Here is a 72,089-nt window from a genome sequence, read left to right as displayed (position 1 = left end):
GTCCCAAATCTTGGTATGAAAGGGCAGGAAAAGAGAGGTGGTCCCCAACAAGATGCATTAGCACAGTGGCTGCAACAATGAGCGCAAGCAGAGAACCAATGTGAGGATGTCACAGGACGGGGCAGCGTTTCAGTACATTGTACATAGAGTTGCTGTGAGCCAAAATCCACTCGACGGCACTTAACAACAACAACAACAGGACTTGGTCGTCTAACAATATACTGAACTACATCTTAAAGAAACACCTCTTAGTTTAGAGCAGCGGTTCTCAACCTGTGGATCGGGACCTCTTTGGGGGTTGAGCTACCCATTCACAGGGGTCGGTCTCTTCTTCATAGTAGCAAAATTACAGTTATGAAGTAGCAACGAAAATATTTTTACGAATGGATGTTCACCACAACATCAGGAACTTCATTATAGTGCCAAGGAATTAGGAAGGTTGAGAACCACTAGTTTAGAGCATAGGAAATCTGATGCAATAATGCATATTTTAACACACATGAAGTTGGAAAATAAAGGAAATTGGGAGAGGACAGTAGTATCAAATTCCTATGAGTCAGAATTGCTCTATATCATAGAGTAGCTAAGACAATGAGAAGAAATGACAAAGTCAAAGAGCTGAAGAGAAAATTCCATAGGACACGTGGCAACAGCTTTATGCTCTTGTTAGACCCTCGGGGCCTCCTTATCTTTTGTTGGCTTTCTTAAGCCCATCCCCACCACTGTGAATAGTCTTCAGTAAACTCTCTTTAATTAAACCTTCTGCATGGTTTGTTTTCTGCTGGAACCCTCAGAGATATCATTTAATTTTCTTGATTGCAATTCATCTCTGGCTTACAGAAATCTTTCAAGAGTTTGTTTTATGTTTTGTTTTCATCCACAATAGCATTTCCTTCCAGATTTGTTTGTCCTTGAAACATGATCAAGAGTTCTTTCCTCTCCAATGAAACCCAAGTGATACGCTGCCTGACTGCCTATGAAGTTCATGTGTAGCCTACATGGAGATCCCAACCATTCCCTAGACAAGTGTTTCTCAACCTTCCGAATGCCATGATTCTTTCATACAGTTCCTCAGGTTGTGTTTACCCCGATCATAAAAATTATTTCATTGCTAATTCATCACTGTAATTTTGCTACTGCGATGAACCAGGCAACCCCTGTGAAAGTGTCATTGGACCCCCAAAGGTGTCCTGACCCACTGGTTGAGATCCACTACCTTAGACCAACGTATGGCCCGAGGGCTGTATAGGGCCCCCCAAATAATCAATAGCTGCCAGCATCACACATCTCACCAACGAGAAGCATTTGTAGCCATCACCTTAGGGGTGAGTTCATTAAACATTTGACCTGTATGGCCCCATGAATGATGTTATAAATCACCACATGGTCCTTGGCAGAAAAACAGGTTTCCAGCTCCTGCTCCAGACCAAAGGTTCCCAAACTTATTCTTCCTACTGCCCTCTTTTCAGAAAAAGAAATTACTCAGGACCCCCCAGCAATGAAAGAATTTTGTACTATAGCCCACCATCCAGGATAAAATGTAGATATCTGCTTTGTAGATCTCTGGATTTTTCTGTGCCCAGTAGGTGGGTGGTGTTGCCCACTTTGGGAAACGAGACTCTAGGAAAATCAGGTGTGTTTTCACTCTCTCTGCAAGAATTTCAGTTGAGGAGCAAGATCTGTCTTGAAAGAAGTGTATCCAGAATGCTCCTTAGAGGCAAGGATGGCTAGACTTCATCTCACATCCTTGGGCATCAGGAGCTATGAGGAGCAACATCATGGAAAAGGCCATCATGCTTGGTAAAGGGGCGCCCAAAAGGGGAGGACCCGCACCAAGATGGATGGACACAGTTTCTACAACAACACACTAAAACATAACAATTGTGAGGCTGGCACAGGAGCAGGCAGTGTTTCGGTTGTATGTAGAGTCGCCACGAGTTGAAACCAACTTGACAGCATCCAACAAAACCAGATGTGGAGAAAGCATGGCCTGGTCTGTGTACAGTGGCCCCACCGAGGTTCCTCATCAGTTGTGTTTGAATGGGCCAGGTGCTCTCACAAACCTCCTCTTCAATAGACAACTTAGAATGTTTTCTTTCTGCCCAGGAACCATCCTGAAATTTAAAATGACCATTTGACACTGAGTTGATTGTGATTCATGGTGAGTCATAGGACTTTCAATGGGCATAACCTTTCAGAAACAGATGGCCAGGCTTTTCTTCCAAGGTATTTCTGGGTGCGCTTGAACCTCCTCAGTTTCTGTTAATGGCCAAGTGTTTTAACCATTTGTACTCTCCAGGGATGACTCACAGCTCTATATATCCTTAAAACTGACATCTCTCCTCTCTTTGGAAAGCCATGGCAATTGTTCTGTTTCAGTAGATTTACCTTCTTTAAATATAGGAATGACATATACTTCTACCACCTCACAGAAAATGTCAGAAACTCATAGCTCTCATTTAATAATGGCGTGGGTGATTACATATTGGGCTGCTAAGCCCAAAGCCAACAGTTCAAAACCACCAGCCACTCTCAGGGAAAAACATGAAACTTTCCAATCCTATAAAGTTACAATCTCAAATACCCACAGGAGCAGTTGGACCCTGTCCTATAGGGTAGAACTCAGGTCATGGGGAGTCAGAGTGGATTCGATGGTAGTGAGTTAGGTTTGGTGTTTGGACTCCCCTCCTACCACAATAGCTCACAATTACTAAGTGCATGTTATGTACTAGTATTCTAAGCATTGCATGTACATTCACTCATTTCATCCCCCGTGTGGTGATGTGGGTGAAGCATTAGAACTGCTAACCAGAAGGTCGGTGGTTCAAACCCACCAGCTGTTCTTCGGAATCAAGATGGGGCTGTCTGAGCTCATAAAGATTTTCAGGGTCGGACTTCTGCAGGGACAGTTATTACTTTATCCTGCTGAGTTGCTATGAGTCTGAATGAACTCTAGAGAAGTGGGGTTTTGGTGACTTTTGCAACCCCTTTAAGAGGAGCGCTGGCGGGGCAATAGAGAAGCCCTTGACTATTTACCACTAGCTCAGCGAAAACCTCAGCAGCTTCCCATGAGAATGATGCGTCAATTTGCTCCAGTATCAGTCACAGCCTATGGGAACGCCTATAGAATGGTTCCACTCTGTCCTCCAGGCTCACTATGAGTTGGAATCGACTTACCCATTGGTAGTGCATCAGCTTCTGTCTATAGGTGAGAACACGAATGCACAGAGAGGTGAAGCCATCTGGCCCAGGGGTAACCAGGTTATCCAAGGGAGAGCTGGAATTTAAATCCCAGCAGACTAGCCTCAGAGACTACAGGCTTAGCTCTACCGTCTGCTGATATCTGGACTAAGAGTGGTTGGATTTTGCCTCCTTTCCCCTACACATCATCTCCACTGTCCCCTATCAAGCAAAATTAGCTTGGGCAATGAACAGGCACCCTCCAGCCCTGCCCGATTGCACACACGCAGGGGAGAAAAGGATGGGGAGATCACTGGGCTGTTTAAGTGCCACCTCTACTCGCACTGCGCCAACACACCCACAACGAAGTCAGAGAAAGAAGTCTTGGCCTTGTAACCATTCCTCAGCCCTGACACCTTGGAGAGAGCCAAAGCCACTCTCTAGGACACCCACTCGACTGCTACCTGGGAACTTCCCATGGAGCACTTGGGGACAAAGGATAGGGAACACGCCTGCAATGTAATTAACATTATGACAACTTGTTCCCCCCTTGGAAATGACACTATTAGCTGCTTTAATTGTGCATGAAATGTAAATTACACGACTCAGGGGTATCACATCTGAGCAGCCATGATGCTAAGTGACGAGGCTCTCCATCGAGCAGCCCCTCCCCAAGCAGCAGGAACTAAAAAACCCAAGCCCCGAAGGTGACAGCTGGGACCGAGGTCCTGTGGATTTTGAGTGTGCCTACTTCACAGAGCCCACAAGGGAGGATCTTTCCGGGTGGCCCTGGATGCCAGGCTGGGATGTTTCAGCCCCCTGCTGTCATCACCCTGGCCCTCCCATTTTCTTTAAAGGGAGTCGAACGCTGGACAGCACTCTTTCCTCTCTATCTCTCAGAAAATTAGGAAAAAGGGGTGGTGGCTGTGGTTGTGGTAATATCCTTCTTGCTAAGGAGTTTTGGTGATGCTGTGGGTTAAGCATCCCGCTACTAATCACAAAGCCAGCAGTTCAAACCCACTAGCTGCTCTGAGAGGTAGAAAGATGAGGCCATCTGACAATGGACAAATTTATAGTGTCAGAAACCCACAGAGGCAGATCCAAACTCGTCCCCCAGATTACTTCCATATCCATTCTGCCTCCCATTCATTACTCTGTCTGGCTCAAATTACTCCGTGTTCACTCCCTGGCCAGCCCCCCACAGTTCCCTACCCCCTTTCACCATGAACTCTCTGGACACTACTTGAAATCAGCTTGAGACACTGGATCAGCCACACTTCTTTGTGGCCCATGAAAGAACTTTCCAAAACCTCATGTCACAAGCAGGTCCACTTGCTTTTAGTGAAGAGCCATAGGCGAAATTGTATGTTTCCACCTTGAGAGGGGCAAGCACCACCATGTAAAATTAGTAGGTGACCACCAGTGTGTCACTTTTGTGGTCACCACACATCTCCTTTGGGGACCCATTTGCCCCTCTCCCAGCACCCTGATCCCTGGTGCCATGGCTAGACTGGGATGGGAAATCCATGTGCTCCACCAGGAACTTCCAGGTGGAATCAGAGCCACTGTCCCCTCTGCAGAGCCTCTGTGAGGACAGGGAGTTTGGAAACATAGCCTAAAGCTGCAGTAGGATAAATTTAAGAAATGATCACGCATTTACTGTAATGTCAACTGTACAAATCCCACAACCACCCTTCAAATGCCCTGCCACTGAGCAGAGCCAAAAGCAGGAAGAGCCAAAACCTACATATGGGTACAGGAAGACCTCTGGAAGGTGTCCCTGTGGGGAGCCGGGGAAGGGGGAGAGTGGAGTTGAGGAGGCTCAGGGGCTCAGGCTCAGGCTGGGAAAGAGCCAGAGTTCCTAGTTCGACTCTCTCTTTGTCTCTCTGCCTAACCACCCACCTCCCACCCAGTCCAGGAGATTCTTTGAACAGGGCCCACAGGGTCAGAGGTGAGAGCTGTCAACTCCTGTTACTACCCTGACTTGGGAAGCCTCTCTCTTTCTGGAAATTCATATATTTTCTTGGGCTTTGATCAAGATCCAGGTCAAGCCTCCCCTCCCCCTTTTCTCACAGAGGCACTTGGTCAGAATGGCAAATAGCCCTCAACTGTGCCATGCACTCCGCCTCTTCATTCCCTGTTCCCTTCGAACCATCTGCTGCAAAAAAAAAAATCACAAAACAGCCCGATGGAGGGCAGGTCGGTGCTTCTTTTTCAGACTTCCCTCTCATTCATTCTCTGGTCGCATCATCATTCCAGGTACAGCAAACCCATTACTGTCTAGTCAATTCCAACTCATGGAGACCCTATGTAAGTTTTCCAACGTTGTCCAACATTACTGGAACAGACAGCCTCATCGTTTTCCTTGAAGCAGCTGGTGGTTTGAACTGTCAACCTTTGAGCTAGCAGTTCAACATTTACATGACATCCCTTCAGAGTGGTGAGTCATAGTGTGCAGACACCGTGGGCAAGAATCATTGTTCTGGCTTATTTTCATAAGGTGGGATCCTAGGTAGGCAGGTGTGACGCAGGTGTAACTGGAAGTCGACTTGATGGCAACAAACTACAACACTGATGTCATTGTTTCGGGACTTGGGAACTGAGACCTCTGAGGCATGGAGCTAAGTAACAGCTACTTCAGGTTTGTTAGGTACTTCATTGCTGAGCTCTGCTCTAGATACTGGGAATAAAGCTAGAAGGAAGGTGGCATCTCTGTTCCTGGGGTTGAGAGATGAGAGGGGTTGGGAAACTTCCTGCCCTGTTAGTAGTGGGTGTAGACATTGTTTCTGCTGTTAGATGCCATTGAGTCAGTTCCAACCCCTAGCCACCCTATGGATAATAGAACGAAACACAACCCAGTCCTGCCCCATCCTCTCAATTGTTGTTATGTTTGAGCCCCTTGTTGCAGCCACTGTGTCAATCCATTGGCCGAAGTTCTTCCTCATTTTCACTGCCTCTCTGTTTCACCAAGCAGGACGTCCTTCCTCCTCCAGGGACTGGTCTCTCCCTAACAGTATGTCCAAAGTACGTGAGGGGAAGCCTCACCATCCTGGCTTCTAAGGAGTATTCTGGCTGTACTTCTAACCCACATTTGTTTGTTCTTTGGCAGTTCATAGTACTTTCAATATTCTTCTCCAGCCTCCCAATTCAAATGCATTGATTCTTCTCTGATCTTCCTTTTCAATGTCCAACTTTCACGTGCATAGAAGGCCATCGAAAATATGACTAAGATGGCTTTAGTCAGGTGCACCTTAATGTAACATTCTTGCTCTTAAACACTTTGAAGAACACTTTTGAAAGAGGTCTCTGGCGGCAGCACGCGGCCCCTTTAAGGGTGAGGAGGAGGGCGCACAGGTGGAAGCCCATGGCCCCTTTAAGGCTTGGCCTACTTGGCAGCAGCTGGAGCCTATTGAGAACATGACAGGAGGCCAGCCAGCACTTCCAATAGAGGTCAAGGGCTCAGGAGCTGAGCTAGCCAAGCTCTGAAGGCTGTGAGCCAGCCTCGGTGCCGCACTGCCTCCATGGGCCATAATGACCTGATGCGCAAGGCCTAGGACTTGAAAGACCAGGTGTGGCCTGTGCAGCCTTCCCGCCCCTTCCCAGACTCCTGCCCACCAGGGAGGGCCTTGCCACCATGACCCCTGATGTGGGTCTGCAGCCCACCAGGCACCTGGCCAGCCACCAGGATCCCAGCCCTGCCCAGCTCACCCACCCAGGAACACACTCCAGACCCCCTGCCCCCACCCTGGGCCTGCTCACCACCAAGACTCTGCCCTGGGCCCGCTGCCCACCCAGGAACCTGCATCAGGGCCCTTGCCAACCCTGGGTCCAGTCCAGGCCGGGCACACACCTGGGATCCCTGTTCCAGGTCCCTGCCCACCTGGGTCTGGGCCTGCCACAAAGACCCTGCCCGAGGCCCTCTGCCTACCCAGGAAACACCCCCTGCCCAGCTAGCCCCTGGCTCATCTGGGCACTGCTCCAGGCCTCCTGCCTGCCCAAGATCTTGTGTTAGCCTGACTGGCCATGGAGGATGGAGAGGAAGAGGGACCCTGCCCAGGCCCCTGCACCCCATCCCACTTGGGATGCCCTGGGTTGGTCCAGCCCCAAAGGTGGCTCCCCTCCCCCAGGCCCACATACACAGAACTCCATTGGGCCCACTGCTTACCTGAGGCCTCCCCATCAAGGGCTTGGGATATGTAACCCCAGCCTGGGATGGGCTCCTAGCTTGCTAGAGCCCCATGCCACTCTCCTTAAGCCCCAACTACTTAAGATCCCTAGAAAGTGCCTGTGGGGGCCCTTATTGAGTCACACTCTGGCTGTAAGGGGCTAGGCTGTAGCTCTTGAAACTTGTCTTCTCCATTCTGAACCTTTAGGACATTGGTCCTTCCACAGGGCAGTTCTACAGAAGTGGCAGGGAACTCTATTCCCGAGTGGAGTTGGCCAGGTTTGAGTGGGGAGTGTCCTGGCAGGGACCCCAACTTGGGAGAACAGCCCATCTCCCCTTTCTCTTTCCCAGCTGCAAAAAAAGAAAAAAAGAAAGAGATCTCAAACAGCAGATTTACCCAATACAATACATCCCTTGAGTTCTTGACCGGGGCTCGCATGATCATTTATTGTGGACTCCAGAAAGAAGATAGCCCTGATCACTTCAGCCTTTTCTCCATTTATCATGATCATGTTGTAGATGACAGGGTCATAATTACATATAAATATGTCCCTGGGACCCAGCTCCTGGGGAGTCCCAAACAACTTGATGTAAAGAAAATAAGAGAGAGAAAACAAGCACTCTGAGCTCTTGGTTGGAAGGACAGTCCTTTGTGAATAGAGAGATGCAAGGATATTGGAGTTCCTGAAGGGGGGCAAACAGTTCCACACACAACTCTTTAACAAATCATTTGCCGTTGGAACCCACCCAGGGACACCATGGAGGATAGACCTGGCAACCTACTTAATGCCTATAGTCTTGAAAGTCCTATGCAATGCACACATGGGGGCACCATGAGTCTGAATCAACTCTCTCATGCCTGTTTTGGTTTGGAGCGAGGAGCTATTAGAAGCAGTGGGGTATAATGTTGAATCACAAAAATGAAAGTATTTGGTCAACATTAAAGTGACTTCTGACTAAATTACTAACAATCATAGGGACTTTTGTGGGAGAAAGATGAGGAGTTCTACTGCTGTAAATATTTCGTGTCAAAAACAAACAGACAGTTCTACCCTGTCCTATACAGTCGCTGAATTGCTGTCAACTGGATGGCACTAAGATAGCACCTATCTGCTCAAGCTTTTAAAAAAAACGTCAATTTCACATTCAGTTCATCAGCCCACAACTCAATTGGCTCATATCAGTTCAAAGACCCAGAAAACACAATCTCTGAGTTGTGCTGTATTATAGTTATGATGAGCTGCATTATGACCATCTGCTTCTCTTTTTTTTTTTTTAGAAAGTTTACCATGAGTAGCAGGCACTCATGCTATACGACACACCTCTGATACCATTGTAGCTGTAAGTTTATATCCAATGTATTCAAGCCCCACAGACTGATGACGGTGAGATATGTAAAGCCAGGGGGTGGGAGTCCCCCATCCAGAGATTTTTCACTTTTTTTAATATTAACAAACACACACAACATTGTTTCTCTTGTTAGTTTTTTGCAATTTTTTTGTTTTGTTTCCTTTTTTTACATTTTATTTTGGACTCATACAACTCTTATCACAATCCATACATATACATACATCAATTGTATAAAGCACATCCATACATTCCCTGCCCAATCATTCTCAAAGCATTTGCTCTCCACTTAAGCCCCTTGCATCAGGTCCTCTTTTTTTTCCCCTCCCTCCCCTTACCCCCTCCCTCATGTGCCCTTGGTAATTTATACATTGTTATTTTGTCATATCTTGCCCTATCTGGTGTCTCCCTTCCCCCCTTCTCTGCTGTCCCTATCCCAGGGAAGAGGTCACATGTGGATCCTTGTAATCAGTTCCCCCTTTCCAACCCACTCACCCTCCACTCTCCCAGCATCGTCCCTCACACCCTTGGTCCTGAAGGTATCATCCACCCTGGAATCCCTGTACCTCCAGCCCTCATATGTACCAGTGTACAGCCTCTGCCCTACCCAGCCCTGCAAGGTAGAATTCAGATCATGGTAGTTGGGGGGAGGAAGCATCCAGGATCTGGGGGAAATCTGTGTTCTTCATTGGTACTACCTCGCACCCTAATTAACCCATCTCCTCTCCTAAACCCCTCTATGAGGGGATCTCCATTGGCCGACACTTGGGCCTTGGGTCTCCACTCTGCACTTCCCCCTTCATTTAATATGGTGTATATATATATACATATATACATATACACATATAAAAACATATACACATACATACACACACTTATATATTTTTTATTTTTGCATGATGCCTTATACCTGGTCCCTTGGCACCTCCTGATCGCACTGGCCGGTGTTCTTCTTCCATGTGGGCTTTTTTGCTTCTGAGCTAGATGGCCGCTTGTTCACCTTCAAGCCTTTAAGACCCCAGACACTATCTCTTTTGATAGCTGGGCACCATCAGCTTTCATCACCACATTTGCTTATGCACCCATTTGTCTTCAGCGATCCTATCATGGAGGTGTGCAGTCAATGATATGATTTTTTGTTCTTTGATGCCTGGTAACTGATCCCTTCGGGACCACTCGATCACACAGGCTGGTGTGTTCTTCCATGTGGACTTTGTTGCTTCTGAGCTAGATGGACGCTTGTTTATCTTCAAGCCTTTAAGACCCCAGTCACTATCTCTTTTGATAGCCGGGCATCATCCGCTTTCTTCACCACATTTACTTGTTCACCCCTTTGGCTCCAGCCGTGGTGTCGGGAGAGTGAGCATCATAGAGTTCCAATTTAATAAAAGAAGGTATTCATGCATTGAGGGAGTGTTTGTGTAGAGGCCCAAGGTCCTTCCACCACCTTAATACTTAACCTATAAATATAGACACATAGATCTATTTCCCCATCCTCCTATATATATTTGCATGTACATGTCTTTGTCTAGACCTCCATAAATGCCATTTGACTCCTAGCTCTTTCCTCCATCTCCCTTCACTTTCCTCCTGCCCTACTACCATGCTTCGTCGCCACCTGGGCTAGAGTATACCTCTTCTCTAAGCAACCTTACCCTTGATCATTTCCCTCCAGGCCTGCCACTCCCCCGTCTCTACCATTTGGGGTCCCATGTTTTTCCCTTGTCCCTGTGTTTGTTAACACCACTTCCTAATCCCCCCTACCCCCCACAGCAAGTCCCCCCGGAACTGTCGGTCCCGTTGTTTTTCCTCCAGATAGTTCATCAAGCCTGTCCTATTCAGTCAGACCTGTGGAGACACTAACATGCACGAAAACAAGCAACAGTATACAACCGGACAACAAAACAACCAAAACAAACCACTGACAAAGAACAGAACAAAACAGTTCACAAGAGAAAAGCTTGTAGTTAGTTCAGGGATCGTTTGCTGACCCTTAGGAGCGTTTTCCAGTCCAGTCTGTTGGGGCACCACGCCCTGGCCCCAAAGTCCACTTTCAGCATTCCCTGGGGCCCTTGCCACTCCATTCCCTTGCTGTTCCGCTGCGCTCCCCAGTGCTTCGCCTCGGTGTGGTGGGATCAGGTCGGGTGCGGTTCCCACCCTGTGTCTCCGGTGCTGTCCCCGTATCAAGATGCTCATTACTGTTTAGTTGGGGTTTTTATATTTTGTGTTTGTTTTTATTTTTTACCTCTTTGTATAAGTAGGGAATTTATAGGGAAATATGTACTTTATGGAATAAATTTTAAGGACTAAAATATATTTTACTTTAAATAAATTAACGGATCTTTGATCTTACAGCTAAATCACTGATTATATATTTGCAGAGCCGACTTAAAGGATGAAAGAAAATTCTATCAAGAGTGTTACTTTTGACTTCAAAGCCTTCCTAATAAAGTCTTTTAACTACCTGTGGAACAAAATAAGAAAAGAAAAGCTAGTATCATGAGGTATTTGACTTCGGTCAAGACTGCCTCATGACCGAATCGTCAGGATGGGGCTGGTCATAACTCAGGACTGTGTACCTTTAATCCAAACAGTCACTGTGGGGTAGATTCCAAGTCATGGAACTACCAGGTGTGCAGAGCCAAACTGAACCGTGTGAGATAGGGGCTGCAAGGATGTGTGAGGGTTCAAAAGCAGACCACCAGGTCTGTCTTCTGAGGTACCACCATATGGGTTCACATGATCGTTTTAGTTATGAATTGAGCACTTAACTGTTTGTACCACCCAGAGATGGCATGGAGGAAAATAGCTTTTCACTGTTAGTGTCTTTCCCAAACGGAAACGGGTGCTTACTTGTGTCCTGCCTTTTCTTATATTAGTTGTGTTAATCTGATTACATTAGAGAAATAAATCCACAGAAACTGAAATGTATAAAAGAGAGCTTTAAATAAAGGGTAAATGCACATGGAGAAAAAATCCCAAACCAGTGCAGCCCAAGTCTACAAGTCCAACATTAGCGCATATGTCACACCCCAATCCACTATGTCCTCCTCCATCTTAACAAACACATGCAGTGACGGTGGCTGCAGGTGGAAAGAACTGCCCATCTGGGTTTTTGAGGTTGTTAACTCTTTACTGGAATTAAAAGTGCCTTTTGTGCGCCTGGAGCGGCTGGTGTTTGTAACCACTCAGACACGAGGGCTCCATCTCCTTGTGCCGGACTACTCGTGATTTATTATCTACCCCAATGCTGCTCCAAGGGTGGTACATAGGCCGGTAATAAACTGTGACCTGTTTAAAATCTGTCCATTTGTAGCTAGGTACAGAAAGGAAGGTCAGAGTGCAGGTCACTGCTATTTCCAATGCCTGCAATGTCATGTAAAGGGCAAAGCGTGCAGCAGGGATTCTGGACTAAGGACTCCCTGAGGATGACGATATATACCACTGAAAACCTTATGCTAGTCATGGAACCACTGTCAGATGGTGGAGGACTAGTAAACCAAGGCAGAACCTTCTCAGAGAAAGGGCCAGATGACGAACCCTTCTGGTCAGATTAAAGGGGAGGGCCAGTGACAAAGAGCCAGGCCATTTGCACGATGCATGACCACGGGGGCTGCAAAGATGGGTTCAAACAACAGAAAGATATGAGCGTGGCCCAGCACTAGCAAGTCTTTCCTTGTCCTGTACATTGGGATTGTTTTGAAACAGACCAACTGGATAGCACCTACCAACAAGACCAACCGAGGAAGAGGAAGCCACTATGATCCCAGAAACAGACATCACTAGGATGTGTCAGGAAACTTTTATAAAGGTAAGCAATGGCCTTGCCCTTCATCACAGAAAGCTGGGGAAGCACCATTGTCCTGGTTCACCAGACGTTCCCCAGATGAATTACTGTCCATCTGTCCATAGGAAGGAGAAAACCTATAGACCTGACGGAAATGAGGTTCACTCCGTAATGGAAATGTATTAATCTGTGCACTTTAGATGTTGAAATCCACAGACACACGTGTATAAAGGAGAGTTGTAATTAAATATTAAATGCACATCAAGAAAACTTCCCTAAAAGATCTTTTTAATCTCATAAGCCGACCATTATCCAATAAGCGCCCCAGAATCGACACAGTCTTCAACCATCCACAAAAGAGATTGAATGAGGCTGACTGCTAGTAAAATCCAAGTCAGAGAAAGCAAAATAATCTCATATTTGGTGGGCATGTGCATATAGCTGTGGAGCACCCAAAGCTGTTTCACATAGATAATGTGGCTTCTGCTCAGATATGTGTGAGTGTACGTGAGGCTTGGAAGCAGTAGCATTTAACTGACTAAGGCATCATCTCAGTATACTGAATTTCAAAATCAAGATGCTCCAGACCTTGCAAAGATAAAGTGAACAATGCATGAATCATTCCGCCCTTAAATTAACACCACCTGTGCATCTTGGACATTTGGCATGATAAGCTAACAATACCAGTGAGCATAACATGTTGTGAAAAAAGGAAGATACAAAAATCTCCATTGTTTAATGTAATTATTGTATACGGGAACCTGCAGGATGTAAAATTTCCCATCAACAACTGATGATGGAAAATGATAATGCTCCTTAACCCCCCCCAAAAAAAACAACTCATGTTGAGGCACTCTAGAAATGAAAAAAGAAAATCTGGGTGAGGCAACACTGAAGTCAGCCTATGAAATGCGGCATGTTAAGATTTCCTTCACATTCAAATCGTTGAAAATCTAAGGCATGAGCTGAGAATAGTAAAACTGTTTGAGGCTCCATAATCGGTGCAGGGGAAACACCAGAATAATTGCCTCTTCCTTAATATACTTGAATCTGCTGGAGTCACATTTGGAGGTGAGATATGGGAAACTGTTTGAATTACAATAGTATGGAAGTAAAAGCAATTTTACACTGTGAGAAGGTCAAGTGTTTTCATTGGAATCGGTTGTCTGAATGACACCCACCTGGAGCTTTTTTTTTTTTTTTTTTAATTTAGCTTTTGATTCTGTGTCTTCTCTTCTGCAGGCTAGGTTTCCAGGGTATTGACTGCTCTTTCTAGACTTTTGACAAACTCTTAGTCTGCAGGTTTAAGTTCTGGTGCTGGCTGCAGTTTTGTCTATCGGAGGGAGAGGGACACAGAATCAAATTGTTTATTCAGATGGTCTATGTGTCCTAACGTAGAAGTCAGACAAAACAGTCTGGTTACTGTAGTTGCCATCCCCCTGGGACTGAGTTATGGCTGCAGGAGAAGAATGATAGGGATAAAAGTGATGCAAACAGAAGCAAGTATCTTTAATATATTGATGCATTCAGACTCCAGCCTAGACACTGATCCTTTCTGGGGACTTTATATGCAGTCTCCCCTGACTCCAAAACAGTTCTGAGGAGTCGGTGATTGTGACTGAGTAGGAGGGCTCACTGCCTAGATATCATATTTCATAGGACTGCATGAGGGCTATTCCACCTCAAGAGGTGTCTTAGTGTGCCACAATTAGTGTTTCCACACAAATCCCTAGGCTTCTGAAGTTTCTAGTACCCTGTGTCCTGCAGTCCCTTTTACCCAATAACCATGGTGTTTATACTTTATAACCACCTTTTCATTTGTGGAGATGAAAAAAATTATTTGTTATTAAATAATGTGGTTTATGGAAATTGAAAAAATAAGCCATTAGAAACATATTTGGCTAAAAAAAATAATGCCAGTTTGCAAGGAAATGTCTGGGTAGGCAAAGTAGGCAGTAATAGAGCCGGCTCAAAGTTGGCAGCCAAGCACTTGCTTCATTGAATGTGTGTCACTATCCACAGTGTTGAAAGTAAATTGACGTCATGAAACAGGTTCCTGAAAGGTCCGCAAATCACTATTCCAAGGATTGAAACCATACTTTTCCCCATTCCATTTAACCTCCAGATCATTCAAGCTTTAAAAAGCAGGTCAATTTCACATTCAGTTCATCAGCCCACAACTCAATTGGCTCATATCAGTTCAAAGACCCAGAAAACACAATCTCTGAGTTGTGCTGTATTATAGTTATGATGAGCTGCATTATGACCATCTGCTTCTCTTTCTTTTTTTAGAAAGTTTACCATAAGTAGCATGCACTCATGCTATACCACACACCTCTGATGCCATTGTAGCTGTAAGTTTATATCCAATGTATTCAAGCCCACAGACTGATGACTGTGAGATATGTAAAGCTATGGGGTGGGAGTCCCCCATCCAGAGATTTTTCACTTTTTTTAATATTAACAAACACACACAACATTGGTTTCTCTTGTTAGTTTTTTACAATTTTTATAAAGAATCTCAGTTACTGTTTTGTTGGGGATTTTATATTTTGTGTTTGTTTTTATTTTTTAACCTCTTTTGTATAAGTAGGAAATTTATAGGGAAATATGTACTTTATGGAATAAATTTTAAGGACTAAAATATATTTTATTTTAAATGAATTAATGGATCTTTGATATTACAGCTAAATCACTGATTGTATATTTGCAGAGCCGACTTAAAGGATGAAAAAAATTCTATGAAGAGTGTTACTTTTGACTTCAAAGCCTTCTTCATAAAGTCTTTTAACTACCTGCGGAAGAAAATAAGAAAAGAAAAGCTAGAATCATGAGGTATTTGACTTCGGTCAGGACTGCCTCATGACCGAATCGTCAGGATGGGGCCGGTCATGACTCAGGACTGAGTATACTTTCATCCAAACAGTTACTGTGGGATAGATTCCACGTGATGGAACTACCAGGTGTGCAGAGCCAAACTGAACCGTGTGAGATAGGGGCTGCAAGGATGTGTGAGGGTACAAAAGCAGACCACCAGGTCTGTCTTCTGAGGTACCACCATATGGGTTCACATGATCGTTTTAGTTACGAATTGAGCACTTAACTGTTTGTGCCACCCAGAGATGGCATGGAGGAAAATACCTTTTCACTGTTTAGTGTCTTTCCCAAACGGAAACGGGTACTTACTTGTGTCCTGCCTTTTCTTATATTAGTTGTGTTAGTCTGAGTACATTAGAGAAATAAATCCACAGAAACTGAAATGTATAAAAGAGAGCTTTAGATAAAGGGTAAATGCACATGGAGAAAAAATCCCAAACTAGTGCAGCCCAAGTCTCCAAGTCCAACATTAGCGCATATGTCACACCCCAATCCACTATGTCCTCCTCCATCTTAACAAACACATGCAGTGAGGGTGGCTGCAGGTGGAAAGAACTGCCCATCTGAGTTTCTGAGGTTGTTAACTCTTTACTGGAATTAAAAGCGCCTTTTGTGCGCCTGGAGCGGCTGGTGTTTGTAACCACTCAGACACGAGGGCTCCATCTCCTTGTGCCGGACTACTCGTGATTTATTATCTACCCCAATGCTCCTCCAAGGGTGGTACATGGGCCGGTGATAAACTGTGACCTGTTTAAAATCTGTCCATTTGTAGCTTGGTACAGAAAGGAAGGTCAGAGTGCAGGTCACTGCTATTTCCAGTACCAGCAATGTCATGTAAGGGGCAAAGTGCGCAGCAGGGTTTCTAGACTAAGGACACACTGAGGATGACGAAATACACCACTGAAAACCTTATGCTAATCATGGAACCACTGTAAGTTAGTGGAGGACTAGTAAACCAAGGCAGAACGTTGTCAAAGAGAGGGCCATATGACGAACACTTCTGGTCAGATTAAAGGGGAGAGCCAGTGACCAAGAGCTAGCCGTTTGCACGATGCATGGCCACGGGGGTTGCAAAGATGGGTTCAAACATCAGAAAGATATGAGGGTGGCCCAGTACTGGCAAGCCTTTCCTTTTCCTGTACATTGGGGTTGCATTGAAGCAGACCAACTGGATAGCACCTACCAACTAGACCAACCAAGGAAGAGGAAGCCACTATGATCCCAGAAACAGACATCACTTGGACGTGTCAGGAGACTTTTATAAAGGTAGCCAATGTCCTGGTCCCTCATCACAGACAGCTGGGGAAGCACCATTGTCCTGGTTTACCAGACGTTCCCCAGATGAATTACTGTCCAGCTGCCCATAGGAAGGAGAAATCCCTATAGTCATGACTGAAGGGAGGTTCACTCCAATATGGGAATGTGTTAATCTGTGTACTTTATATGTTGAAATCCACAGACACACGTGTATAAAAGAGAGTTGTAATTAAATATTAAATGCACATCAAGAAAACTTCCCTAAAAGATCTTTTTAATCTCATAAGCCGACCATTATCCAATAAGCGCCCCAGAATCGACACAGTCTTCAACCATCCACAAAAGAGATGGAATGAGGCTGACTGCTAGTAAAAGCCAAGTCAGAGAAAGCAAAATAATCTCATATTTGGTGGGCATCGGCATATAGCTGTGGAGCGCCCAAAGCTGTTTCACGTAGATAATGTGGCTTCTGCTCAGATATTTCTGAGTGTACGTGAGGCTTGGAAGCAGTAGCATTTAACTGGCTAAGGCATCATCTCACTATACTGAATTTCAAAATCAAGATGCTCCAGACCTTGCAAAGCTAATGTAACCAATGCATGAATCATTCTGCCCTTCAATTAACACCACCTGTGCATCTTGGACATTTGGCATGATAAACTAACAATATCAGTGAGCATATCCTGTTGTGAATATCAGGAAGACACAAAAATCTCCATTGTTTAATGTAATTATTGTATACGGGAACCTGCAGGATGTAAAATTTCCCATCAATAACTAATGATGGGAAATGATAATGCTCTTTGACCCCCCCCCCAAAAAAGCCATGTTCAGGCACTCTAGAAATGAAAAACGTATATGTGGGTGAGGCAACACAGATGGCAGCCTGTGTAACGCGGCATGTTAAGATTTCCTTCACATTCAAGTAGTTGAAAATCTAAGGCATGAGCTGAGAATAGTAAAACTGTTTGAGGCTCCATAATCGGTGCAGGGGAAACACCAGAATAATTGCCTCTCCCTTAATATACTTGAATCTGCTGGAGTTACATTTGGAGGTGAGATATGGGAAACTGTTTGAATTACAATAGTATGGAAGCAAAAGCAATTTTACACTGTGAGAAGCTCAAGAGTTTTCATTGGAATCAGTTATCTGAATGACACCCACCTGGAGCTTTTTTTTTTTTTTTTGGAGCTTTTGATTCTGTGTCTTCTCTTCTTTAGGCTAGGTTTTCAGGGTATTGACTGCTCTTTCTAGACTTTTGACAAACCTTTAGTCTGCAGGTTTAAGGTCGGGTGCTGGCTGCACTTTTGTCCATGGGAAGGAGAGGGACACAGAATCAAAGGGTTTATTCAGATGGTATATGTGTCCTAACGTAGAAGTCAGACAGAACAGTCTGGTTACTGTAGTTGCCATCCCCCTGGGACTGAGTTTTGGCTGCATGAGAAGAATGATAGGGATAAAAGTGATGCAAACAGAAGCAAGTATCTTTAATATATTGATGCCTTCAGACTCCAGCCTGAACACTGTTCCTTTCTGGGAACTTTATATGCATTCTCCCCCTGACTCCAAAACAGTTCTGAGGAGTCGGTGATTGTGACTGAGTAGGAGGGCTCACTGCCTAGATATCACACTTCGTAGGTCTGCATGAGGGCTATTCCAACTCAAGGGGTGTCTTAGTGTGCCTCAATCAGTGTTTCCACCCAAATCCCTAGGCTTCTGAAGTTCCTAGTACCCTGTGTCCTGCAGTAACTTTTATCCAAAAACCCTGGTGTTTATATTTTATACCCACATTTTCATTTGTGGAGATTAAAAAAATTGTTATTAAATAATGTGGTTTATGGAAATTGAAAAAAATAAGCCATTAGAAACATATTTGGCTAAAAAAAATGCCAGTTTGCAAAGAAATGTCTGGATAGGCTGAGTAGGCAGTACTAGAGCCGGCTCAAAGTTGGCAGCCAAGCACTTGCTTCATTGAATGTGTGTCACTATCCACAGTGTTGGAAGTGAATTGGCGTCATGAAACAGGTTCCGGAAAGGTCCCCAAAACACTATTCCAAGGATTGAAACCATACTTTCCCCCATTCCATTTAACCTCCAGATCATTCAAGCTTTTAAAAAACAGGTCAATTTCACATTCAGTTCATCAGCCCACATCTCAATTGGCTCATATCAGTTCAAAGACCCAGAAAACACAATCTCTGAGTTGTGCTGTATTATAGTTATGATGAGCTGCATTATGACCATCTGCTTCTCTTTCTTTTTTTAGAAAGTTTACCATAAGTAGCATGCACTCATGCTATACCACACACCTCTGATGCCATTGTAGCTGTAAGTTTATATACAATGTATTCAAACCAACAGACTGATGAGGGTGAGATATGTAAAACCATGGGGTAGGAGTCCCCCATCCAGAGATTTTTTTTTAATATTAACAAACACACGCAACATTGGTTTCTCTTGTTAGTTTTTTACAATATTTAAAATGATGCTCAGTTACTGTTTTGTTGGGGTTTTTATATTTTGTGTTTTTGTTTTGTTTTTTTTTACCTCTTTTGTATAAGTAAGGAATTTATAGGGAAATATGTACTTTATGGAATAAATTTTAAGAACTAAAATATATTTTATTTTAAATGAATTAACGTATCTTTGATCTTACAGCTAAATCACTGATTGTATATTTGCAGAGCCGACTTAGAGGATGAAAAAAATTCTATCAAGAGTGTTACTTTTGACTTCAAAGCCTTCTTCATAAAGTCTTTTAACTACCTGCGGAAGAAAATAAGAAAAGAAAAGCTAGAATCATGAGGTATTTGACTTCGGTCAGGACTGCCTCATGACCGAATCGTCAGGATGGGGTCGGTCATGACTCAGGACTGAGTATACTTTCATCCAAACAGTCACTGTGGGATAGATTCCACGTCATGGAACTACCAGGTGTGCAGAGCCAAACTGAACCGTGTGAGATAGGGGCTGCAAGGATGTGTGAGGGTACAAAAGCAGACCACCAGGTCTGTCTTCTGAGGTACCACCATATGGGCTCAGATGATCGTTTTAGTTACGAATTGAGCACTTAACTGTTTGTGCCACCCAGAGATGGCTTGGAGGAAAATAGCTTTTCACTGTTTAGTGTCTTTCCCAAACGGAAACGGGTGCTTAGTTGTGTCCTGCCTTTTCTTATATTAGTTGTGTTAGTCTGAGTACATTAGAGAAATAAATCCACAGAAACTGAAATGTATAAAAGAGAGCTTTAGATAAAGGGGAAATGCACATGGAGGAAAAATCCCAAACCAGTGCAGCCCAAGTCTTCAATTCCAACATTTGCCCATATGTACCACCCCAATCCACAGTGTCCTCCTCCATCATAACAACCACATGCTGTGATGGTGGCTGCAGGTGGAAAGAACTGCTCATCTGGGTTTCTGAGGTTGTTAACTCTTTACTGGAATTAAAAGCGCCTTTGTGTGCCTGGAGCGGCTGGTGTTTGTAACCACTCAGACACGAGGGCTCCATCTCCTTTTGTAGGACAATTCGTGATTTATTATCTCCCCAGTGCTGCTCCAAAGGGGGTACATGGGCCGGTGATAAATTGTGACCTCTTTATTATCTGTCCATTTGTAGCTAGGTACAGAAAGGAAGGCCAGAATGCAGGTCACTGGTATTTCCAATGCTAGCAACGTCATGACAAGAGCAAAGCACCCAACAGGGTTCCAGACTAAGGACAAACTGAGGATGACGAAATACACCACTGAAAACCTTATGCTAATCATTGATACACTGTCAGGTAGTGGAGGACTAGTAAACCAAGGCAGAACCTTGCCAGAGAGAGGACCAGATGACGAACCCTTTTGGTCAGATTCAAGGGGAGCATCAGTGACAAAGAGCCAGACCGTTTGCAGGATGCATGGCCACGGGGGCTGCAACGATGGGTTCAAAAATCAGAAAGATATAAGGGTGGTCCAAGACTGGCAAGCCTTTCCTTGTCCTGTACATTGGGGTTGCTTTGAAGCAAACCAACTGGATAGCACCGACCAACCGAGGAAGAGGAAGACTCTATGATCCCAAAAACAGACATCATTAGGACGTGCTATTAAATCTATTCCAATATATAGTGATCAAGAGGACAGAGCAGAACTGATCCCTAGATTTTCTGGTTAGTGGAAAGCCTCACTTTGGTGTTGGTGGTTTTAAACTGCTGACCATTCAGTCTAGCAGGCACAACACACTACACCCCCTGTGCTCCTCAGTGTGAGGTCCCAACAAAAAAAATCACTGCTATCGATTCAGTTCAGAGCTTAGTGTCCCTCTGGATCACAGTAGAGCTGTCTCTGTCGGTTTCTGAGATTGCAGATCTTTGTGGAAATAGAAAGCCTCCTTTCTCCAGAGAAGCATCCGGTGGTTCGAACTGTTGACCTTAGAGTTAGCAGCCCATCGTGTTATCCACTTACACAAGTGTGTTGTGTTAGGACCCAAATCCAAACCAAACTCACTACCTTCGAGTCCATGTTCCCTCCTAGTGACCCTCTGGCATATAGTAGAACTGTTCCTGTGGGGTGCTGAGGCTGTAAGTCAATGAGTGTAGACATCCTCTACCATCGCCCAGGTGAAGACTTGTGGAGGAAAAATATTATCTAAGGGGGTTAATGGAAGGGTGACTAGAGTCTCTCCCGTAAGGAGCAAGCCCGACTGGCCATCGAGGCAATTCTCATAAAATTCTTTCCTAGGTGGCAGCAGCAGTAGCAACCTTGTTGATGAAGATCTTCTGTGTAATCTAGAGCCAGCATAGTATCACAGAATTAACAGATGAAAATGGAAAGCTTGAGTTACATTCCTTTCCCTTGCTTTCAATCCACATGGGAATAGTGAATCATGCTGCAAGAGGGAGGACAGAACTATAGGTGAAGTGAGAGCTAGCTACCGGGCCACTGGTCACGTCTGCAGGAAGACAAATGAGTTGAACAAAATGTTTATAAATCATTGAATGTAAAACTAATGATCAGCTCTGAAATCCGTTTGATTCCCAGTAAAAATAGAAAAATGATTGTTCTGCATTTACTCATATCTATTATAGTGAAGGCAAGCAGACTTCCTTTAGCGGGCTTAATAGTCTACTGACATGTCCTTTTTGAATCTGGTTTGAATTTCTGGCACCTCCCATTTTTAAATTATCTTCAGTAAAATTTCTTCACATAGATTAATGGGTGCTACTAAACCTGGGTCAGTTTGTTAAAACATTTCAATTGGCATTCTGTCAATTCCTTCAAATGTGATGTAATGAAAGATAATTAGACTCAAATTTACTACCAACAGAAGGCAGCAGCATCTGCCTATTACAAGACAATGGGTTATTTACCCTGGAGCACAGATTGCGAAGCCACAGGAGAGTGAGCTGGTGGGAAAGCCAAGAGCAAGGGAGGTGTACAGTGCAGATCCAGTGAGAACTGAACCTACTTGGCCAATTTAATCCTGCTTTCCCTGGGGTACAGTACGCCACAGATCCATACCAGGACACCTTGGAAGGACCCACCCACCCCAAAAAAAGCTTAAAAGACACAGTCATTGCAAGACTATGTTCCTTTTCCTAATTTTGAATCAAGGCTTCACACAACTGGTTCATTAACAAAGCCAGAAAAGTCACTAGGGGCTTAAAGTCAAGTGACCTGGGCTGAAATAAGGTTCTACCAGGTTGGCTTTGACTTAGAGACTCACTGGACTCTTGGATGACTATTCAGAGATCACACAATAGTAAGTCAGCAAAACAGGTCTTCCACACAAGACACCTGCCTACTGAGTAAGACACTACAATAGCCTCTATCTACCATGGGACCTTACACAAGGAGAGGATAACTACTCTCCGAGGAGTTCAGCAACCTACTATAATGGGGTATTCTGTTATAAACACAAATAATGAAAGCCCTGCATTTTCTATTCATGGTTACAGGGTCGATAAGACACTGGTAGATTTAATTTACCCATCACACAACCCAACAGCCACAGCTCTAGAACCTGCTATATATATATATATATATATATATATATATATATATATATATATATATATATATATATATATATATATATATATATAACCTATTCTATACCAACATACAAACTAAATATGTATCTCCCATCACTCTCTGCACTCATGTCCCTTGAGTTGTTCTGTCCTCTGCTGCAGCCGATGAGTGCTGGTCTGCCTACATGTGATTGGCCTGTCTAGTGCTGCCCTCCGTGCTTAAGAAAGGGCTAGCACTGCTGCTAGTGATCAGCGCCTATGACTGGTCTGCACCTAGGTCACCTGAGTGGCTCCCCATCTTTTGGTTGTGCACCCCATGAGTGTAGGCCTGCACTGCATGACATTGGCTTGTCCACCCTAAAACTGGTGCCTGTGACTGCCCCACCCATGCTGACTGAGAGAGCCATCCAACCTGCCACATAGATAATTCTAGGGAGAAAATAAATTCTAGGGAGCTAGAGTTGCAACCTGACCGTACTGCACAGTGGACTCCAGGGAGGCCTTAGAATAATTCTCACTAGTCTCTGAGAGCAAAAACACAGGAGTCCCAGGAAAATGACAACTCTCCATCAAAATTACACACAGACAACTCAAATCAGCACCAGCAGAAGAAAGCAAGGGAGAAACGAAACACAATGTCTGAGGAGGATCTGAATCTAGTGACACACATAGAACAAGCAGACAATGAACTAGCATAGAAAGAAATCTCCAGAATTCTGTTTAGAGTCATACAGGATATGAGAGAATCATACAGAAAAATAATGAAATAATAGAGAGGATAGAGTGGGCATACTGAAGAGAAATACAAGCATTAAAGGATGATACAACAAAATCAAAGAATCCAGGAAGAGACCTCACTAATGGGCAAGAACAAGTGGAAAACTGTATCAGCGACCTTGAAGATACCCAAGCAGAATTCAACTAACAGGAAAGACATCAAACAAGATAATCACAAAAACTGGAGAAAACTGAGAACAATGAGCAATGCTATGAAGAAAAACAACATTTTAATAATTGGGATACCAGAACAAGGCATAATGAGGAAATCAGTAGCCAAAATTGCTAGGGAATTCCTCCAAGACAATGTCCTCAATTTAATGACTGAAAATTAATTATCCAGTAAGCAGAAAGGACATCAATTAGACTAAAAGACAAGAGAAATACACAAGGCATATAAGGACTCAAATTTTCCAGGAAAAGGAGAAGAATTATAAGAGCAGTTAGAGATAGAAAAAAACCAGTTACCTATGAGTGTAATCAGATAAGAATATGCTCAGATTTATCACAGAAACCATGAAGAAGAAGAGAGAGTGGAGTAGAATCTTTTGAAAGTTGAACAAGAATAACTGTAATCCAAGAGTCATCTAGCCCTCTACAATATCCACCAAATTAGATAGAGAGGGAAGAGTTTCCTGGAAAAGGAAAAATTTAGAGAATACATTTTAAAAAAAAACAGTACTCCAAAAATTCCTTTCTAACTCACTTTGAACAAAGGACCAACTGCATAATGTAACTCTATACAGAAGTCAATGCACCAAAACAGCACCGAAGACATCAAAGGCTGGCGAAAAGTATACAAAGCTAATGGTACTTTAAGGAAAGCAGGAATTGTGATCCCAATCTTTGATAAAATCAATCTCAAGGTGTAGGGCAAAATAAGGACAAGGATAGACAAGGATAGACACTGCATAATGCTTAAGGGATCAATATACCAAGAGCCAGTGAGCACAATAAGCATATATGAGTCAGGTGAAAGACCTGCAGAATTCATCAATTAATTCCTTCAAAAGATGAAAAAAGAAATCACTAGATCAACAATCTTAGTGGAGACTTCAATACACCACTTTCCAAGAAAGACTGATCAATGGGAAAGAAGCTAAAAAATTAGGCTACAGAACTAATTCAGCAGACAATTGGACAAATCGACATTATAGACTTATTCAGAGCTATCCACCCATTTGCAAAATATTCACATTTTTTGAAGTGCACGTGACATGTTTTTGAAAATAGACCACATGCTGGGATACAAGTCAAGCTTGAGTAAATTGAAACATAGCGATCACTCTAACTTCCTTCTGGGACCACTATGCCATAAAGCTTGTAATCAACAAAAGGATATTTTTTAAAGGCAAATACTTGGAGAATGAATAATTTGATTTTTCAGAAGCAGTGGATATTGGCCCAAATTAGAGAAGGAATTAGGAAGTGTGACAGTTGCATAAGCTCCTGCCAGCTTGAGGGGTGGAGTCTAGCTTGGCAATCAGGTCACAAATTGATTACCACATCTGGAAGTGCAACAGAGATAAATACTTCGCTGGAGGCCAGACCCACTGTCTAGGCTACACATTCCTGATGATAAGCCACATGGAGCTATGCTGATGGAGTCAGAGCCCTGGAGCTGGAGGAGCCACATGGAGACCCATGCAAGCACTGAGGTTCTTCCACCGCCTTTGGATCCACAAAACTTTCACCCACTGGCTAGTGATCTTCCTGCATTTGGTATCATTGCATGGCTGTGTGAGTCTGAAGATGATTTTATAGACTGTGGTATCAGACATCTGGGCTAATATTGAACTTATAGACTTGATCTCTACTTGGTTGGGATGTTTTCTTAATGAAAAATTGCTCTGGATTTGTTTCTCTAGTCAACCCGGACTACTACAGGAAGTTTATAGTAACAATGAGAATGAGAATACAACATACCAAAACGCATGGGATACAACAAAGGCGGTTATCAGAAGATGTTTGGTAGTGATAAATGCACATGTGAAGAAGGTAGAGAAATTTATGGTTGATATTCTTTCACAAAAATGTTCAGATGGAGCAGAGTCAACAGAATAATTGTTTTAATAGCAAAAGAAAAGAATAAAAAATCAGGGTTGAGTTAAATGAGTGGGAAAGCAAAAAAAAAATTGCAAAAGAATCAATGCAGTAAAAAGCTGGTTCTTCATTTTTGTCCACTGCTGGTGGACCTGTAGTTAAGTACAGCCATTATGGAAATCAATTTGGCCGTATATAAAACAGGGGAAGATTGAGCTACATTATGACGCAGCCATTCCTCTATAGGGCCTATACCCAGAAGAGGCAAGAAACAAACGACAGCCAGACATCTGTGCTCCAATGTTTATTACGGCACAATTCACAATTGCAAGGAGCTGGAAACAACCCAAATTTCCATCAACAGATGAATGGATCAAAAAACTGTGGGGCATACATACAATGGAGTACTATGCATCACTATGCTTGAAGCACATTGCCGCATGGGAACAACTGGATGAAAGCATGCTACGTGAAGTAAACCAAGCACAAAAGGACAAGTACAACATGAGTTCGCTGAAATAAGCTTTAAAAAAAAAAAAACGAGGCATGGGAAAAAGCTACTATATACATACATCCCTGGGGTGAGGTCCAGCAACTATGGCAGGGGCCAAACCTAATCCAGGATTCATATGGCAGCCAAGTAAATAAGACAGAGAAAGGAAGAGGGACAAAATGCATGGATAGGGGGGTAGCATGTCACTAACCCACTCAAGTGGAGGGTATTGTTTATATCTCCACAGGAGAAGGAAAGAGACCATGCTTCAACCTGATGCACCAAGATGTGAATACAACATACTGGTATGTACCAGGGAACCAATAGAGATGTCTGTAGGGCCAGCCCCAATACCAACCATGTGGACACCAGCCCCTCCCTCAGAAGAATGCACTTCTGAGGACAGCACTGGGGTTACATTTTGGGGAGAGGGACATGTCTAATTAGAGCAAATGGGAGAAATGAAAAGGGATGGAGAGGGGGGAGAGGACATCCTTACCCACCAAGACCCGAGGTTGATGTTCCTGTTCAGAGTTGACAATGAGCAGGGAGGTCCATAGGGCCAGCCCCACCATGGTACATGGCATCTCTCACTGAACCATGGCCCTTCGGGGGACATCACTGGAGACACAGTGCAGGAATACTGCACGGTGTGGCCCCATCACGCTGAGGGAGAGGCTCTGAGGGTATGCAGCAGGGAAGCAGGAGGAGTCGAGTGATGAAATCACCAGGGAATACAAAAAATAGCTTTGGAGACAGTACAGCACGCCATGAGACTCAACTGGAAAATACTCTTAAAGGCTGACAAAGAGAACTTGAACTATTTATAGGCTTTTCCATTTTTTACCAGTGACTTTCTTTTTCTTATTGTTATTTTGTTTTGTTTTATTGTTGTTGGTACTGATTTGTTGGTTTTGACTTCCTTTGTTGTGTTATGTGGCGCTGCCTGATTTTTGCACTTTTTAATGAATCAGTATGTTTACCTAGATAAGATAGGGGGGATAAATAGTTTGGAGATGAAAAGAACGGGACCAATGATTCTGGGCATGATAAGGGAGAAAGATGGTTGGAGAAAGGAAGTGGGCGAGGGCAGTACCAACCCAGGGACAAGGGATCAACAAGTGAACTAAAATCATTGGAGGGAAGGCCGTCAGATGCCTAGTGGGACTTAATTAAGGGCAATGTAGCAGCGAGGAATTACTAGAGTCCAATGAAGGCTGAACATGATGGTGGGACAAGAAGAAAATAAAAGGAAATAGAGGAAAGAACCAGGAAGCAAAGGACACTTACAGAGATTTAAAAGGGGCATAGAATGATGTTTTCATATCTATATGTTAAAAATTAAGGTTGCAGATGGCCAATGAGCCTCTACTAAAGTAGCCCCTCAACCCAAGAACACTTTGTTCTAACCATTGGCCACCCTGTGATGCTCACCGACCCAACAGGATCACTGAAGACAAAATTGGTGCATAAGAAAATGTGGTGAAGAAAGCTGATGGTGCCCTGCTATCAAAGATATAGTGTCTGGGGTCCTAATGGCTTGAAGATAAACAAGCAGCCATCTAGCTCGGAAGCAACAAATCCCACATGGAAGAAACACACCAGCCTGTGTGATGATAAGGTGCCGATGGGATCAGGTATCAGCATCCAAGACCCAGAATAAAACCATACCCAATATGAATGAGGAGGGGGTCATGGTGTGGAGACCCATTGCCTATCTGTAAACAGTTGTACAGTCCCTCACCGAGGGGTCACAGGGAAGAAATTAGCCAGTCATGGTGCAGTATAGCACCGATGAAACACACAAATTTCCTCTAGTTCTTTGGTGCTTCCTTCACCCTACTATCATGCCCTTAATTCTACCTTACAAATCAGATTAAACCAGAATATGCACAATGCTACTGATAAGAGCCTGAAACACCGCAAATCCAAGATAGATAACCCCCTCAGGGCCAACCATGAGAGTAGGGATACCAGGAGGATTAAGGGAGGGTGGGGGGAGAAAGAGGGAATCGATCAGAAGGATCAAACTAGAACCCCCTCCCAGGGAGACAAATAATGGAAAAGTGGGTGAGGGACAAAGGAGGACAATGTAAAATATGAAAATAATGATTTATAACTTATCAAGGGTTCATGAGGGAGGGAAAATAGGGGAGAGAGAGGGAAGAAATGGAGAGCTGATATCAGGGGCTCAAGTGGGAAGAGATTGCTTTGGAAATGATGATGGTGGCATATGTGCAAATGTGCTTGACACACTGGAGGAAGGTATGGTTTATGATAAGAGATCCAAGAGCCCCCAATAAAAGTGTTAAAAATAATGCTCACAAAGTGTTGGCAAATCTAACAAAATATAGGAAGGAGCAGATGTCAATATTCAGGATAAGGGGTGAAAGAAGGGAAGTTACAACAGACCTCAAGGAAATTAAAAGATTAATTACACAGTCCTACAAAATGTCAGTACTTCAATGAATACAACTACATGGAAGATGTGGAAAATACTTGGAAAAACAAAACCCTCCCCAGATTATCTCATACATATGTCAAGAACCTGAACAGACCTATAGCAAAAGATGAAATCAGTAAGGTCCTCAAGGGAATACCAACTAAAAAAGACCCAGCCAAGATGGCTTCACAGGAGAGTTCTACCAGTTCTACCAAGCATTCAGAGAAGACCTGACACAAACTCTCAGAGAACATAGAAAAGGACAAGAAACTCCCAAACACATTCAACGAAGTTAGTATAGCATTGACACCAAAACTGGACAAGGAATCCAAAAGCATAGGGAACTACAGGCCGATGTCTCTAATGAATATTGATGCAAAAATATTTAACCAAATTTTGGGCAATAGAATACAAAACTATATAAAACGAATAATTCATCATGACCTAGTGGTCTTCAAACCAGGGATTCAGGGATGGTTCACCATCTGAAAATCCATCAACCTTATCCATCACATGGACAAATAAGGGACAAGATCCATTGGATAATTTCAATAGACACAGAAAAAACATGTGACAACATTCATTCTTAATTACAACACTCAAGAAGATAGGATTGCAAGGAAATTACCTCAACATAAGAAAAGCTATATATGAAAAGCCAACAGCCATTATTACATTGAATGGAGAAAATAAGAAAACATTCCCACTGAAAAGGGGGACCAGACTAGGATTCCTCTTGTCCCCACTTTTATTCAACATCGTCCTGGAGGTTCTAGCAAATAACTTAAGGCAACGGAAGGACATCAAAGGTATTCTTCTGGGGAAAGTAGAAGTGAAATTGTGGTTATTCCAGGTGGGGACAGAGCATGGTAGTAGGGCAGGAGGAAAGTCAAGGGAGATGGAGGAAAGAGCTAGGAGTCAAAGGGAATTTATAGAGGTCTAGACAAAGACATGTAAATGCAAATATATATGTGAGGATGGGGAAATAGATCTATGTGTCTATATTTATAGGTTTAGTATTAAGGTGGCGGAAGGACCTTGGGCCTCTACTCAAGCACTCCCTCAATGCATGAATACTTTCTTTTATTAAATTGACACTCTACGATGCTCACCCTCCCGACACAACTGCTGAAGCCAAAGCGGGTGAACAAGTAAATGTGGTGAAGAAAGCTGATGGTGCCCGGCTATCAAAAGAGATAGTGCCTGGAGTCTTAAAGGCTTGAAGATAAACAAGCAGCCATCTAGCTCAGAAGCAACAAAGCCCACATGGAAGAACACACCAGCCTGTGTGATCACGTGGTCCCGAAGGGATCAGTTATCAGGCATCAAAGAACAAAAAATCATATCATTGGGCGCACACCTCCATGATACGATCGCCAAAGACAAATGGGTGCATAAACAAATGTGGCGAAGAAAGCTGATGGTGCCCAGCTATCGTGTCTGGGGTCTTAAAGTCTTGAAGGTGAACAAGTGGCCATCTAGCTCAGAAGCAACAAAGTCCACATGGAAGAAGCACACCAGCCTGTGAGATCACGAGGTGCCAAAGGGACCAGGTATAAGGCATCATGCAAAATATATACATATACCATAGTGAATGAAGGGGGAAGTGCAGGGTGGAGACCCAAAGCTCATTTGTTGGGGTTTAGTGGAGGAGATGGGTCAGTCAGGGTGTGATGTAGTACCGATGAAGAACACAGCTTTCTCCCAGATCCTGAATGCTTCCTCCCCCCAACCAAATTCTACCTTGCAGGACTGGATGGGGCAGAGGTTGTACACTGGTGCATATGGGAGATGGAGGCACAGGGAATCCAGGGTGGATGATACCTTCAGGACCAGGGTTGTGAAGGGCGATACTGGGAGAGTAGAGGGTGAGTGGGTTGGAAGGGGGGACTGATTACAAGGATCCACATGTGACCTCCTCCCTGGGAGACGAACGGCAGAGAAGGGGGTAAAGGGAGACACCGGATAGGGCAAGATATGACAAATAACAATCTATGGATTATCAAGGGCTCGTGAGGGAGGGGGGAGCGGGGAGGGAGGGAGAAAAAAGAGGACCTGATGCAAAGGGCTTAAGTGGAGAGCAAATGCTTTGAAAATGATTAGGGCAAAGAATGTACGGATGTGCTTTATACAATTGATGTATGTATATGTATGGATTGTGATAAAGTTGTATGAGCCTCTAATAAAACATTAAAAAAAAAACTCTCAACCAACCAAAAAAATTGTGGTTATTTGCAGATGATATGATTCTTCTATTTTGAGAACCCCATGGTTCCACAACAGAAGTGTTGGAAGTGATAGAGGAATGTAGCAGAGTGGCAGGATACAATATCAATACTCAGAGGTCAATTGGAATGCTCTATACAAATGATGGGCTCACAGGAAAAGAGATCAAGGAGTTAGCAGACTTCACTGTACTAACTTTGATTTTTCTTCCACTTGAAGACCTTCTACTGTGAAACCAACGAAAGTGGCTGGTATTTATAACCTGGCATGATGTACTGCTGTTGGACCCAGGGTACTGGAGGCTGTGGTTGGCATTATCTTTGAGTCCTTAGGCACATTGTTTCCTTGAGTCTTTGATTTTCTCCACTCCGCTTTTCTCTGGACAGGGAGGGGAACAATGGCTGCACTCCAGATGGCTGCTGTGAGAGTTGAAATACCTCCTACTCTACTTTCGAAGTTGGGATGTGGAACATGGTCTTTGTGGATTAAGTTAGGCCAGTTGACCTCCATGATTCTCAAGACAGTGATTCTAAGCTCTCAGGCTCAGGCATTCATTCCCTTAGGGTGTTTACTTGTAGCTCAGAAGTTTTCAGGCTGTTGTATTGCCTTAGTTTCTTCTTTAGCGACTTTATAGCCTTTGTCTCAGTTGGTAATGTGTTGTTGTGCATTTATTTATTAAGGTATTGAAAATTTACTTGATACGAATATTAGTTTTTTGTTGGTCTTATATGTGGTGATTTTCTACCATTTATATCAGTATCTTTCTCCAGTATCTTGTTCACTTCGAGAATTAATAGAGAGGCCTTCTTCTTTAAAGATTATATAATTGATTTATTGAGATATAGTACAGATATTACAAGATGATGTCCTTGGATATGTAAAGTTCAATGATTTTAGAAAATGTTGAGATGTTTGTCCCTGTCCATGGAACAAAACTTCGCAGAATTTTCATACTCAAATAGGTCATGTTTACAAATATTTTACATACATACCCCAAGTTTTGGGGATCCCAGCTTTGCTTTCTGAGTCAATAAATTTGCTCTTCTCAACATTTGGAATATAATAAAAAATGAAAGACAAATAATTTTTGTCTGACATTTTCAGCTAGTTAAATATTTTTGCAGTACATCCCTTATACAGAACGTATTTGTAAGGTTTCCCTTTTATTGGTGAAGAGTATTTCATACAACACATATTATGCAGTTTGTTCATACATTTTCTAGATGGTGGATATTTGATTAATTTGAACTAGGGCTATTATGTCCATATATTAACATTTTCATATTTATTTTTCTGAAACCATATGTTCTTATTTCCCTTGTGTGAGTTACAAGAGGTGGAATTGCTGGATCATATGTCATCATGGAAAACTGAGAAAACATTGAAGGTGTCAAGGGTTGCATCTAACTTGAATTTATAACCAACATCCACGGTGGCAGCAGTCAAGAAATCATATGCTATTTTGCATTGGGAAATTCTACTGCAAAGAATTCTTTACAGTAGTAAAAAGCAAAGCTGACATTTTGAGGACTAAGATACATTTGACCCAAACTGTAGCGCTGACAACCTCCTCACAGACATGTGACAGCTGGATAATGCGTAAGGAAGACCAACAGATAGACGCATTTAAACGAAGGCCTGGGTGAAAAATATAGAATATATCATGGACTACTAGAAGAACAGACAAATTTGTGTTGAAAAGAGAACAATTGAAATACAGGATGATGGCAGGACTTCTTCTCCCTTGTTATGGACATGTTATTAGGAGGGACCCATCCTTGGAGAAAGGCCTCATGCTGACAAAAGGAAAGCATCCATGAAAGAAAAGTAAAAAAAAAACCAAAAACAGAAGACCCTTGCCAGATGGTGTGAGGCAGTGGTCAACATCAAGCTAAAAGATAGCCCACCAGGGAGGATGAGCTACGACCATGAAATATTGCTTACCAAAAGGTTGCTGATTCAGGACTATCTTCAGGTAACTTTAAAAACTGTCAGATGTCGAAGTTTGTAAGAGATTGGCAATTGGATTTTTGAGGTGTTGGTAACATCACACATCTGCCTCAATAATCAAAATTATAAATGTATTTGTAAAAATGCTCCAGTCTAGATATTGATATGATATAGTTTCAGTAATGATACCTGGTTTGTTTATTTTATACAACCTTTATATGTTATTGAAAGGAATGCATTTATTAAGAACAAGAACCTCTCTTTTGACCTTTAATTGGACATGAAATATTTGGTCACTCACTTCTAGACTGTGATTTACTGGTACATTTAACCAACAATAAGTCAACCCCAGCAGTGTATTTCCTCAGAAAGATCTGCTTTTCAGCTTCATTCTATTTCTTTTTCCAAAAAAATGTTATCTTGAAGAATACAGATTTCTTCTTAAAAATTAGGTATCAGCATGTTAAGTTCTGAAAATCTTACTTAATTTTTAAAAATAGTACTTGGCTCTATGTCAGACATTTTGTGTTTAATAAATAGACACAAAACACACACATAAAGACTCACAAAGTAATTGATGATGTCCAACAAGAATAGGAGCCCTTCATGAAGAAATTTATTCAACACACTGGAAATCTAATACTTCTACATGCCATGTTTTATTCTCATTGTCTCCTGTCTATTCCCATGGTGCTAAGGACCCCGTGTGTTTGTCTCTGAAGATGCGCAGCAGGAGGAGACCATCAGGATTTGATGCATTGAAGGTCTTTCTCCCACGCAATTGTGTCTTCTGTACAAAGCACAAAAGAGGGGGAAAGAACAGACAAGGAAGCAAGGACATCTCCCAGATCCATATTTGACCCAAAGTAAGAAATATAAATGAAACTGTTCTATTTTTTTCTCTTTTTTTTCTATTTCTTTTCTTGAAGTAATTGCAGAAAGATGATTTTTCTGGAGAATTCTTTTGAGTGTACATGGGGATGCGTTTATAAAGTAATAGGTGTGGAAGCTGAGTTCAGGCGATGTTAAGAAGGGAGAGTTTAATAGGGAGAAACTAAAGGAATGTGAACACAAATCACAGTAAGCAATAGTGGGAACCTTCAGAAGGAGGTCAGGTCTGGGGAAATTCATTGAGGAGAAGTTTTTCTGTCTGGTCACTGAACCAGGATGAGCCGGATGCTGAAGAAGCACTCTATTGCGCAAGACAGGGGGAAAACTGAAAATCTTTTCATGTGTTGCAAAAACTGGTACAGAGATTCTTTCTTCAGGGCCACGATCTTCATTTCAGCTCAGGAGACCTGAAGATCAAGAGAAGAGAGTTGCTCCAAACATCCTCTATAACCAACTTCTCCCCCCACCGTCCCCACTGCCATTCTCAGATCCTCATGGTACAGCAAGCAGCTAGAAGAAATGTAAACAAACTAATAATACACGTCTTATGTTCCCATAATGCAATGCTCAGGACTGTTCAGCTCAAGAAGTATCTTTCATACAAAGTCCCTGAGCAGAAGCCTGAATCCAAAGGATTTCCTACTATTTCTGACTCCTGTCTTCTCACCACTGCTAGCAACTAGAGGAGAACCAGGTGTAATTTTAAAAGAAGGTTAAGTGTTAATACCTGTGGGCTGAAGTCCAGAGTGGCCTGAAAAAAAGAGAGAAAAACATGGATTCATAAGAAATAGAGAGAAATCTGTCCCCATAGCCCAGGTCTTCAGTTCCAGAGGTCCCACCTGACAGCTGTCAATTACACCAAGTCATATGACACAGGGCAGAGAAGACAGCAAGTCTGAGCCCCTGCCCTGTATGAAGAGTCTGACACGCAAACCCAGCCTGATGTTCTTTGCCTGGTGGCTCTCCCTTCCTTTGCCCCAGCAGCTAGACCCCAAGTCTATCACCTTGAATAGCAGGCTTTCTTTTGTCTGCTGCAGGCTGCAAGCACCTTGCTGTGACAAAAACCATGACCTTCTGATTTCTAGCTGTGATGGAATGTGGGGTTGGGGGAAATAAACTTTCACATGGTCACTACACAACAATGACTCCAATGCAGCTGGATTTTCTCCCTAAGTAGGGCTCTCAGAGGGGATTGTGGTCATGGACAGCATCCTTACCTTTCTGGTTTCTGAGGTGGATGAACAGCCCCGCCCCAAGGAAGAGCAGACCCAGGACAAAGCCCCCGATGCCGCTCAGCATCTTGCTCTGTACAGATTCTGATTGTGCTCCTGGAGAAAGAGCCAGGGTCAGTGATGGTTACCACAAATCTACTTTCTCAGACTGAGACCCAGAGAACGGGGAGGGATTCTGTTATGTATTATGCAATCCTCCTATGTAAAATAGAAAATATGGTCACTTCTGGGGGGAGAATTAAAATTCAATTTGAGTAGATACAAGGTTCAGACATAGAACGCATCAACATTCACTGGGCTGATATTGCAATGTTTGACCAGGAGCTGATGGGTAAAGAGGCCTGGACTCCATGCCATTGAGTAACTTCTCTAGAGCAACTGAACGTATGAAAGGCAGTGCTGAGATTTCATTCCCTGGAGTAGGTGGGCCCTGCACTGTCGAGGAGGCTCACAATGATCATCTAGACAGAGAGGTCCAGAGCAGCAGGACAGGAAGTGGAAGCTCAGCCTCAGAAACAAGGTGTGGTACCCAGGGAGAAGAGGTGATCATATCTTGTGATATCTTGAGAAGATGCAAAACGGAGACAACCTCATTTCTTCCTCCCATCCCTCATTGTGTCTCCTAGGACATAAGTATTTGTGGAAACTTCTATAGAACTTTATCAATGACCTGAACTAAAGGAGATGAAAACTGGGAGAATATGGAAATATGGTGTGGGAAGAAGTGAAATCTGACATTCAGAGAAAAGCCATGTCCCGCTCCTCAGTGAGTGAGAAGGGTATGAGGTCAGATAGAGCTGCTCACTCCACTCCACTGTGACGGGGCTGGTCAGGCTCAGGTGCTCCACTCGGCAGCTGTAAACCTCTCCACTCTGAGGAGTGACTTCCAGCATCTCCAGCATCTGGAAGGTCCAGTCTCCATTCTGGATCAGGCCTGTGGACACAACCCCAGCCTTCTCTTCCTGGCCATTGCGGAACCATGTGACTTCAATGTGGCCTGGATAGAAACCATTCACAGAGCACACCAGGAGGTTGTGGTGCTGCAGGGGCTGAGTCTTGGCAGGATACACACTCACCAGAGGCTCCACTAGGAGAGATAAGGCAGAGAGATCAGTGAGAGAGACAGAGGAAGTCTTGCTGGTCTGCCCCTCCATTATTCAAATTCAGGCATCTGTCTTGGGCATGCCTCCCTCAAAGCTCCTCAGTGTGGCCTGGGTTTTGAAATTGATCCGTATAACATGGACTCCTAAAATTTGAAATACACAAGGAATATTGCGTGTTTTCAATGTAAGGGACAGTTTATTCACTATTGAGGTGTTTACACAATTTTGCAAGGCATGCATTATTTTTGAAAAATTACGTGCACCTCAGCTTTCTCATTGATCCCAAGGCCAAAGATCCTGCCACTGAATTCATTCTGACCCACGGCAACCCTAAAACACGGAGTAGAACTGTTTCTGAGGCTGTCAGTCCTTAAGGAAACATGGAGTGTCTTAGTTTCTGGGTAGACGGTCGGGTCATTTGAACTGTGGCCTTTCCGATTGCTGCCCAATGCTTATCCACTGGGCAACCAGGATTACTTTTCTCAACAACAAAGGATGATAATGGTTATATCTTATCTTTGAGAGTCATACGATAATAGATCAAATTAAAATATATACACCTGCAGTTAGCCTTCAATAGTTTATCATCTATTTTATTATGATGAATATATTTTTAACAAATTATACATAGATTAGGCTCTATTTGTCACCCAGTTGTTATCCTGGTCTGCTCTGAGAGAAAATGTGATTCCAGTAGGAAGGATGGGTTGGGCTGGGTGGGGCGGAAAGGGGCTGCAGCCCTAGTGTCCCATCTCGACCTGCTCACACATTTACAGCCACAGCAGAGCCTCCCCACTGAGAGGCAGCAGGGACAGAAGTGATGCTCTCACCCTGTGAACTGGACCTAAGAGGGCATGCGTTCTGAATGAGGAGAAAGTAACACTGAGATCCAATCATTTAAAGGTCATAAGTCTCACTCTTTTATCAGGACACACTCACCAGCACTGACATTGTTACCATTTATAATCATTTCTCTCTGTAATGAGACATCTGAGGTCAGGACCCCATCTTGTGGTCATTACTCTATCAGACTCATGCACCCCCTGATATACTTCAGAGCACATCGGGAAATACGTTATAAAAAGGAGGATGCAACTAAGAAACCACAGTTTTGGGGAACCACATACCGGGGGCTTTCAGGTTGATGAGGAATCATGAGTAATACTTTTTAATATATCTCATATAATAAAGTGTTTAAATCTTAACATTGAAAACAACAATCAAGATATAAACCACACACTGAAGAAAGCCAAATGAAATATCACCAATATGTTAACAATCTGAATTTCCAGAGAACTGATTTCTCTGAAGAAAATATAGAAACCCAGAGATATTAGTTAATAAGTAATTCTAGAGTAATGGCAACTGGCCAATGGATATAGGAAAATATTTCACAAGTTCAGAAATTAGAAGTAAAAATCGATAATTAAATGGGAGTTTTACTGAGCAATTGGCGATACTACAAATAACTGGAGCCACATCTGCAGAAGAATGAAGCAGGACCCAGACCCCACCCATCAACAACCTCCAGAAAGGTGTGTGCAGGGCTGTCTCCTCTCCCCACCCTGCATCACTCTGGAAGCTGAGCAAATAATCAGAGAAGCTGGATGGCATGAAACGTCAGGTGTCGGTGTCTAAGAAAGACTGTCATCGCACTGAGAATAGAGAAGAGGTGTCCATGTCCAACCAGTGCTGCTCAGGACCCAGATAGATGTCCTTGCTACACAGTCCAGGGTGAGTTGTGGCCTCAGTCCCTGGCAAAGCCGTGCACTCTCTCACTGAACGAATGGGCAGGGAATGAGCTTGGACAAAACAAATGAGCGCGCACACTGTCCCAACAGAGACCTCGGCCCAAGAAACACGTGAATTCTGGACGAAGAGGGACTTGATTGCTGGGTGAGCTCAGAGACGCTACTGACTGGGGCACGTCTTCCCTGGGCTTTAAGGAGCCACTGTGCTCTTTGGGACCAGCTGCAGGTCTCTGCTCTGTGATAAACCCCTTCACACAATGTTGTCTTTTTGTCCATGCCATCTCTAGGAACAGTTCATCTGTGTAACAATGTAGATATGTATGTTTTTTAAAAAAAGCAAAACTTTGGACCTAAATAAGGGTCTGTAAAAATTCATCCCAGTTAACTGCTGTAAAATACCGTCCAGCATATGACCCAGGGGAAGGAGGAAAGTGAATTAGCTGTCCAGTCTCAGGTGATTCCTAACAAGCCCTCAAGTGGTTCTCTCAGAACAGAGACCCCAATCGACCTGCCCCCCGAAGATGCCCTCTGAGTTCAGGGCGGCCACCAGCAGGACAACAAACACCAAGGTCCTCAAGTCTGTGGGATTGCCGAGGGGAGCCGCTATGCCTCCTCCCTGCACAAACTGACCCCAGCCGCCTTCAGTTTCCCCCCTTCCCTGCTCTGGACCACAAACCCACGGACTTCAGATGGTTATCGGGGTTTTTATCCCCCACCTCAGAGAGCCCCCATCTGAGCCAGCCCGCGAGAAATAATGAGCCCGTGTCTGCTCTGTGTCCTCACAGTGACACAGCCCGAAAGAGTCCTTCAGGGGCCCCGGGGTCTCAGAATTCACATGCCTCCCACCAGGGAGAACTCCATCCATTACTCAGGCCCTGTGCCCTCAGAGACCTGTTCACACAAACAAACAGCGCGTGATGCTCATTTCCGGGATCTTCCGGCTGGGAAGCATGGGTGGAAGGACGGTGTGTGACTACCTTCACAAGACACCCACTGTCCCCTGTCCACTTCGGTTCCCCCCACGGCCTCCCAAATCCCCCAGCCCCTGACCTGCCGGCCCCCATGTCTCCCAGGACCCCCCAACCCAATCCCATCTCAGGTGCCTTCCCTGCAGCCCCGCCTTCTCCCCATCTCAGCTTCTCCCCCAGCGACCCAAGGGCCCCAGAGAGACCCTCCTGCACCCACACCCTCCGCACCCACACTGCCCCCCACAAGACAGACACACACACACACACTGACAAACTGACACACGCGCGCACACACACGCAGACACGCACGCGCGCACTCACCTCGCCGCTGCTCGGAAAACCCCTCAAAGACCCCGTAGTTGTGTCTGCAGTACGTGTCCACCGCTGCCCGCCTCTGCTCTATGAAGTCCTTCTGGCTGTTCCAGTACTGGGCGCTAGGCCGGCCCAGCTCCGTCACTGCCCGGTACTCCCCCACGTCGCTGTCGAAGCGCACGTACTCCTCTCCGTTATAGATGAATCTCTCCACTAACCGCACCCGCTCAGTCCCATTGGTGAAATGACACTCACTTGTAGAATACATGAGGAAGTGAGCTGCAGGGACAGGAAGAGCCAGTCAGCAAGAACTCCTGGGGAGAAACCCGGACCACGCCGAGTAGGCATCACCCTGCCGGCAGAGGGGGCGCCCATACTCCCAGGCCGACCCCTCTGGTACTTCATCCCCTCGGACCCCCACCCCGCCCATCCCCGCGCCTCTCTGAGCCAGGCAAGCCCATCTGCCTGTCCCAGGGCCTGGCGGAGCCCCTGCTGCTCAGACTCAGACCTCAGCCTCCATTGGGCGCCCAGGAGGCTCTGTCCCTGTCCTGTGTCTACACAGCCTTTCCTGCAGCCCCTTCTGTCACAGGGTCCCCTGACCCCCAGCTCAGAGTGAGGGGAAAGGGGCAGAAAGACCCGGAAATGGAAGAGGCTCCAGGCCTCAGGCAACCGCTCAGCCTCATTCATTTGTTCCTCCATGGTTCAACCTCTGAGGAATCATTCCCTTTGCTGCTTTTGCTTTGGCTCAGAAGTTAAACATCAATGCAGCTATTACCACGACAATAAGGACCAACATGTTCTCTAAACTGACAGGACAATAAACAAACAAACAAAAACAGAAAAGCCAAACTCCCAGAGTTGCTTCTGAATCACAGACACCTCAGATGACAGGGGCCAAGTGGCTCTGCGGGTTTCTAAAACTGTCACTTTATGGGAGTGGAGAGCCTGGTCTTTCTCACACTGAGCCCTGGGGGGTCTCCACCTGCTCATCTCACGGGGAGCAGCCCACCATGGAACCCCTAGGCCTCCCTGGAACACAAAAGGACCGGATGAAGGAATTGTTTAAAATCTGTCACATGATCTACTTCTATCGCCTTCTGATTTGTCTTCCTTTGCTCAGCGGCAACATGTAAAACACTCGATTCCTTTGTCATTTTAAGTCCAAACTGCACAAATATTTGTGGACAACTACCAACACTGAAGCTCTTGCTTCTGAGTTCTAGGAGGGAAAGCAAGATAAACTGCACTGTGGATTATCTGAGAGCGCTGCCACCCCGACCATGAGGGCAGGGCACAGTGTGGGAAGACAAGGTGGGGTTGTGAGCCCACATCCTGGGACAAGGCAGCAGGGCTGTGGGCAGGACTTTCCCAAAGCTCTGCCCTGGGCACCTCTCTGCTGCCCTTCTCTGTTCATGGAGTCAGTGAGAAGTACCAAAGCCCGACACCTTTCCTTTAGCAATCAAATCCAGTAATGTCACTTTCTCCTTTCCAAATGTACGTCTCAACGTACTGGGACTTTCATGTCAGCCCAAGGCAGGGAAAGCGATTTTCCCCAGAACACAACCACATGGAGCCCGTAGGTGGTGAAGCCTTGTAGGTAATATTCACCGTTTAGATTTAGTTATAAATAACAGTACATGAGGAACTATTGCTTTAAACAGATAAAAAACCAGGATCCAATAAAAAACAGGTTCCCCATTCCTTATATACAGTACACAATCAAAAGATCTCATAAAACAAAATATAAGGGAAAATATTTGGAGTTTGATGATAAACTCATTTGTCAATTCTGCCCTGTTTAGAGGTCAGATATGTCTCAGAGCTCTGACCTGTAGTGTGTGTGCTTCTGTGTATTCTTGTGATTTTTTTTTAAGTTTAATCAAAGTGAGGATAGGGTTTAAAATATTTTAGGGGAGCATTGATGATTGTATAACTGAACTCAATGGGACTGAACAACAGAATTGCATGTGAGTGGATCTAATGGATTTTGTAAGATATGTCAATAAAAGTATTTAAAAAAAAATTTTAGGAGGCATTGACAATTAAAGTTTGGGGTATAAAATTACTATGGATGATAAAGGAGTTATATAGGAAACTACTCGTGGCTCTTAGCACCATGCCTGTCTTAACACTAGAGAGACAAGGATACTGTGAGCCATGTAACGTGAGCATAAGGGGTGACGATCACGAACTCCTTAGAGATTGAAAAGATCTAAACCTCATACCGATTGGCTCAATAAGATAATAAAGTGGAAAACCTTTGCAGAGAAGCAACCTAAAGGGCATTGGAAGGTGTGTGTGTGTGACATGTGAGTCGACACCTTTCAGAAGCAGTGCATCGTAAGCTAGTGTTGGCGACTTTAGCAATGTTGACACTTCGCGATGAAGAATCCTCCACGGTGGGTGGGTCTGCCTTGACTGCCAGACATTGAGCACATCCCTGGCTTCTCCCCATCTCCATGCCTGCAGCTTCTCCCCAGTGCTGACAAGCCAAATGTCTCCAGACATGGACGAGCGCTTCCAGAGGGACAGCATGGTCTCTGGGTGGAAGCCACTGAGCCAAAGCATCTGAAGAATCAGGGCCGTAAAGTCAATGTTAACGAGAAAACGCGTGGCAATTGTGTGGATGGTTTTGTCAATATTACGTCTGAGGAAATCCTTAGGATGAAACACAGTTCCTTGTTGGCTGGAGTGTGAGTGTGTGTGTGGTGGGGGTGATCCTAAGGACAGGGTACTTGGAAACAGACAGCAAGATTGAGAAAGTCCAATGAGAGAATGAAAAAACATCACGGTTTCTAAAAGCAGCTGAGTAAACGTTTGCAAGATGCCACCAAACAAACTGAGCAGTAAAAAAAGGTCCCTGCATTAGGCCTGCGGAATGGCTACATTGGGGTATGATTTGTTGAGAATATTTTCACCAGAATAAAAATAAAAGGGGGACAGTGAATGGACAAAGCTCCAGCATGGGTGTCTGGAAGGAGTAAGTATTTTCCATGTCATTAATTATCAACAATGGAATCACAGATGGCCAGAGATGTGTTTATTGCGTGGCTTATTAGTCACTTTATATCTATGATTTCAATTGAGAATAGACAAGCTGCCATAGGTGAAAACAAAAAAATAATTGTCTCTGTAAAACTGCCTCCTTCTTCTCATCTAGCATTTTATATAAAACCTTGATCATTTTCTCCATCATACATTTATATTGAAGCTTAAGTCTGAGGATTCATGAATAATTATATCCTATGAAAAAACCCCTCCCCATGGAGTCAGTGCCCACTCCTAGCACCTCTACAGGACAAAGTAGAGCCGCAGGGTGACCAAGTCTGTCATCTGTAAACCCGGAGCACTCATCTCATAGACAAGCAGATAACTCTAACGGTTTCCCAGGGAACACTACTGGGTCTGAACCCCAACCTTTATGGTAAGGAGCCCAGGACTATAACAGCTGTGACATTCTGTGTCTGCTGAAGGTTACAGGTGTCCAGGAATCCAAAACATCCTAGAAAAAGACTAAGCTGTTAGTTATTTTGAAGGTGCTCAACCTTAGATGTTAGCCACAGGTTTGGGGCTCTGTAGACTTTGAAAATGAGTGAGCAGATGAAGTTTTTAGAAACCCCCATGAAACTAATGATAAGGGGGATCATATTCAACCTGACTGTAGGATGATAGTCTATCAAATGAAAGTTTACATAAGTCAGAGAAAGCCGACATCACAGACGTGCTGAGCACTGACCCTGAGCCCCTGGTGGACATGCTGGGCGATGGGAGGATGGCAGTGGTGACAGGAGAGCACAGGTGGAAAGGTTCCCAAAGATGACATGACAGGAGTAGGAGAGGGGTTAATTAGCAGCCTTGAACGAGGTGCATTCCCCTTGTAGTCAGAGACACTGCAGCTTCCTCAGGTAGAGACACTGCTGACGCGGAGCTGCAATGATGCGGGAAGAGACTTTAAAGTGACAGTCTGGTCACGGTGACTTCATCCCTGTGACAACGGATGAATTCATCCCTTTTAAAAGACGAATTGCCCAACTCAATGTGATGAGAAAGATGATAATGCCCCTGGTGTACCTGCTCTTCTGAGACCCTTCAGTGATGGGATGAAATATCTTGAGGGTAAATAATCAGCTTATGGTACATCATATGCAAGTTTCAAGTATCACTCTCTATTTTCTCCTAGAAAACATGTTCTAGTAGTTAGTCTATAGTTACCAAACTATATTATTTTCTAGTTCTTATGATGACAATGTGTTTCAAAATTCCATGTGGCCCTTATTCTGTAGCATGAATATTCATAATTTTAAGTGCAGAAATTTTTCCTGTTTTCCTGTGGATTGCTGCCTTCTCTTCCATCAAAGATGTTGGGAATTATTTGAGAACATGAATATTTTTAATAAATAAAAAGAGACACATGCAAAATGAGGGAAGAACTACACAAATGAAAAAAATAATTAAATCAATGTTAAATAAAGTAGACCAGACTCTTTGAATTTAAAAAATTATAATTGTAGAACTCTGCATGTTTTCAGATATCACTGATAACAGAGTATACAGTTACCTGGGTGTGGAAGAGAGGAAGACTATGTGGATAAAGGTGTTAAAAACTGTTGAAATAAAGAAACAGAAGCGTGGCAGAGAAGCCACACGTGTAGTGACTACTAGACTCATGCAGTCATCAAGGTCCGCTGGGCAGACTGAGAGTTCTTTTGGAGAGCATGCATGTACATGTGCATGGATGGAAACATTATCGCTACCTGAGGGAAGAGTGTAGCGAGACAGCCGGTAACCCTCATGCTTTCCCCGTGTCATCTCTTTAATCCACAAAACAGCTCCATGAAGATGGTGCTATTTTCCTCACTTGACAACTGATGGGATTAAAGCCCACAGGAGCCAAATGACGTTTCCATGGACAAATATTTCATGGCAAGTGACATAAGGATTAGATCTCAGGAGATCCAGCTCCAGGCTCCTAGCACTTCACCAGGACACTATATTAACTGTCTATAAGTGATGACTGTTATGTCCTGGGTCTAGAACCACAGTGCATGTGCGTGAGTCATTCCTAGGAAAGATGGACAAGGGGCTCACAATTGCTAAATATAATAAATCATTTTCAATTCTCACTGGAGACCACCAAAGACCTAAACTTATCCGAACATTCAAATTACTTAGGCTTTTGTTATTTTACATTATCTGCATATTCCAACTTTTTAATCCCAAGTCCTTCTAAACAATAATGAACTCAGCACACAAGTGTCATATTAGAGCTCTGCTATTTCACTCTATTGACCTACATCTCATTTTTATCCCTTCCAATTGTAGGCCTTGTGTATAATAACTGCAGAATGTTCCCACGCTTTATGCTGAGAGAGGCGATTACCTTTGCTCATTGCTGTGTCCACTTTGCCTACGGCAGTGACTCCTGTATTGTTGTGAAACAAAATCCAAACCCCTGCAATCAAGTGGATCCTGACTCACAGCTAGCATGTCTTGATTTTCAAGGCTGTAATTCTTTATGGGAGCAGATAGGGTTCTGTTGCTCCAGGTGTTCTTTAGGCCACCAGTGTTTCCTAGGTGAAATCATGACTGAGTGTGGAACCCATCAGCATTGCAGATACAGTCACTCCTGGACTCCTTCCTATAGTCTACACATCTCTGGTTGTCAGTTCCCTCCAGCTTGGATCAAGACACTCATTCTTCTGTGTAAGTCCAGCTGATTCTTTGGTCCCACAGCACAAGCTCTCTGGAAGGCCAGCTTCTTAACGGAGTCAATTCTACTGCTGTGGCCACGTCCTTACCTCCCATGCCCTCTTCAGTGAGTCACCAACCTGCATACACCACCGACTCTGCCAGTGTCGGTGCTCACGTTTCTGTCATGTTCTCACCGAGAATCTGTCACTTCTCAGAGGTGCTCGTCACCGTGGACCACGTCCTCCTCCTGAAATCAAATGTGCTCTCCTTGGCTTCTGCGCATCTTCTCCTTCTCTTGGTTTTCCTCAAGAGCAGTGGTGCTCCTGCTCAGTCACCTTGACTACTCATTTAACTAGATCAACTTTGAAAGTGAAGACACCCCAATGCTAGTCAATGACCCTCTTCTTGCTTTCTACCCAGATGATCTCTGCCCACATAATTTCCTCTACGTCTAGTATTTAATAGAGTTCAATGACACCAACTCCTTTATCCACAGTGCTAAATTCCCTCTTGATTCAGGTCTCAGATATTTAATTGGTCTCTTCACATCTAATCATTAGTGTCAAATGGGATATGAAACCTAACTTAAACCTTCATTTTTGTATCCTCCCACGTGAAACCATTTCTTCCTTTGATTTTTACAAACACAATTAAGAGCATTGTGGCTTCGGCGTCAATGTGGCTGGGCTAGAATTCTCAGTAGTTTGGCAGGAATCCCTCCTGATGCGGTCTAACCATGATGGAGGCTGCTTTGAGCAACCAAGGAGTTGTGGACAATATGCGAGGGAGGCAAGTCCTTTACTCAGGTCACAGCCCTGATGCATTGCAAGCACGTTTCCTTGGGGTCTAACCTACTGCTCATATGAGTAGATTCTGTAGGGAAGCTAGTTTGCTTCTTGCTTGTCTCGATTCTGCATTAGATCACTGAGTTCGGGTTCTTTCTACTTGAGCCAGTGAAATGCAATATGGTCTTTCTGCTTTATTTCCTGTCTCCTGGATTTCTTCCTGCTTCCAGGTTTTTCAGACTTACTGGCTGTGCCAGTCCAGAAAATTCTCCAGTTGAACATGTGAACAACAGACTTCAACTGTTTCTGTCAGAGTTTGAGCCAATTCTTCATATATATCTCTTTATATGCTATATATGTATGTGTGTGTATATATGTATATGTGTATATGTATGTGTGTGTATGTGCACACATGCTTTGCCTCTGTACAAACTCAACCTTACACAAACACCACTATCTACTTAGTTTTTCAGGATATAATCTTTAGAGATAAGTGTGATTTTCTGCTTTCCTGACTGTGTGCATTTTATGCACCAATACGCCATCTTACCAAACATGACCACTTTTCTCTGTCTTCATCGCCACAGAACTAAATTAAGCTACAAATATATTTTCCCTGAATAATTCCATGTTCCCAAATGGTCCGTTTGTCTCCAGTTAAACCCTACAGCACCTCCACCTAGTGGTTGGAATGATGTTTTACACTAACATCTATACCTCTCCTGAAGTAAACCTGTATGGAGCCCAGGTGGTGGACTGGTGCAGTGCTGGCCTGTGAGCTGCATGATGGCAGCTCTAAGCCACCAGAAGCTCCTCAGGAGAGAGATGGGGCCTTCTTTTCCTGTAAACAGTTACAGCCTCAGAAACCCACAGGGGGCGCTATGAGCCAGCACAGAGTGGAAGGCTGTGTATTTTTGAGAAGTAAAACTGGTGGTGCTGTCAGGTAGGCATTGGAATGCTAACCTCAGGGTTGCTGTTTCAAAGCCACCCGACATCCAGCAGGAGGAAGCTGAGGCTCTCTGTCTCCAGAGTGATACAGCCCTGGAAACTTGATATCGGGTTACTGTGAGGCAGAACTGACTCAAGAGCCGTGGGTTGCATGGCCCTTCTGGGACTCCACCTATGTCTTGATGTAACTTAAGAGTTCTTCCCATGGCTGTCAGGCCTTAAATGCGTTTGCTCCTGACTCTCCCCTGAGCCTCACCTCCATCCCTGTCCCTCTCCCTCTTGTTTGCTCTGTTCCAGTCACTCTGCCTTCCTTTAACCCTCAACCCCGGAAACCTCCTCTCACAAGGAGACCTTTCTGCTCAAGTTTCCTCTCCCTGGAGCTCTTGTCTCTCAGGTCTTCACAGGGCTGACTTTTCTCTTCATTCATCTTCTAACTACATGACATTTTCTCAGGGAGAAATCTCAAGTCACTTGTTGTGGAATGAATATTGGTATTTATATGATAAAAATACATAATTATTGAAGAAGATGTCAATTTTTTCAGAGCTCATGATGTAACATGACCTGAGTGCCCTGACCATGTTGGCTCTTCCTCTACCTTAGCTCACCTGTAATAATGATCACAGAGAGTGGGTACTTACATTCGGTCTCCCTGGACAAAGCCAGAGGAGGGCTCAGCACCGTCAGTATCAGTATGAGAGCTCCCAAGTTCACCATGCTGGAGACCAGGAGGACACGAAGAGGAGAGGAACAAGCAAGTCTCTCAATGAGAGCTTTGACCCTCCTCCACCCAAATCCCAATAAAGACAAACCAAAAGACTCACTACTGTGTCTCTGGATTGGGTAACCTCAGTGCTGAGATCCAATCAGCATAAAGATTGCAAAGCATCACCAGTTGCTGGTCAGACATTTAGCTTGAAGGTCCTTTCCTAAAACAGACTGGTCTTCAGTGAAGAGGATTATTTCAATGCAGTCCTTTACCTAATGGAATCAACTACATCTAAAATCTTTAAATTGGTTCCTATCGTGCGCCTGCTCTGTGCCAATTAGTGAGGCGTCCACACAAGTGTAAGTCTTTCAGGAGCCTTCATCTCTCCTTTGTTTGGAGAGACAGCTGTTCTTGTGAATGTAAGTATGAGTGTATTTAGGGATAGAGAGTGTTGACAGAGATCTTTGCTTTTCCATCTTAATCCACATCTAGATGTGAGGAAATGGACCATGCACAGGCAAAATGAAGACATGGTAATTTTTTCATGAATTTTAATTCTAGAACATGTTGATTCTTTGGATATTAGGAACCTTCTCCAGATGAAGGATTCCCTGGTAACTGATGCTATCACAGAAGTAAGCTTTTGATTCATCAAGATAATCTGTACCTTCAGAGAGAGAGGGATGTCTCTGACATAAAGAAATCAAAAGTTAATAAATTATTTAACCTGAATGAAAAGTGTTTCAGTTTTTCTCCTGAAGTTGGTGCTGCATTTGGAGGCATCTACAGTACACAGGGAGCCACTTTATGTGGAATTCCAGGTCTTGCAAGTCCCTTTGGATCTCACTTAACACAAAGCTGATGTAAGGTTCATGTTTCAAGTCAAGGATTTAAAGGCTCAGAGACATTAAAGCACTCCTTCTCAGCCTTCATCCCAAAGAGCCTGCTTTTTAGAAGCATGTTTATGTGGGACAGTGTTCAGTCCATTGCTCTCAGTTCCCATGACGATGATTCTCACCTAACCGCACCTGTTTTTCTAAATTGATCTTCCCTTGTTTATCCCCAGGAGTGATATGAGAACAACTTGCTAATTAATAACTTAAAGAATATTCATGATATTAAAAATTATAGAGGAAACTAGGAATTGCATAACTTCATGTAACCAAACAATTTAAAACACAAATTTCCCCTTTCAGGCAATCATTAAAGATATAAAATAAATGTATCATTTCAGATTCAGAATTAAGTTTAGAAAACACTTTTGTATTAGTCTGGGTACTTTGAGAAACAAATCCACGGAACTCATGTATAAGAGAGAGTTTTGTAAAAAGGTTAAGTGCACATCAAGAAAACACCCAGCCCAGTGCTTCCCAAGCCCACAAATTCAACATTAACTCATCTGTCTGACACAAATCCACAAAGTCCTCCTCCATATCACAAAACACACACGTTGACGCCAACTGCAAGAGGAAAGCCAATCACTGAACGTGTAAGCATCTAAGCACTGGCAGGGGTCTCCACATGGCTGCTCCAGCACCCAGGGCTACATCAGGGTAAGTCCATGCGGCTTCTCCTTGGAGATGTCTTGTAGGAAGTGAGCCTTGACAGCTGAGGCAGGGATCTGGCTAAGGCAGCTCCACCCTGGTCTAACCATCACATAGCAAGAGACCTGACAATTCGAAAAGCGAGGCTCACCAAGTTTTATCTCTCTGCCCTTCAATTAATCCCACAAGTGTTTATTGGCCAGGTTGGCACAATAAACAAACTCGACCTACAACAGTAAAGATTTCTAATTCTGTTTTGGAGGAAAGCAGTGTGATCAAAAGCAAAGACAGCTGGAAACTTTTAGTCCAAAAAACTAATGGCCCTTCTACTCAAACACTCCCTCAATGCATGAATACCTTCTTTTATTAAATTGGAACTCTATGATGCTCACTCTCCCGACACAACAGCTGGAGCCAAAGTGGTTGAACAAGTAAATGTGGTGAAGAAAGCTGATGGTGCCCGGCTATCAAAAGAGATAGTGACTGGGGTCTTAAAGGCTTGAAGATAAATAAGCGGCCATCTAGCTCAGAAGCAACAAAGTCCACATGGAAGAACACACCAGCCTGTGTGATCGAGTGGTCCCAAAGGGATCAGTTACCAGGCATCAAAGAACAAAAAATCATATCATTGACTGCACACCTCCATGATAGGATCGCTGAAGACAAATGGGTGCGTAAGCAAATGTGGTGAAGAAAGCTGATGGTGCCCGGCTATCAAAAGAGATAGTGTCTGGGGTCTTAAAGGCTTGAAGGTGAACAAGCGGCCATCTAGCTCAGAAGCAAATAAGCCCACATGGAAGAAGCACACCGGCCAGTGCGATCACGAGGTGCCCAAGGGACCAGGTATAAGGCATCATGCAAAAAAAAAAAAAGATATAAGTGTGTGTATGCATGTGTATATATGTGTATATGTATATATATATGTATATATATATCATATTAAATGAAGGGTGAAGTGCAGAGTGGAGACCCAAGGCCCAAGTGTCGACCAATGGAGATCCCCTCATAGAGGGGTTTAGGGCAGGAGATGGGTTAATTAGGGTGTGAAGTAGTATCGATGAAGAACACAGCTTTCCCCCGGATCCTGGATGCTTCCTCCCCCCAACTACCATGATCCGAATTCTACCTTGCAGGGCTGGATAGGACAGAGGCGGTACACTGGTGCATATGAGGGTTGGAGGTACAGGGAATCCAGAGTGGATGATACCTTCAGGACCAAGGGTGTGAGGGACGATGCTGGGAGAGTGGAGGGTGAGTGGGTTGGAAAGGGGGAACTGATTACAAGGATCCACATGTGACCTCTTCCCTGGGAGAGGGACAGCAGAGAAGGGGGGAAGGGAGACTCCGGATAGGGCAAGATATGACAAAACAACGATGTATAAATTACCAAGGGCATATGAGGGAGGGGGGAATGGGGAGGGAGGGGGGGGTAAAAAAAGAGGACCTGATGCAAGGGGCTTAAGTGGAGAGCAAATGCCTTGAGAATGATTGGGGCAGGGAATGTATGGATGTGTTTTATACAATTGATGTATGTATATGTATGGATTGTGGTAAGAGTTGTATGAGTCCCTAATAAAATGTAAAAGAAGAAAAGAGAAAAAAATGATTAGGGCAAAGACTGTACAGATGTGCTTTATACAATTGATGTATGTATATGCATGAACTGTGAAAAGAATTGTATGAGCCCCAATAAATTGTTAAAATTAAAAAAAATGATTAGGGCAAAGAATGTACAGATGTGCTTTATACAATTGATGTATGTATATGTATGGATTGTGATAAGAGTTGTATGAGCCCCTAATAAAACGTTTAAAAGAAAAAAAAAACTAATGGCCCACACAAACACCACAACCCTGAGACAGAAGAACTTGATGGTTCCTCATCAGGACCCCCAACTGCTCTCTAAAGAGTCACATTAAAAGGTCTGAATTGAATGGAGGAAAAATGTGGAACAAAATTCAAATTCCTAAAAGAAACCAGGCTTACCACTCAGAAAAAAGACATGTAGCACCCCAAGAGTACGGCCCATAGTCCCTCTAAAATATTAAACTGAACCCACCCCTGTTTTAGAGCTATCCACCACTTAGGATCAAAAGGGCAGCAACTAGCAAAGGACACACACAGTTCAAAGGGGAGTAAGAAAGAAAATGGATCCAGAGAATACAGGGAGAAATTAGTGTAAGGGATTATACACTGAGAGGATCTCAATGGATGAGTGGGAACCAAATGTATCTAAATTGTTGAATGTAAAATTAATGATCAGCTCTAAAAACCGTTTGATTCTCCGTAAAAATGTTAAAGAATTAAATTTTGCATGATCACATATCTAACATAGTTGTTTGTTTTTTTTAATTAAGGAAATTTGTGAATCTGTACATCTTCTACAGAGTCATGCTGCTCCACAGTGAAACTAATCACTTGGCTTGATTGGGGCTGGGATTTTAAGATCCAAGTTGAGCGTCTTCTCTGTGTTGGGCTACCAGATTTTAAATTTATACTTACCTGGAGACTCATAAGACTTTCATAATTGATACCTAAATTGTCTCCAAAGAGTCCTGTCACAATGTTCTCAAAATGCTAATCAACCACTTTCTCTGTGACCCTGTGGACGTTGTGCACAGACATTGGATGCTCTGGAAAGCAGGCTGCTGTCCATGTGCCTGTAAGATAGTGCTTTCTACGCAGGTTCAATCGCAAATAACCATTGGTTTTCCACGTGGGGCTGATTTTTAAACACGTTGAAAATATCCTTGTATGTACACCATTTCTCTTAAGTCTTTTGTGTTTGGATTGTTTTCAAACTGAACCATTTCCAAAATATACCAACTGTATAAAAACCCCATCACCCAAAAAGTCTCTAAGAATGACTGCAGAGTAGCAATGAAAAGTTCCTTAGGTTGTGAAGCATCATCTCATATGCAAGCAAAGGTTGGACAATGGATCGGGAAGACCAGAGGAGAATTACTGGGTTGGCAAAGACTATTGAGGGCACGATGGACTGCCAGGTGAATTCATAGCTCTGCGGTGGAAGAAGTACAACCAGAATGCTACATAATAGCTAGGACGGTGACAACTCATTCAACTAAAATACATGTAAAATTTCAACAACTTAACAACAAAATGAAAAGCCATCCAATCATAATATAAGCAAATAGCTTCTATATTTCACCTGAAAGGATATTTGAATGATCTCCAAACACTTGAAAAGACACTTGGTATCATTAGCCACCAAAGAGATGCAAATGAAACCCATCATGAGATATCACTTTGCTCCCACTCAGCTGGCTCACATGAAAGGAAGACCATAACAAATGTCATCAAGCATGTGAGGAATCTGGGACTCTGATCTCTTTCTGGTGGGGATGGCAAATGGTGCAGGCTTTGTGGAAGTCAGTCTGTCGGTTCCTCAAAAAACTTAACATAGAAAGATCAGTTGATCAAGCAATTCCACTCCTACATATATACCCCAAAGACTTGAAAGCAAAAATTTCAATAGAGATTTCAACACCAATGTTCATTACCATAATATTCACAAAAGCTAGAGGTGGGGGAAAGTTAATGTCCATCAGTAGATGTGGTTAAGTATTATGCAGCCAATGAAAGGAAGTCTTGATTAGGAGAAATGAAATCTTGATGCAGCGTGGATGGAGTCAACTGACAGAAGAAGCTCAAACAAATGGAACCCTCAGGGGACAGCGGGCTTGTATTACTGATGGAGGATTAAAAGAGCCTGAGGGTGGTGGTGAAAATGGAAGAATGTTATCACTGTCACTAGATTGTACATGTAGATACAGGTGAATTGGTGCATGCTTTGTTGTGTATATTCTGAACAGCAAAATACCTAAAATTTGGCATGAAATATAAAACAAAACAAAAGCATGCATGTAAGCTGCCATGAATAGTGCTAATAGTACAGAGGTGAAGAGTGTCACTCCTAAATGCAGGTGCACCTAAACTTCAAAGTGTGAGCTTATTTGCAATAGAGTACGTGCAGGTGTCGTGACAGGATGAGATCATATTGTGAAGACAGAAGCAGGTATAGGAGTGAGGCTGCTGATTTTTTTTAATATTCTTTTTCAAGAAGGTACCTGAGTATGATATATTGAATTTTCCTTTCTCCTCAGATTCCATTTTAATGCCAAGAAGGCATTAAATGTCGTGAAATCATGTAAAGAAAGAACATAATTTAAAAGATAAAATTAAAGAAAGGAAAGGAATTGGATTTGTTTATTAAAGAAAATTACAGAAATTATGCAAAGCCATGGGGTGAGATACAAAGAAGTAATTAGTACAAAGGAATTATGGGCCACTCAATTCCCAGCCTCCCTGATCCTGAGATCAGAAGAACTAGATGGTGCCCAACTACCATTACTGACCACTCTGGAAGGGATCACACTAGGAGGTTCGGGATAGAACAGGAGGAAATGGAGAAAGAAAATCGAAATCATAAAAACAGCAGCCTCAGTAATCTAAAAGAAAGTGGTTGACCCCTGAGAAACCTGTCTTGGACCTGCACTCACCACTGAGCTCAACTTCCATCCAACAGATAGAGGTGAACAGTAAGATCCAGGAGGTACCCGCTCCGCAGAACAATCAACTATAGGAGAACAAAAGGGCAGTCTTGGCCAGAAATCTATGTCACAAGTCAGGAGGGGGTAGGAAAATACAGAAAAGCATGGGAAGAGTGCTGTTGCATTGTGGATATTGTAGTTCCTGGCACAAAACACAATGTGTAATATTGGTTATATGGCAAAACAATTTGTTCTAAGCCCAAATGGAAAGTTAAAATAAAACGATTTAAAGGAGGGCGGGGAAACAGATCACAGACGTATGAGAGAATCTAGAATCTAGAGAATCAAATACGCTCTGAATGTGTAGCTGAGGCATCTACTAACGGCAGCAATAAAAACTAGGGGGATAAAAAGTGTTGAATGTGTAGGTATTTCATACCTGTGCCACTCCATCCTCTTCTCCAGCCTTTGACCAAATAGAGTGTGTGACCAAATAGAGAAGTGAAATGGACACTGTTTCCCTCCGTTAATAAAATATTTTAATCGAAAACTACAGGAAGGCAGGATCCATTTTTTAGTCTTAAGGTACTACTTGTTGAGTTGCCTCAAAGCAAGATATTCGAATCAACGTCTAACGATCCAAATCCACACCTCGGGGTAGTAGTCGTTTATTCTCCTCACATGAGTGTATTTCAACATTCAGTTCAAGGGAGTATTTCCATTTCTTTCATCCAAGCATGACATTTTTAGAGATACTGACCGGGTTAGAGAAGGTGAGAATAGAAAAGTGAGAGATTTCTTTAAGTACAAGTTGTAGGGAGAAAGAATGGCATATAAGGGAATAAAACAACCAGCATCGGCAACAAAGAGCACAGTTCATGGACAGTAGACACATGTGGGTCATAAATGGAAAGCAGGATAGAGAGAGCGAACTAGGAGAATATGCTAGGTCAGAATTACTATAGAACCAAGTAACACCTCACTAGCCATAAATCAAAGAGGCAATGGTGGTGTGCAAATAATTAAAAGACAGTGGGACGTGGTTACTGATTCCCATTGGATGATCTAGGAATACTCGTGACCAATGCAATTTGCTGTAGGGAAATGAAGATATGGGAGAGGATTCTCAATCATTTTGGAAGCTACACACAGTTCTGTGAAATAACACGATCCATTTCTGGGAGAAGCAAGCTGTTACCTTGCTCAGACACTAAGGTTTCAGATTGAAGTCTATCCAGAAACACCTTGGAAGCGTTTTTATGGGAACCAAGGTCTGAAAAATCAGCTGTTGGAAACCCCATGGAGCACAGTATGACACACACGGCTAGTCCATCGGACAACAATTTTTTTTTAAGTTCCAATCAGCTTCCAGGCCATCTTTTGGAACTGATGAATGGATGATGGGAGGAGAAGTACTGGGTACAGTTTAGAAAACAATTGTGGGACTGGTTAACTGCTGGCCACTAGTCAGTGCATTCTTCATTTCTAGGAGATAGAGTTATTCATTTCTACCATGTGGAAATTGTTGTTGGAGACACGCAGGAATTTCTGCCCAAGTGAGCAGAAATTTAGAGTTTTGTGGAAGGAGTTGTATTCTTTCGCACATTTCTCAATCCAATACAGCCATGAAGAGTGGTGCTGTTGGGTAACTAGTTGCAGCTAACCACAACAAGGACAGCAGTTCAAGTCCAACAGTTGCTCTGTAGGAGAAAGATGAGGCTACCCTGCTCCCATCCTGATTCATCGCCTCACAAACCCTACTTAGGGTAACTGGGAGTTGACAGTATGGATAGCTCTTTCTCCTGTATTTTAATGCAGTGATTTTAATCATGTGCTACTTTCACTTTCTATTTTGTTTGTTTTTCTTATTTTATTACTAATCCAAGAGAATAAATAAGTATCCAGATGCCCCGGACCAGCGGGACTCAGTTATTGGAGAGGTTACCGAGGGGGATCCAGCCTGAAAGAGAAACGGGTGAGAGAGAGGAGCGAGACCAAGCAGATTCTTGTCAAGGTCTCTCTTTATTGCTACACAAGCCTCTTTTTAAAGGGTGAGGCAAACAAAGGAATTCCAAGGGAAGGTAAAAAAAAGGGAAGGGAGGGGGTGTAGAGCACACAAGGTAGGGAGACACTAATCTACGGTTGTAATGTCTGGTGCTGGAGTAAACAAAGTTGGGCCATCTGGTGTTTGTCAGGATAAGATAAGGTTGAGGTGAAGTGGCTTTAGCCCTGCCGGGCAGACAGCATGGAGTCAGTCTTGTCAGGCTGATTATGTCCTGTTCCCAACATCCAGATAACTAAGATGGAATGTAATTGGAGATAATAGTAATGAGATCATCCTATTCAACCCTTTAAAGTATGTGTCATGAACAAAATATTTTTAAATGTAAGTCTCCTCCTAAGAATATATTCTTTACAAACACAAATAGAGTCACATTTCGCTGAATCAAATATTAACTTTGCTTAAAATTTACTTATGTTCCATTAAAAAATGTTTTATTGGGGTTTTTACATCTCACTACTTTCACTTTCTTCGTATGTGCAATCAAAATGGGGATATTCAATTCACAAAGACTTTATTATAAATGTTATCAAGGTTTCAAATGAACAAAGGATTATTCTAGTGGAAAGATACAAAGATACATATGATTTAGGTCATAGGACCCCAAACTTATTTCACCTATATTTTTCAGGGGGGGGGGAGGTGAAAGTACTATGGGCCACCCCTCCCTCCTCCCTTGGCAATTAAAAACACTTACACTATGGCCTGTCAGCGAGGGTAAAGTGCAGGCATCTGCATTTGCAGCCCTTCCAGATCGCTCTAGGCCTCCTGGGGGGTATCACCCACTTGGGGAAACACTGATTTAGATCCCTCTTTTTTAGGAAACTGGAGTCCACAGTAAAGAAGAACAGAGTTAATATAAAGCATCGTGGCAAATCTACAATTGAGCCACCTACAAAAAAGCTACCCAAACAAAAGTTTATGTCATTAATTTAGAAGACAGAGCAAAATGGTTAGGCTTAGATATGACCTGTATTTAAAGCAGAAAGGAAACATTTGGATAGGTGTTGAGATCCCAGAGGAAGTGAGACAACCCTTCCAGGAGAGGGTGATATTTGAGAGTTGGTCAGAAACCAACTAGAAAAAGAACAATGAAGACCAACGATAATGCTCTGGAGGGTGAGTTCGGAATGTGGTGCACAGAGAGGAGACTGTTTGACAGGAATTGGAATGCCTTCAGAATTAATGATGGGAAGGACAGACTACGTATGCACTGAATTATGCTAGAAACGGGAATGGAAAAATTGTAAGAAAGGTTCCACATAGAATCGAGAGAAACTTCTAGCAATCCCAGGGCAGTTGAGGGGATGGGGATGGAGTGTAGTGTGGTGGAGATAGAAATAAAAACTCAAACTCACTGGCAATGAATCAATTGCAACCCAGGGGCAGAATTGGATCACGTGTTTACAAGAAATACATTTTCTTTTCATTTGAAGGTAGCAACCAGAGGATCAGTCCTCAAACCAGTAAAAGAGTTATTTCTTTCTGGGTGAGCCAGTTTGGGGGAGAAAGGGAGCGCTTTACTGGAAATCCCCATCACTTCTTAGATAGTTTTCCCTCACCAATGAGGACAAAGAATGAGGTACCATCACTTGTCTCCAGAAGAAACATAGGCTTTGAAGGTCTTAGTGAAAGTCTTGGGTGAAAGGCAGGAAGGAAAGGCATGGTGACTGAACTACATGAGGAGGAGCGGGGAGCTGGAAACTTCCTCTTCCTGACTTTGATTGGCTCCAGTGGTTTGCTTAGAGTGAAGCAAGGGGTGCAGGAAGGCTTTGAGGAGCTAGGCATGTAGATGGGTAGTAACATGTTGTCTCACTTTGCGTGCGTCTGTGAGAAGGACCTGGCTATAATCAGGAGTGAAAATAAAAAGCTGCAATGCTGGTCTCTCCTTGCTATTCCTCTCTTTAAATAGAGGAAGTCTGTGAAGGAGATCTAATATCCCACTCAAGGACAGAAGGAAAAAATAAAGCACAAATTGTCTCTTATGCTTTACTAGGCGTTGAGCTACATGCTTCCAGGTATTTTATTTCATTGAATTCTCACTATAAACTTATGATGTACATATTGTATCACTATGTTTCAAGTTAACTGCTACATTCCTAGTAGCTTGAAATATGCTGATCACTGTGTAATAGTTGATTAATATTTTACATTTTTAACACTTTGTTTTGAAAGAGAACAAATAGAAAACTATATAATATAAATGTACTAGTGAACCGATTCCCCTACTAACATGTTCCATAGAATCACTGCCCCGTTCTAGAAACAGAGCATTGTGACAAAACCCGACACCCTAGACATGCCCCTTCCAGTCCACATGCCACAGGCTCTGCCAACGTAACCTGTCAGCCAGCCCGTCTGGCAATCACTTCCTTGCCTGTCTCTGTAGCTCGATACCTAATGCTCATCTCTAAACACGCTCTGCTGTGCTGTATAAATGGAACCAGCCTGCATGTTCTTTTTGGGACTTCTGTTGTGACCTATCTGTCTTCAACTGAGCAGCCAGGAAAGGATGATCTTGTCAGTAAGTGCTGCTGGGTCAGTGGGGTATCTTACTTGGGGGTGGGGATGAAATAACTTTCAACACGGTGACATGATATAAAACCGAACTCCATTGTATAGCTACACACCACCACTCATCTGTCTGTCAGGTTGTGGTAGATTGTTTGTGGCTGAGATGCTAGAAGGTTTGGCACTTGTATTCTACTGCCATCATGGTCACCCAGGGTGGACAGGTCTCAGAGGACTGTCCACACTGAAACACGCTAGCACGAATATCCTGAAAAAGTAGTTCTGGAAAAAAAAACTAGCCGGTTATATTTTGAACATTTTCAGATTTAGTGCCAGAAAGTGAGCTTCTCAGATTGGCAGGTACTCAAATTATGACCGAGGAGAAGATGTTTCCTCAAAGTGGAGTCAGTTTGGAGTACAGGATGGAGTAATGGATGGAGTAAAGCTTGGAAGACCAATATTTGTTAACCTGGGACAACTCAGAATGAGACGGAACAGCTGTAAACACAGACTGACTGCCACTGAATTGATGCCTTCTCATAGCAACCTGGGCTCAAAATAACTATTAACAAGGATTGATAACCATACAGTGGAATATAAGAAGCATGAGTCTAGCAAAATTGGATGTGGTCAAAGATGGAATGGCATTGCCCATTTTGAATCAGGCAAACATAATCAGCTATGCACATTAAAATAAAATTTTGTTGAAAGAATTTCAAAAATATCTTATCAGTACATCCTCAGGGAACTGCCCTAAATTCGAGATGGATTCAGAGGACAAGCAATGAAAGATATTATAACTGACATCAGATGAAATTGGCTGAAATCCAAGAATTCTGCCAAAAAAATGTTTACTTGTGTTTTATTGACTATATAAAGGTATTCAACGGTGCATAACCGGTAATGCACAACATTTTAGAGAATGGGAATTGCATCATAGTTGTGTTCCAGAATATATTGGGGAGTATGCAAGAGGATATGAAGCAGGTAAATAAAATAGGTATCAGCAGAGATGTTGATGCATGTTTTCAAATGTATGTATATATGTGTGTGTGTGTAGATATGTATATCTATACACACACATTGAATTTGAAGAAGTGGAATTAGTGAAGAACACACAGAGAGCTCTAGAAATATTTCTGTGATTAAGAATTAGTAATTGCAGGATTTTCTAGAATACAGTTCATCATTTGAGAACATTTTGTCTCTAATTTTTTCCTGTAAAGTAAGGCAGTTTTCATACTTTAAAAAGTGTACAATCATTTGAGAAGGTGACAAATTAAATTGTGCAGATGCAAGGAGAAAGGCAGGGCAGAGTTTACCTCCCTAATCAACACTTTCAGGATAAGAAATAAATCTTAAAGATCATTATAATCATCTTACTTTCTTCTTGATAAAAAAACATAAACTTAATATGCATATTCTAACAGATCATCTACAAAAGTCCAGCATTATGATAAGTGAGACATGGAACCATGGTGTTTAACTGATGAACTCCAAAGAAGAAGTAGGTATTGAACAGCTCCTATGTTCAAGAGATGGCACCAGAGACTGGGAAATCCAGGCTGAAGATCCTTGCCCACAGGAAGCAGAGAGTCTGTATAGATAATAAACTGAGTGCATCAGAGCTTTTGTGCACTCTTCTCTCCTCGGTTCCTAGAATCATTCCAGGTTCAGGGTAACACTAATGGTAGTTGATTTAATAAACACTGTGTGGAGAATAATCTATCCATATTAAAAGTCCAAATACCAGTGAAAATCAGACTGTGTACTGATTTCACAGTAAGAAAGTTATAGGACAGCAGAGGAAACAGGTGTGCATCTAGATGGGAGAATGTAGAGGAAACTTGAAACTGTATTTCATTTGCAGAAGTGGGCTCTGAAACAAACAAGGAGGACGATATGATTCAGAGGAACTGCAGGGGAAAGGGAACAATCAGTAGTCAAGTGAGTAAGAGCAGGACCAGGAATTGGACAAGGAGGTGGATTAGGAAGGTCCAGTGACCAGAGGAGCATCCATTAAAGAACAGAGAGGATGCACTGTGTGAAAGATCTTGAACACTGCACAAAGACGCTACTTCTTCAGTACGTTGAAATGGGCTAACGCGAACTCTTGGTAACCAGAAGTCCCATCGTTATGGAAATATCTTTCAGAATAGGTAAGTGATTATAAGACTAGAGGAAGTGCCTGGGTCTTCCAGACATGCTATGAGAGGGACTGGATCAGTAGTGCAAGGAGCTGGGGAGCATTTAGAACTGTCTCTTTTCTTGTTTCAGAGGCAGCGTCCAAGACTCCTGGAATATCGAGTTCCCTCTCTATCCTGAGCTCTAGGATCTGTGTTTTATGATGAAGCCAACCAATTTGTTGGACAAAGAATGTTATGAACATCTTCATTCTGTATCAATTTCCTTGGTATTCAACCAATGAATAAAATGGTCATTTGTCTCCAGCAGGAATGCTATAATATTAGTTGCAAGTCTCTATTGACGTGAGGGGCAGGGAATAGGATGAGTTAGGTGGTGGAGGAATGGTCAAGTACCTGAAGTTTGTGGAAGGAATGAGGATACGGGTCCAGGGACTGTCAAGAACTCTCCCCGTTAGAGTTTTGAAGGTGGTTTGGAAGGTTGTTGAGGGCTAGAATGAGGTCCATTTTCAGGCATCATTCGACAGCCTGACCAGCATTAAAGGGAAAGGAGATTGTTGTAATGCTAGTGTCTCACTGCTGGTAGAAAATTGATCTCTGTGATGTGTGTGGCAGTTACATAATCTCCTGTCAATGTGAAGGGGTGGAGTCTAGCCTGTCATTCAGGTCATAGTCAATTAAGCCTCCACATTAGCATGGCCTTCTGCTGAGGATTCTAGGAACCCCTGCATTCCTCCCTGGAGGTGGAAGACACTGTCTCTGCTTCCTCTTCCTGCTGACAAGGCACATGAAGCTACTCTGATGGCAGCCAGAACCCCAGAGCTGGAGGAGCCACGTGGAAACCCACACCAACACTCAGATGCGTCTTCCACCCCTGGATCCACAAGAGTTTCCACCCACTGGCCTGCAATGTCTCAGGCTGCACTTGGCATCATTGCATATGCTGCGTGAGTCTGAAGAAGAATTTATAGACTGATAACAGATATATGGGCTAATATCGAATTTATGGGCTTTACTTGGACTGGGCTGGCATGTTTTATTAATGTACAATTGCACTTTTATATAAAGTTCTCTCTTGCATACATGTGAGTGTCTCTGAGTTCGTTTGTCTAGTCAGCCCAGACTAACACAGTGTGGAAGGGGAAGGTGGAAGAGAGACAGAGACAGAGGTTGGCAGGGTCATCTACCCTCACTGGTTATCACAGGAAAGAGAATGCAGAAAATGATGGGGAATGGAATCAATCGTTATAGGCATAGACCTTTACTTCAACCAATGGAAATAGAGAGTATAGAGGCATCACTTCTCTCCAGCAGCTCTCTCTACCGAGAAGGGCTGATGCTTGGTGTTGGGGAGAAGTTGGAGAAGGCGCAGGATGATTGATATGTGGTAAGAGGAACATCTGATGACTTCTTTCAGGGAAGAAAACAAGGTGTGGTGTGTAGAAAGCTAGGAGGACATATTTGCTGTGAAACAGAATAGGGAGTAAAGATCTATTATTTAGTTGGAGAAACTGAAGTTCTTCAGGCAACTGTGGAAAATCCCTGGTCAGTTTTCAAAGAGCAAGTTATGCTTTTAAGTCTGGACCTTCCCTGCTAATGATGCAGGAGTACCTGTGGCGGGAAGATGGACACTGTGTAAAAGTCCATCCTGCCACAAGGATTGTCATAGGACAGCTTTCAGGAATATTATCTGATCTTGCACTGATAATATTTTTGCTCACCAGGTAGGTGCTGTATCTCATTTAGTCACCAAACTAAACTAATTTTAACTACTAAATCATTAGCACCCAAAATAGTGCTAGATACTCAGTAAACATTTGTCAAATTGGTCAATAAATAGGAAAGAGAATAAGAATTTGTGAAGTCCTCTGATACATTTGCTTTTATCAAACAACTTTTTCCTATAGGCTTTTTTTATCTTGCAGAAATTGCAATATATTTTAAGTAATACCAATAATAGCAATATACTTTATGTAATTACCAATGTCCTTATTATATTTTAAAATATATCATTCTTAAGGGACAAATAATTATTCACAAACATGCACTTTGATGGGTACGTTTATTGTGACAACACGGCAAATAAGAACATGTAGGATTAATACAGGCGCAGTTTGATTGGAGGCAAAGATATCAAAGGCAGGCTAGCCCCTCCCTTTCTTGCTTGCTCTCTGGTGACCAGAGCAGCATGCAGCTGCTTTAGCTAGTTCTCTGCCCCAACCTGTGAGCTACACTGCCTGTGGGTCAGCCAAACCGTGAATCTGGTCACTAGAGCTTGAGATTCCTTCAAGACCTGCTTTGCCAAGCTACTGGAATATACACTGCTTGAGTTTGAGGTTGTTGGATCCTGCTGTCTGGCATTGATTCACTAAATTCCTGAGCTGCTGACAGTTCTTGATCACCTCTGCTGCCTGTCACCAGAATGCCTGCATTACTCTACGGAAACTGAGCTGTCTGCTTCCTTGACCTTGGACCCAGCAGTCCTCATGACTTGAAGGACTTCCAGTATATTAGCTGTTCCATGGAAGTGAGTTGAAGTGGGCCATCTGTATTGCTGTGTGGACTAATTACCTGTTATATTCCTTCATGCTGTATCTAACTACTTATCTAAACAAAATCTTAAGTGTCCTGGTTTTGTTTCATTAGAGAACCCTGTCTAACACTATTGGTACCGGGAGTGGTCCTAGAGAAACAAGATCATAGATATGGGTTTCTCAATTTGGCGCTCCAGCCTGATTAGGCTTAACAGCACTGATAATGTAGTCTCCACCCATAAAGGCATGGGTAAGTCTGCCTATCTTACTAGAGTGGGTGGTGTTAATCCATGGTGTGAGGTCCCACCAGTAAATGAAGTGCTGGTGAGAGGTTGTGGCTGATTATGTGAGTGGTATTTTCCAGCACTTTTGACAGGAAAAGAAGTATAGGGAAACTGGTTGACTGGTCCTTACAATAGAAAATGTGATCCAGGAAAGGGATGATCTCAGAACCTCAGAAGCACGTCTCAAGTGCCCAATAACAGACCTAAAAGCTTCTGCGTGTGCAACAAGGAGAGCCTTCTCTCCTCTAGTGATAGAGCTGACATTGCCAACAACAGAGTCTCATCGTACGAGTACCTGAATTACAGCTTCCTGTGCATTGCTGGTCGGCAAGAGTGTCTGATATTCAAGTAAGGGCATCAATCAGAAAAAACTGGGACCCTGAAGCTTGGGGTTGGAACATATGGACTGATGATACAGAAAATTAGGATACTGATCCTCTAGAGGCGATTGAACCACACCAGTCAATAGATCCACCGCTACCACCTGAGGACGTTAATCCACTCTCAGTAAAACAACTCACATCTGCTTAGATTAACCAAACTGCTCAAGCTGAAATGCCAGATGGGGCTGCAACTGTAGAACTTCCTGAGGGAAATGCATTGTAAAATATTGCTGAGAGCCCCCAGAAAACACCCCACCACCCATTATTTCCTCTAAAACTGTAACTAGAATTAAATCTCAGAAAGTTCCTAAAGATAAAGTTCAGATGATGACTCAGGAAAAGTGTACTAGACCCATAAAGATCTGAAGGAGTTTTCTCATATGTATGAGCAGAAACCTAGGGAATATTCCTGGGAATGGTTACTAAGAATGTGGGATACTGGTGCAAGGAATGTAACCTTACACCAGTCTGAGTTTCTTGATATGGGGCCCCTAAACACAGATCCATCCTTCAGTGTCTCAGCAAGAGAGAATCTAATTGCTTATTTGGTTGGTTCACTGAAGCATGGGCTGCCAGGTGGCCTAGATTAGACCTATGTGAGCTACCTTGATACACTGTAGATGGCATGCAAAAGCTTAGGGAAATTGGTAGGTTGGAATGAATCTCTCACAGTAATCCCGTAGACCCAAAAGGGAGTGCCCGAGGACATTCCTTTCACCACAACCATAAGGAAAACACGTGTCAAATGGTCCCCAGCATCTCTGAAGACCCCTCTGGTTGCTGTTGTATGTGCACCAGGATTAAAAGAGGGAACTGCCCTTAGTGAAATCCGACATTTGACTACAATGGGGTTGATTGGGCCCCGTGGTGGTAGAGGGCAGATGTCAAAGGGTGGACGTGGTTATCGTAATGGACAGCAGGGTTCTGTAGTAATCAAAGCAAACTGTCTCATGCGGACTGACAGCATAGGCTACTACACCACAGTGTCCCTAGGAGTGAAATATATGGGAACCCTAATGAATGCTTACCTGATCTATATAGGTGAAAGAAAGCTAGATTAGGTGAACAGCAGAATACAGATCGATGATCGCCCAATCAATTCCCACACCTGAGAAAGTTTACAGACCCACAACCCCTTGAATTAGGAGATATACACACACACCTCAGGAGTGAAGGCCTGGGTCACCACATGAGGCAAACAACCACTGCCAGCTGAGGTGCTAGCCAAGCACAAAGATAATACAAAATGGGTCACAGAAGAAGGTAGTTCTACCTATCAGTTGCGGCATGTGATCAATTGCAAAGTGAGGTTTGTGATTATCAGTTGATCTTCTTCATATGTGCTTATTGAATATCTTGTTCCAATATGATGTTAGGTGGAAGTGTGATTTCATTAATGTCTGTAGATTACATATGGCTAAAGAATTGTGTCCAAGTGCAAAGTTGGCAAGGGGTGGACTGTGTGTGATTGGTAGGTTTATTATGCCAACCTGGCTAATAGGAACATGTGGGATTAATGAGGTTGCAGTTGGATTGTGGCCAGACTGCCTGCATTGCCCAAGGGAAGAATCAGCTGTCTGCTTCCTTAACCTTGGACCTGGCAGCCCTCATGAATTGAAGGACTGAGTAATCTGCATGGCCATGTGGAGTAATTAGCTGTAATATTCCTTCATATTGTATATATCTATCCATATTTGATATATAAATCATAATTGGCCTGGTTTTGTTTTTCTAGAGAACCCTATCTGACATATGCACCAACATTATATCTGCCATAATTTTTTGCTACACCAAAAGATATTTTTTATTTAATCTTTTTATTTTGAGGTCCCTGAAAATTCACTGGCATTCAAGAAATAATGTACTTGAAGGCTTTAACTTCTTTTCATAAATGGAAACATTTTATAAAACTATAGAAAAATAACAGACTATTTATTGTACAAGTAGTAATTTGGCTGGAGTATATTATTAATGGGGCTCAAACTGTTCACAACTTCACGGCATCCTCAAATTTCATGATGTACAAGTCACATGATTTTCTAAACTCAGAAAGGAGAGATAGGGCTGGATGGAGCTTGCTGAAAGAAACCGATGGACTTAGCTGACATTAATATATGAGTCAGGCTTCTAGGTTTGTCAGGTCACTAACAAAAACGCACCACTGTGCATCTAGAGATCTCAAAGCAAACCTTCTCTATTAAGACATCTTGATGATGTTTCAAACGACACTGTTGTTCTCACAGAGCTTTCCAGGTGTGTCCGTTTCATGGTTGACTGATGTCATTTTTTTTAACATTTTATTAGGGCTCATACAACTCTTATCACAATCCATACATATACATACATCAATTGTATAAAGCACATCTGTACATTCTTTGCCCTAATCATTTTCTTTTTTTTTTCTCCTCTTCTCTTTTTTTACATTTTATTAGGGGTTCCTACAACTCTTATCACAATCCATACATATACATACATCAATTGTATAAAGCACATCTGCACATTCACTGCCCCAATCATTCTCAAAACATTTGCTCTCCACTTAAGCCCTTTGCAGACTGATGTCATTTATTATGAACTCCATCAACTGAACTGACACACCCAGCAGCCACCTGACAACCCATAAAACCACACTCACTGCCACTGAGTCTATTCTGATTCATAGCAACCCTATAGGACAGAGTAGAATGGTCCCTTTGGGGTTCCTGAGACTGTAAATCTTTACAGGAGTAGAAACCCTCATCTTTCACCAGTGGATTGTCTGATGGATTCAAACTGCTAACCTTCTGGTTAGCAACTCACTGCACAACCCATAACATCGTCAGGACTTCTTTTAAAGGTCATAATCCACCTGAATTCTACCCATGGCCTGAATAAGGTGACATGGACGTCATGGCTTAATATACCCCAAGCTGATACTCCCATACACATTGCAGACTGATGCTTCAAATACTGAGGTAACCTGATTCTTGGACTTGATTGACCAGAGATTTCTTTTCCTCCCCTTACTTCTTCCATTAATTGACACCAGATAATATATGCTACTTATCATGAGGTGGAGATAGCCTGACGTAGTAAAGCAGAACTGTGAGGAAGTGAAACCTTGTATAAAAGAAGCTTGTTGTTGTTAGGTGCTGTCGAGTCTGCTCTGACCCACAGAGAGCACGTATGTGTACAGCAGGACAGAACGAGGCAGTCCCACACCATCTCACAATTGTCCTGTTTGAGCCCATTGTTGCAGTTACTGTTCCACTCCACTTGTCTGAAATCCCACTAAGCCTTACCTATAAGACACCACTCTATGGATGAGACGTATACTCACGCCTCCTGTAAGATCCCACTAGGATATTCCACCATGGATCTCTTCTTAAGGAAATTAAAATGTAACACCAACCTGGTGTCCAAACAAAGATTGGTGTGTGATGCTCAGCTACATCCCTGATCCACTTACTTTGCATCCATGGGAGAGACACTCGTCCAGGGATTATGGGTGATTTTTCCTCCATTTTGACACTTTACATATTCACATTTTTCTTCCAGAAATTTTTGCTACACACCTAATTTTCCTTTAAAGTGAATTCTATGAGACGTTGAAACCACACCAGTGTTAGCAAGTGGCTGCTCTAAAACTTATCAGAACACTGCACTTCTTAAAATCTCACCCCCAGGTAAGTCTTGCACACATTCACCTCATGGGAGCACTCCAGGTGCCTTATTTAGACCTCTCCAAATGCTGCACTCAATATTTTAGAGTCCATCTCTACATCCATTCATTCATCAATCATTCGTTAACCACAGACTACCTAAGGGTGTTGAAATGTAGCAATAAATGCATGTTGGGGATCATATGTGATTATAAACATTTTCTGTTATTTAATTTTCATATAGGGGCGTATCTCTGAAGTATTTTATTATTGGCTGTAGCCTTCTTGAATAGTTGTTATATGTTTTGAAACTGATTGTTTCCAAATTTATAATACTCCTTGATGTGTTAGAACCAAGGAATGATGTGATAGCTGTATTAGGTCCCAATAAAATGGTTTTGGGGGAAATATTTGGCAATCAATTCTTCTATATTGTTCTAAGACCTTTGTCTTTGATATCCTTAAGCCTGTTGAAAAACTAAATACTATTTATTCTGGAGATATGTCCTACATAGGTATATATGGGATTCTAAATAAAATATTCATAAGGAATATATATTAATTTTTTTCAAGGTATACCAGTGATTTATAGTCCAGTGGAGGGACAAGCATGAGCAAGTAAATTACAGTATAGCATATAAGTCCTGTCTGACACTTATTTTTGAATGTAGAATAGTTCAAGCACATAGAAGAAATGAAGTGACATAGCAAAAAGATTTATGCTTCAGCATGCTATACTTTGGTCACTCTTGCTCCTTTTTCAAAAGTATTTTCCTGTGAAAACAAAGACTTCCTGCTAAAAATTAATTTTCAGCATGTTAATTTCTAAAAACCAATTAGTACTCTGACTTGCTTTTCAAAATGATAATTGGGTTTGTAACTGGCATTTTGTATTAAGTATGTGCACACACAAACAGTCACAATAAACCAAACATGAATCAATGATGTCTAGTAAGGATAATAAGCCTTCATTAAATAGTTCATGAAACATAAAGACAACCAAATAATTCCTGGTACCATGTTTCTCTAATTTGCTGTCACCCCTCTGTAGGACATGGTGCGAAGAGCCCTGTTCGTTTGTCTGGGAGGATGCAACCATCTGGGAGACCACCAGGGTTTGGTGCATTAAAGGGCTTTCCGCTTGCGCCGTTCAGCCTCCAACACAATGCAGAAACTCAGGGAAAAGCAGGCCAGGAAGCAAAGACATTGTTTAGATCCACATCTGAGCCAAAGTCAGAAATATGTACGTGAAAACAATCTCTTTCTTGGGTTTTAAGTGTTTAGTTTTCATGAAGCTGTTGCAAAAAGATGGTTTTCTTGAGAAAAATTTTGAGTTCACTTGAAATACTTGTCTATGGCGAGCAGAAGCAAAGTTCATGTGCATGGGAAGAGTAACAGTTGAATAAAAAAAGAAAATGGGTAAAATGAACCTAAGCCACTATGAGCAATACTGAGGACCTCCAGGGTGAGACCAGGGTCTGCAGAATTCCATAAGGTCATCATGGAACCAAGAGGGAGCCAGATCCTGAAGGTGCACTATGTTGTGGAAGATAAGATAGCAGCACTAAAGCTTTCCCTGCGTTGCCAAGCTGGGACAAAGATTCTTCCTTGAGTGTCACTATCCTCAGTTTGGCTCACAGACCTAGAAAGAGAAGAGAAGAGGGTTGTGTCCAAACCCATAAGCAGTTCCTCCCCCTCCACTGTCAGCAACCCAGCTCACAAGGTAACCCAGTCACGGGAAATGAAAGCAAATGAATGAAAGTCTTGTAAAGTTCACATGATGCAATGTTACCCAGAGCTCAGGGCTGTTAAGCAGAAGGAAGCATCTTCTATATAAACTCCCTGATTAGAACCCTGAATCCAAAGTCTTTCCTAATATAGCTGTCTCTTGTCTTGTCACCTCTACTAGCAATTATAGGAGATATAAGTCTAATTTTAAAAGAGGAAATTTCAGTTTCTGGAGGCTGAAGTCGAGAGCAGTCTCATAAAAAGACAGAAAGAAATTTTTTGTTGATAAGAAAACAAGGTAAAGCTGTTCCCACATCCCAGGTTCTCAGTTCTAGATGTTTCACCTGAGATCTCCCTAATACTGCAACGCATTCAACGCAAGGGCTCAGAAAGCCTGCACTCTGGAAGGTTCCGACACCCAAACCCAGCATGCTGTGATTAGATTGAGTGGCTCTCTTCATCTCCCCAGGGAGCTTGGCCCAAGATCTCCCTGCATAACAGCACCTTTCTTTTATATGCCCCGGACAGCCAGAGTTTCATCTGAGAAAACAACCAAGGGCTCCTGATTTCTGGATGTGCTGACATGTGAGGTTGATCGAGAAGTGAAAGCTTTCTACTCGGTCACTGCAAGGAACTAACTAGAATGAAGCCACACTCCTTCCCTCGGGAGGAATCTCAGTAACCAACAGGCTCCTTACCTTTCTGATTTCTGAAGTGGATGAACATCCCCACCCCAATGAAGAGCAGACCTGGGACAAAGCCCCTCATTCCCGTCAGCATCTTGCTCGGTGCAGATTCAGGTTGTGCTCCTAGGAGAAAAAGCCAGGGTTAGTGATTTTTACCCCAAATTCACTTTCTCTAATGGAGACCCTGAGATTCAGAGCTTTTAGAATGGGGAAGGGAAGAGGGGGGGGGGTAGATAATCTATCATGTAAAATAGCATCATTAGTCTCTTCCAAAAAAATAGAAAAATATTTTACAAATTCACATGGAGTAGGAAGGTACAAGGCTCAGGCACAGAACTCATGAACATTTACAGACCTGACATAAGATGTTTGACCAGGATCTGATGTGTCAGGAGTCTGGGACTCCAGGCCATCAAGTAGCTTATCTACAGGGAGCGACCTAATGAATAGCAGGACTTAGGCTGCCCTCCTGTCAGGCAAGCAGGACCGACAGTCAAGAGAAGGCTCACAACGAACATCTCTACAGCTCAGAGCAACAGCAATGGAAGTGGAATCTCCATCCCAAAGAGTAGATTTGGTACCCAGTGCAAAGAGGTGATGATGTACTGCTTTATCATGAGAAGATACAAAAACAAAGACAACCTCTGTTCTGCCTTCCAGCCGTCATTGCCCCTCCTGAGTGTATATGTGTATGGGGAACCTTCCAAAGAGGTTTACAAGAGACCTGAGCTAAATGAAAGGAAAGTGGTAGCAGATGGAAATACTGTGTGAGAAGAAGTGAAATCTGACACTCAGAGAAAACCAAGAAGTATATGAGGTCATTAGAGCGGCTCACTCCATTCCACTGTGACGGGGCTGGTCAGACTCAGGTGCTCCACTCGGCGGCTGTAAACCTCTCCACTCTGAGGAGTGACTTCCAGCATCTCCAGCATCTGGAAGGTCCAGTCTCCATTCTGGATCAGGCCTGTGGACACAACCCCAGCCTTCTCTTCCTGGCCATTGCAGAACCATGTGACTTCAATGTGGCCTGGAGAAAAACCATTCACAGAGCACACCAGGAGGTTGTGGTGCCTCAGAGGCTGTGTCTTGGCAGGATACACACTCACCACAGGCTCAACAAGGAGAGAAAAGGCAGAGAGATCAGCGAGGGAGACAGAGGAAGTCTTGCTTGGCTCCCACTCCATCGCTATGCAACTCAGCCTTCAGTCTAGGGCAGGCCTCCCACAAAGCTAGCCAAGTGTCTATATTACTCACTAAGCCATGGGTGTTGAATTTAATCAAAACAACATGGACTTTAGTTATGGAATATGCAAATATACTAGTGGGGTTTCAATGAAATGAACAAATATTCATTATTGAGGTCTTTACAGATTTTATAACACATGCTTCTAAAAAAAAAAAATCTTCCTGAGCCTTGGATTACTCATTGATACTGCAGTTCAAACCCACCACAATTGAAAAATTTTCTGACCCATGGAATTGTAGGACAGAGTATAACTGCTTGATAGGGTTTCTCAGGCTGTAATTTTTACCCCAATAGTTGAGGCAGTTTATTTATACCAGCAGCCATGGGGGCAATAAGGAAATAAAGCGTTTACAAAACTAGCTACCTGTATACGATGGATTATATATGGAGACTGTCAAACTTTAGGCCAAGAAACTATCTCATTTCCTTTATTAGACCGGTTGGTATTTCAAACGTATGATCTTTCCATCTGCTACCCAGTGCTGAGCCAAAGGGGGATCAGCGCTTCTTTCCTCACTAATAAAGGCAGATAATAGTAATTTATCTCTAAGGGTCATATGAGAATTGAGAAAATGGAAACATATAAAACTAGAGCTTAGCCCTCAATATTACATAGTTAGTAGCTTTACATACTCTGAGAGAAAAGTTGATTCAAGTAGGATGGATGTGTTGGGATGGGTGGGGAGGTAAAAAGATGAAATCCTCATACACAATTCACCTTTAAAGCTACAGCAGAGCTGCCACCACAGGGAGGCAGCACCAACAGAGATGAAGCTCTCACCCTATGGATTGTGACCCAAGGAAGGCATGAGGTCTGAAGGAGGGAGAAAGTAACACTGAAATCCTTCCATCTAAAAAGTCCAAAGATTTACTTCCATCTAATCAATTCTTGTCCCTTTACAGGGCAAACTTATCCAGCACTGGAATTGATACCTTTTCAACTGTGTCTCGTATTAAACAGACATCTGATGACAGGGCCTGCTCTAGGACTAATTACTATATCAGTGTAATAAATCCCTGATATAGCAGGCAGACTCATCAGGTGTGGGGTGCAAGCCCCCACAACCAAATGGGTCCAAGAGGGGCAATAGTGTGATTGAAGAATAAATTAAAGAGACATCGGACAAGACAAAGCATGTAAGTGCTCACCTCCGACATCATGTCCGCTCAGAGAGATTATATTTCCAACACCTTGGGGAATGCAAGTCCTCCTAATGACAGGTAACCACGTAAGTAACAATGTAGGCTTACCCTTAGCCCTACTAGTTCATGAGTTCAATGGAGGAGTAACCAAACACCAGTCCTGGGAGATGAGGGCAAGTAAGGGGAATGACTGTCCCTTGAGCAGGGGAAACAATTGCAATACGGCTGCTCCTGTGGATACAGCTGCCAGATAGATAGCAGCCAGCTGTGTGCTTGTAAGAGGGTGCGTAAGGCAGCACTCATCTGGGAGTAGGTTGTGGGGATTCATTTTAGTCATGAGAATGTGATTGGGACTCATCTCTAACTCACAAAGTGTGAAGGCCTCCCTCTGCCCCAGAATCCTGGCCGGCCAGGCTTCTTAGTGTATGAGAATAAAGAATTCATCCACATACACTCTCTTCGCAGTCCTCTGTTTCCCACAATCAGGAAATACTCTTTGAAACGAAGAATGAAACTAAGAGATCACAGTTTTATAGTATCACAGAACGGTAGCTTTACTGTTGATGAGGAATCACTATTAATCCTTTAAAAAATATATCTCATTTAATTAAAGTGTTTAAATCTTAACACTGAAAACAACAAACTATAAACCACAAAGTAAAGAAAGCCAAATCAACAATGTGTTAATAAAATTACTTTTCAGGGAAATTATTTCCCTGAAAA

At 43.1% G+C, this 72,089-nt stretch overlaps 1 protein-coding gene across 1 annotated transcript; it reads right to left on the bottom strand.

Moving 5' to 3' along the window:
• Positions 1-33,157: 33,157 nt before the first annotated feature.
• On the bottom strand, positions 33,158-47,008 carry LOC142452977 (DLA class II histocompatibility antigen, DR-1 beta chain-like). The gene is made up of 6 exons (XM_075554125.1): positions 46,882-47,008; positions 38,826-39,095; positions 35,488-35,769; positions 34,668-34,778; positions 34,178-34,201; positions 33,158-33,857 (listed from the first exon to the last, which is right to left on the bottom strand). Exons 1-6 carry the CDS (start codon positions 46,955-46,957, stop codon positions 33,844-33,846), a joined length of 777 nt encoding a protein of 258 aa, XP_075410240.1. The 5' UTR covers positions 46,958-47,008; the 3' UTR covers positions 33,158-33,843.
• Positions 47,009-72,089: the final 25,081 nt, after the last annotated feature.

This window comes from Tenrec ecaudatus, chromosome 7 (genome assembly GCF_050624435.1).
Source record: "Tenrec ecaudatus isolate mTenEca1 chromosome 7, mTenEca1.hap1, whole genome shotgun sequence".
Lineage (NCBI taxonomy): Eukaryota > Metazoa > Chordata > Mammalia > Afrosoricida > Tenrecidae > Tenrec > Tenrec ecaudatus.
This window is presented reverse-complemented; position numbering and strand designations above follow the sequence as displayed.

Coding starts and splice junctions, on each gene's coding strand:
- LOC142452977 (XM_075554125.1), bottom strand. CDS start 46,957: ATGGTGAACTTGGGAGCTCTCATACTGATACTGACGGTGCTGAGCCCT. Junction 39,096..46,881: donor TTTGTCCAGGGAGACCGAAT/GTAAGTACCCAC, acceptor CTGTCCCTGCAG/CTCACTTCCTCATGTATTCT. Junction 35,770..38,825: donor GTTTTCCGAGCAGCGGCGAG/GTGAGTGCGCGC, acceptor TATCTCTCCTAG/TGGAGCCTCTGGTGAGTGTG.